Source organism: Diadema antillarum, unplaced genomic scaffold (assembly GCF_040938485.1).
Source record: "Diadema antillarum isolate AM-2024a unplaced genomic scaffold, OU_Dant_1.0 seq00001947_RagTag, whole genome shotgun sequence".
Taxonomy (NCBI): Eukaryota; Metazoa; Echinodermata; class Echinoidea; order Diadematoida; family Diadematidae; genus Diadema; species Diadema antillarum.
In genome coordinates this window covers 484,737-556,825 of record NW_027272607.1, presented here as the reverse complement: position 1 = coordinate 556,825, position 72,089 = coordinate 484,737, and the positions used below count along the sequence as shown (strand labels likewise).

Here is a 72,089-nt window from a genome sequence, read left to right as displayed (position 1 = left end):
TGTGGTGGAACAATAAATGGCATTGGTAAATAAACAAAGTGAAAGTAAAGAAAATAACACAGGATTTTGAAGGACAGTTGCACACTTTCACAATACCAAAATTGTTTATCCTTCACTAGAGTGTTGCATATCAATGTGTTAGTGAATCATAGTTGAATGTCAGTCCAGATATTGCAACTTCCTTGTTAAGTTATGATTTCCTTGTAATTCGAAGTTGTGTTGTGTTAATATTCCCAAGGGAACTTGCCATCCAGATAGCTGAGCAATTTCGGGTACTGGGAAAGCCCATTGGACTCCGAGTGAGCGTCATAATTGGTGGCCTAGGTAAGTTGATGCCTTGGAATCAAACAGAACACGAGGGAGAAGAGACCAGATGGGCAATTTCCTCTTTTGTGTTGCTTTTAATAGATTATCATTCAGATCATTAAATCAGAAGCCTAGTCATTTAATAATTTTCCTGTACTGGCTAGTCAGATTGAGTGAATGATAAATAGACTTGGATGTAGACAAACTGATTACAAGTTCTAATTGATCATGCGCTGTTTGTCTACTTACTTTATGCTGTGTCTATTACTCATATTGGATGTAGGATTTCTTATAAAATTTTGTATTTATTTGCAGATTTAGAGCAACTAGCATTTAAAGGACATGCCTTGCTACCTCATATACAATTGTGATTCTTTTCCTTGTGTGTTTGTGTGTGTGGTTTTAGACATGGTGCAGCAGGGTCTTGAGCTGTCAAAGAAGCCTCATGTTGTCATAGCAACACCAGGGCGTCTGGCTGACCACATCAAGAGCTCGGACACATTTGACTTTCAAGCAATCACATTTCTGGTGAGATTGAATCAAGACCAACATTGATTTTCAGTCTTAAAAAGCCTATAGCAATCTGGATAAACTTGAAAAAAAAGATACTTAGAAGCATTTATCATCAGTGAGTTCTTACATTTTCATGCATTTATCACTTCCTTACATGAATTTAGGATGTTGAATTGATGCTTTTTAGTTACAGTTTGTATTTTTTAGTTGTAATCAACCAAGAGCATCCAGGGTCTTATAAACATTACTCCTTTCTCAGTACCCTGAAAGTATTTCATATGCTACTGCTTTTATTTTAAAATTATAGGTCTCTTTCATATTGTTGAGTTTTTTATGTTCATTGTTGGCAGTCTTGTATAATCTCTTTTATGATATTGAATTTTCTGGTAGAAAGCATCAAAATATGCTGTGCAAATTGAAGATAAAGACCAATTTTTATTTCAATTATTTTCCCAATATCCAAACTGTCTGTGAACAGGTTTTGATATATTGATATATTTATGCGATTCTTATATACCGCTTATGCACACATATATGCAAGGTTTACCATGTGTAAACAGTACTCAGTTCTGCAACCAATAAGAATACAAACGTCCAATTCATAGTGTGTCACAAGGTATGTGAGACAATTTGGTGATGTAATATGTCTTATCAAAAATGTGTGCAACACAGGTCCTGGATGAGGCCGATAGGTTACTGGAGGGAAACTTTGGCCCCGACCTTGAGGTCATCTTCGACTTTCTCCCGGCCAAGAGGCAGACGCTGCTCTTCAGTGCCACCATCACAGACACTATGAAGGAGCTGCAGAAGATGTCCATGAACAAGCCTTTCTTCTGGCACTCCAAGGCACCGTGAGTACATTGCATTGGGGTTATTTTGATGGCATTGATCTTGGCAAAGACATCGATGCATGGTTTCCATGCTTGTCTTGTATGTCAATAGTAACGGATGGTAAGATATGTTTTGAGTCGGTCAAAAACCTTCAAGCTTGTGATTAGATTTGCTTCTGTATATAATTGGAATGATTTTGGAATGCTTTGCCTAGAAGGCATCATTATAGATATTTTGTTAGAATACAAATGACCTAAAACTGTATGCTGTTTGAGTAAATTTCTCAGATTTTTACTGATCTCTTGCCATTACTACAAAACCAAAACACAGCCTTTTCTCTGTAGCAAGGTTTTGTTGGTTATTCATTTATTTATTTATCTATGTATGTATCTTGTATGTATGTATGTATCTATTTATGTATTTATGTATGTATTTTTTAAGATGATAAAGTAATCTTGTGTGAGGATGATTCATGTAGAATTCACTTTGGACCTCTTCCCCCTTCCCCCTTTGCAGACAAGCTACTGTAGAGCAGCTGGATCAGAGGTATGTGCTGATGCCAGCACAAGTGAAAGATGCGTATCTGATGTACGTAGTCAACGATTTCACGGAGAAGCACAAGGACCATTCCGTCATCATATTCACCAGCACATGCAAGTGAGTTCTGCCATAGCCTATCCTCTCACCAGCAAGGCATGAGCTCTGTAGTTCTAGGGAATGATTGTAGTAATGTCAGAAAACGAGAATATATCCCTTCTCTATATATCTTGGTTGTGTTGCACAAAGATGGACCTACACGTTCGTTTTTTATATACATGCTGTATCTTGTTTGTGTTGCACAGAGATGGACCTACGCATTTGTTATGAAGGTATGTCCAATTGCTCAATTTGAAGTGCCTAATGGTCCCAATTAGAAGTGTCAGCTATTTGTCTCTGTATTGATGAGAGCTACAAAGACACTGCTAATGAGAGCACCTATCCAACAAATCATCATTAACAAGCCTCTATTATGTGTGTATGTGAGGTTTTTTTTTGTGATTCCCCGATTAGAATTTGTATTCCTGTTATCTGTCTGTATGACTGATTTAGTTGCTTTAATGCCATATGTGGAAATAGATTCCATTCAATACTTCCTAAAGCTTTTTGAAGTCGTATATTAAGACTCTGATCAGTTTATCACTGCTGTGAGGCTGTAATGCCAAACTGAGCTAAAATGCCTTCATGCATTCATAGGGTTGAGTGATCATGAAGCAAAATGAGCATTGAGGGAAGTTTTCAGGATCATGATTCATGGTACAGACGTGTTGAATCAAGTGTAGTTGTTTTCATTGAATATTTGAGAGTTTTATCTGTCCCTTTTGAATTTTTCTGACAGTTTTGTGCATGTGTAAGTACTTTTTGTACATAGCTGTACATATACAATTTGTATAATAATGTATATGTCTATGCATATGTTTGCATGTTTATTTGTTGATTATCTATAGATTGTTTATTAGTTATTCATGTTCATTCATGTAATATATTTTTCATTGCTTTCCAGGTACTGCCATGTACTGTCCATCATGCTGAGGAATCTAGGTATGCCATGTGTCACACTCCATTCACTTGTCAAACAGGTAAGAATACTGTTTACTTATTGCCTTAAAATGTGATGTATACATGTATGTTTAATGACCTGAGCTATTGATTAGTGGCCAGTTGCCTGTATGTGGGCTTACAGAGATGATTTGCTGTAGATAAGAAGTTACATATCCTTATATGATGCAACAGATTCATTGTATCATAGTTTTTATATAGAAACTTGTCCAAATGAATTTTTAAATCTTGATCAAGCAATTTAAGAAGTTCAGCCTTCTTGAATGTGTGTGGTGACTGAATTTCCTGTTAAGGCAGTTACTTTATTATTTATAAATATCTATTTATTTATTTATTTATTTAGATTTTTATTTATTTATTTACTTAAATTTTTGTTTTTATTAATTCATTTAAACTTTTATTTATTTATTTAAATTTTTGTTTTTATTAATTTATTTAAACTTTTATTTATTTATTTATTTACATTTTTATTTTCATTTATTTATTTAATTACATTTTTATTTTTATTTATTTATTTATATTTATTTTTATATTTATTTAAATTTTTATTTATTTATTTATGTGTTTGTTTTAAAGGTCTGTCTGTTGTTTTTATCACCTCACTGAAATTATTGTCAGTGCCAGTATGAGGGTGCGTTTGAGCGCTCTCCTAAAGCGAACTGTACCATACCGTACCCGCCCCAGAGGAGCGCTCGAACGCTCCTAAAGTGTACCGTACCGTACTGTACCGAGCCAAAAGTGGACCACTTCCCGATGTGCTCCAAAAGCGCACCAAAGCGTACCAAAAGTTCGTTGGAAAGCATGTGCGTATCATGCGCGTACGTCACAATGCAAAGATATCATTCTCTTTGTTCGGGATAGCTGTAAGTAGGTCAAGCGCAAGGTGAATGACATTCTTGCTGTAAACAAGCGTGACCTTTTCTAAAAACAGCTCGTGAGGTACGCTTTCTCAACAGAGCGCTCGAACGCTCCAAAACTGGCACAGTTCGGTACGGTACGCTTTAGTTCAGTTCGCTTTGGTTCGCTTTAGAGCGTTCGAACGCACCCTGAGTCATCAAACAGAATGGAATACCACAGTGTGGTGCAGGCATGGAGAGGTTGAGATGCATCACTGAACAGTATGATTCATGCTGCTGCCAATTTCTGACGTGTGAGGGTGGAATGAACCAGTTCAGTTTCATTCATGTTGTACGTGTAGTCAGATATCAGAATATACTGTATGTCCCCAAAAAAAATTTACAACGGGACCCTCCGCAATGATAACTTTAAAAATAGTGACTCAATCCAAATATAATTTCAGGGTGTGAAACTATAACTTATTACCCATGTCTTGCAGAAAACCCCATCTGATTTGCTTCAGTGGTCAAAGAGAAATGAGGATTTTTGTAGAGCATGTCAGGAATCCCTTCCCTCCAAGTTCTGTCCATTGTGTTCACACATCAATACGCAGTTCCAAGAGCATCCAAGTGCTATTAAAACTTGGAAGAATCACATCCATGACATGCTTCACAACGATTCACATTTCTCTGTGACCACTTAACCAAATTGAATGGGGTTTTCTGCAAAATATAGGTAAGATGTTATATTTTTAGACCCTGAAATAGCATTCAGACAGTTTAATCATATTGGAAGTTATCAATGCAAAAATCTGATTGTAATTTTTTGGGGACATACTGTATGAACTGTGTTCTTGTGTTTGTATAAATATGTTCTACAGAGGACAAGAATAGCGTCGCTGGCCCAGTTTAAATCCAACCACGTGCGAATCTTGGTGGCCACTGACCTGGCCAGCAGGGGCCTGGACATCCCCATGGTGCAGATGGTGGTCAACCACAATGTCCCCACGTCCCCGAAGGACTACATCCACAGGGTTGGCCGTACAGCCAGAGCAGGTCAGAACCCTCTCCTTATTTTTGACCGTTTTCATGTGGTTCCTTTAAATGGCTCCTTCAAACAGTTCCATTTGTTTTGCATTTCATAGCATCTCTACACATGTTCTAACCTTCCCTATCCCTTTCCTGTTCTCTGCATTCTTACATTTAGCACATCCTTCCTATTTAAAGCTTCCTTTTTAGATGTTGTATGCTTCTTTATTTGTGCGTTGATTTGTGTTACCGAGTCTGGTATCTATCAAGCTCTTGGGTGTATGTTACTGTTATCTTAGCCACTTTCTTCTCGTTGGTTTGGTTGCCATTTAAAGTTCTGTTCTGTCCTTGCATTTAGTTTCCATCCTGATTAGCTTCATCATTCATGTTCTTGCTTTTCACCTTTTTGAATCACATTTCTTTTCTTATTTTACATCCTGTGCTTTTATCACTTTCTATGATGATGTCATGGTACTGTTCACTTTTAAAGCTGTTGATTTTGTCTGTTTATCAATAGTTTTATCTTTGTAGGATTTTTGTTATTAAATTTTTCCCTTCATGATCTTATATTCAGTCTTTGATGTAATGATCAAATCCACTCCTTTCGTAAAATTATTTTTCTACTTCATGTCTAACTTTCGCATATCTTCACTTTGCCTCTGTAGTTTTTCAAACACATTGTAGCCAGCTGTCTTTTTGAAAGATTGGCTCGTTTTTCACTTTAAACTCAAACAGTCCAATAGCTGTCACTCAGATGTTAAAAAAAAAGAAAAAAAATGTTTTGAGGTAGTAGTTGTGTCATTGCTGTCATTTTCCTAGCAAATGGACTCTTCTGATATATTCTCTTGGTATATTAATACATCAATATGATGTATGAAAGTTTTCAAATCAAGTAGAATCTCTGAAAGCTGTTTTAAACATCCTTTGCACTGATTTTCTTTCCACTATACTTGATAGAATAATTGGACTCATAGCATCATTTGATTGCAACATACTTTTCACACATTTGTTAGAGCTTCCTGCAAAATGCCTGCAGCAGGATTGATTCTAGAACAGTGTTCATGCTGCACGTCTTTCATTCAAATATGTGTTAGGTTAATGACTTGATTTAATGTGATTCCTTTATCCAGGTCGTGGAGGCATGTCTGTCACCATGGTAACTCAGTTTGATGTCAAATTGGTGCAGGCCATAGAGAAGACAATAAGTAAGTTCACTGTTAACTCCTGCTCTTGAAAAGAAATGTCTTTTGATAATCTTCATGAAAATTAAGTTATGAAAGTTGTGTTGAAATTTTGTGACAATCATATTACTAACTTTAAAAATAAAAAAAAAATGAAAAGAAACAGGTTTCAAGTGCTGAATACATCTGTTCAGGTTGGTGCTGTGGTTTGTTTTGTGATCAATTACATTTTTGCACAAAAAATATAAATACTTTTAGTGAACCTTGCTAGTCCACATGATCCAGAATATGTTTGCATTTACACAGTTGAAGAACATTTTGCCAATTTCTTAAAATTGTATGTGTTCGAAGTGGGCTATGCAGAGGTTTTAAATTGCATACATTTATCTTTCATCACACATGAATTACAATGCTGAAAAATATGTTATTTGTAAAATATGGTGAACTGTTCCATTACAGTGCATTTTCAAATCATATTTTATGTTTAGGATTATGATCATATAATTTATTCCTGCTTTATTGATGCTCAAGCTTCAGTATGCATGAAGTGGCTCCGTGTGTAAATTTGCCTCCCACATACAGACACGAAGCTTACAGAGTACAAGGTAGAGGAGAAGCATGTCTTGCCCATCCTGAATGAAGTAGCACTGGCCAAGAGTCAAGCAGAGATGGTAAGTTTTGGGAGGCTGTAGCCCTCGCTTGCTTGTTCCATTCTTCCTTGGTACTTAGTACAGGTGAACCACATTAAAATGTGCTGTGTAGGACCACTGTAATATCCTTGTTATATTGGGTACCTCATTATATCAGTGGAAAAAAAAGAACAGTAAAGAAAGGGAACCTACAAAACTGCCTTGTTTTATATTAGGTATCCTGCTATACCTGACATCCTTATATGAAACTGAGATTACACTGTATAGGTGCCCTCTAGTGGTACTCTATACATAATTACCCTTTTTCTTATGAGCATTAGGGTTGGCAGAGACTACAAGACTCAAACAGAGCTGTCAAATCTTTATGATTCTGTCGGAAGCTTCCTGAAAACAATTTCTGTTCATGCCTAGCCCCTGACACGGGAATTATTTTCCCATTGAGATGCATATATGACACATGTATGTCCCCTATTACTATGAATCTCCCTGACTTTTTGTAGTGAGTGTTGGCAGCCCTGCATACATTTGAGGAATATCAAATGTCAATTACATGTACGTGTATGTCATATTGGCTTCAATGATTATGTGGACATTCAGTGAGGTTCACCTAGCGACCTGGATTGTATTTAAATTTCACTGGATTCGATGAAAGCAATTGCTTCGCTGTGGTTTGGTGCAAATACAATAGTCACCCTTTGCACACCATTGAGGCTCACTTTGCCATCTGAACTGAATTTAAATTTCAGTTGTTTCAATTAAGTTAATTGTTTCTCTGTGATTTAGTGCAATTGAGCGTGAGAGTGTGAGGTTGACAATGATCACCCTTTGCACATTTACACTAATGCACCAACTTTGTTGAGGATTGGAATGGAATTAGGCATGAAGTCAGTCTTAGCCAAAGAATACAACTCACATGTCTGGGATGTTTGATAAAGGAGTGCAAGTCTTTCTTTGAGGAATATGTTTTTGAATGGTAATGTAACATGGAGAAAATGTTGTATCAGTATAAATAATGATGGATAAAGTGAAATACAATGGGACATATGTTACTGGAAACAACATATTTCTGTGTCACTGACAAATTTATGAATATATGAATTTGTGGCATTGAAATATTAATTGAATAACGGTACCGGTAGTAGTCTAAGGACTCTTCCAGGTACAATTTTCAAACTTTTTCTGGATATGCGCAGTGTAGATATTTTTTTCTTTCCAGTTGCAAAAACTTAGATTTTTTACCTGGTTTGTATTCACACAACACACTTCAATGTATAGCATTTGTTTGCCACAATGTATGTGTTCACGTCTTTCATCCTTGCAGAAATTGGAAGAGCTAGATTTTGGCGAGAGAAAAGCGATCCACAAGAGAAAACAACTCATTCTTGAAGGAAAGGTAAGATGTCAGAGAAGAGTGCTGGAAAAAAGCATGTTGAAAGAAAAATTGTTTAAAAACGTTAATTAACATTGGGAGCTGTGTATTAGATTGTTTAGTAGAATATTATGTGATAAGTAACTAAAATAGTGATATTTGTAACAACATGATTCTGTAATTGATGAACAATTATTTGCCCAGGCAACAGTGTTTGTTTGCTCATAATTCACTTTATATGGTCAGTAATCAGTTTGTATGCTCATGAACATAATATTATGCAGTTTGATCGTATCTCTTTCCAATGTCACTGTTCATTGTAATCCATTCAAATGTTGAGCATCTCTGTCAATTTGCAAAAAAAAAGGAAAAAATTAAAACAAAAACAAAATGATAAAAATGAAGTACCTTACTTTCATTTGTACTGTAATGCCTGCCTAAAACTTTTGCATTAGTCTAAGTGGAGAGTGGGCAACTCTCAAGCAAGCTTTCTGGTTATCAGGGACAACTTTTTTTTTTTTTTTTTTTAAATACAGTTGTGTGTAAAGTATGGATATGCTGCTGAAACAGTCTGTGTATCGGAGAAGCAGTTTCAATCTACATATCTGCATCAAATGAATCATTATGTGATAATATGTCCATGTTTATTTCTCTACCAAATGAAGGACCCAGATGAAGAGGAGAGCCTTGCAGAGTCGAGGAGAAAGAAGCACAGGCCTAGTGGAAAACAGAGCATGATGGAGCACAGACAGAAGGGAAAGAAGAAGATGAAGAAAGTGAAAGCAAGATAGCAGGAGCTAGAATGAGGAGGACAATGATAGTATGCATCAGGGATAAACAGTAGCTATGAAAGACTAGCTGTGGAGTTCCTGTCGTCTGAGATGTGCTCTTGTCCCAAAGGGAATGGAACATGAACTTTGAAACAACATCAAGAGATCACTGAATGTTGTCTGTTTAGTTCAGGAAGGCACAAGCGTGTGTTCCATGAGAACCACGATTGGAACCAGATGCAAGAATTCTGCTTTCTCTGTGCACATGGTCAGGGTTGTGTACCAACACTTACAGTGCTAAATTGCAGCATTAAAACTTGTCTTGGTGAGATCAAGCATGCTAGTTCGGTCATCGATGCTTATAGAAAAAACAGGTGGCAAGAACAGAATTGATGCTATTTTCCCTGTGCCAGTGGATGCGTCATTGCACAATCTAGCTTCACATACACACACATTTTGAAATGTGATAATGGGCACATAGAGAAAAACCTTCTAGATGCAGTAGCTGATGTTTGGCTTGTGACATGGTGAGTGTCTGGAGCTCTGATGTAGTCAATGATGCCAGCCAGATTTAAAGCAGAACTACGTTATTTTAGGGGGAGTTGTTGACATTGGGTAATTTGGAGGATATTTTGGATTCAGTGGCATTACGCTACTGCTACCACATAACATTTCTTGTGTGTTGTCTGCTGCCCACATTCTGTGATGGATTTTGTTCAGATTTAGTATGAAGGGGTATCATGTAAAAATCCATACACTTGGTTAAAGACTGTCAAAGGCAAAAAGGGGAATTTTGCAAGTTGCGCTTGTGTACACATTTTAAGCTATACATGTATTTCAAATGGATTTTCTTTAGATTTGTTTAGAGGTTAGGAGGAATTGGAGAAGACACCTGGAGGTTTTGGTGGCGTTGCCCTCATTGCTCCGTCTTTTTTACAGGCTCCAAGGTAATAATAACCATGTGAATACTTGCAAAAATGCTTAGAGTGAATAAATGCAATAATCTGATTGTTACTTGACGGATTCTGTGTATACTTTGTGCAGATGTGTATACTGTAGTTGGTCTTCAAAGATTCATCTTTCTTTGTTTTGCTGCCCTCTATGTTCCGATATTAACAGGTTGCCAAGTCACATTTCTTGTGTCTGCTCTACCATCCACATTTTGATTAATGGGGCATGCACACAAAATTCAGTGGGTAATATGTAGGCCATTTCATTTTGCCAACCTCGGGTAAACTCATACTGTGGTAACTTCCTCAGTTATATCTTTTAATGTACATGCATAGACAGCATTGCAAGGGGTAAACTTTTGATGTTACACCCCTCCATACACACAGCATTGCATGGGTGTGTTCTTTCTTTGTCAGAGATAAGAGATAATGTGGCACCAGAGAGAACTCCCCCCCCCCCCCAATAATCAAAGAAATTTCAACAATCAACTTGCTGTTTTCATATCATTTATTCCAGCTATGAAAATGAGTTCACCTTTGGTAATATACAAATACATACATGTATGTACAATACAATTTACCAACTGAGTGCCAGATGGATTACATAATTGTTCAGCTTTTAAGAGCAACAGACAAAGAGCATTTTGCTCAAGTACTGGTGTCATAGTGGATATCTACCACAAACAAGAATTTCAAAATCAGTTTATACCAAAATGGACCACAAAGGGATCTGTGGTTATTTACACATAGAATACCACAAGGTACATAGTATCTATTTGTCAATTTGTTAAGAAAATATAAGTACATGTATCTTGTAACCACAGCATAAATTGGGGCTTGATAAGATTCATGATCAAGTTATTTGTAACTTGATATTTGGTGCATTTTATTGAAGAGGTGTTTGTGCATATTTGTATGTATGTATGTGTATGTGTGTGTGTGTGTGTGTGTGTGTGTGTGTGTGTGTGTGTGTGCGTAACATATGCATGTGTAATACAAATAGACTTTGCTGTGTGTGTATGTTTGTCTATGTGTTCACACACACTGTACACTTCTACAATCTAGCAAAGCAGGAAATAACTTTCTCCATCAGACATGTCACTTGTTAAGGCCACAAATTATCAATGAATTACATAAGACTGGATTTTGTCAAACCGCTTTGACGCAGCAATTTTCCAACAGACTGAAATGTAGTGGGAAAAAAAAATTGAAAACAGTGTGCAATTCCTAATGGAAATAACTTCTAGACAGGCTATATATACATCAATAAAGATTTTAAGGTACATTCTACCATAAACACACAGTCTGTATTACTGTCAATGTTGTAGAATGTTGCCAAATTTGATGTGCAGACTAACCAGCAGTGTACGTGCTATTGAACTGTACATTTTTGAGTGCAAAAGATCCATGAAAAGACACCCCTAGGGTCAAGGTGTTAAACATGCCTACAGTGTCCTCTTTACTATTCCCTATGAAAGTAAGCCCGAGTGTAAATTTGGGTGGGGTGGGATTATGCTCCAAACTGCAAATTGATACAAAATGGCATCTTTTTTGTTTTGTGATCTGTCTTTTGGCAACTAATGTGGTCTGTTTTCAAGGTCAGAAACAGATTTCACTTCTTATGAGGCATGCCTTTTCAGAAAACTGATACTCTAGGAACACCTCACAACATATCCTGAGAAAAATTGTGATCAAGTATATATTCTTAATAAAGCATTACACTTTCTGTATCAATAATGCGCTGCCAAACATACAACTTTGCATCCTATATATTTAAAAAAATTGTCATGGAATTAAAAAGTTGAATGCTGATTGTCAAAAATCACCGATAACAAATGTAACATGTAAACTAAAACTTCACCATTCTGAGATAAGGAAAAGATAACATTTTTCCTGTTTAGTTCCACGTTCACCGGCTTAAGAAAGGGTTTTGAAGCATTCTAAAGGGTCAAACTAAATTCTATTCAGTCACCTTCATGAAAATGAGTATTGAATGCATTCTATACATACCCTTCAGTATGAAAAATGATCAAGAGTATTTGGACTCTCACAGAGGAGATGATACGACATTCCAGAAGAATTAAGTGTGCATTGCCTCCTCATGCCTACCTGACAATGTATCTGAGAATAGTATGAAACCTTTATAATTAGCTTTGCAATGGATACTTGAGCAACATGTTTGGCTTTACAGGTAGCCAACTGCTACACACAACGCTGAAAACTTAATTAAGTATCACTATAATATACATGTATTGCTGCGGTGATTTAGACCCACCCAGCCTAGTCTCCACCTCCACCCAGGCATTATACAGGGGATCAATGGGCAGTCAAAGAGCTTACTGCATAAACCATAGTACATTTCATGAGCACAATGTATTGCAAATTGGGACTTGTAAGCCAATACTTGCAAGTGATTACATTCGTAATTGAGAACCAAAGTAATGAAATGAGAAATACCCAAAAAGTATTATCCATTTTAAGAAGAAAGGCAAGGACTTTCCCCTTTGGGGTGGTTATTATGTATAACATTCCTATCATGGGAGATATATATGTGACCCGCTACAACAAAATGATCCTAAAGTCGGGCGAGGTCGATTATTTGAAGATTGCATGACACAATTCCCTAATCTTTCTGCTTTAAATTGATATATAACACGTCTTATAAAAATAATCGGCTGCGGAGATATCGATGTTTAAAAGAGAGCATGTCAAGACGTCTGGGAAATCACTGTTTCGAGAAAAGCGCCCTAAAAGTTCTCCTTGCGACGCAATCACAATCAAGAGACACGCAAGTCAGTATTCACCTCCGGACAATAGAAGTTAAGCCCTAGCAACCCCCGAAATGCTCATTCAAACACAGCGTCGGCGGTCTCCTCACCGACCAATCAGCGACCAGGATGTCAGGAGAAGCGGCTAGGTATGGCGCAACCCGCCCGCACGCACCAGTCGACTGGGCAGTGTGCGAGCTTCACGCGTCGGTTAGCGGCAAGCAGCAAACTGACCAATGAGATCACTCTGGTCGTTGTTAGGGGCGGAGCCTATGTGTGGCGCTCAATCCAAACTATGTTCGAACCAGTTTCTGCTTCGTTGAAACGCCGAAAAAACATGGCCCAGAAAAACGCTATTTTTTGGGCTTTCCTTTCATCATTTTGCTTCAAAATTTCGACAGATGATAGAAGACATGTCAGACTCTAATAATATGTCAAATTCAGAAAATTGTAAGTTTTGACCAATTTTGATGCTCTAACTTCAAACTCGATTTTCACGGCTTCGACCGTGCGCGACTTTAGGACCATTTTGTTGTAGCGGGTCACATATATATTTTTTTTCTTTTGCAAGTTGTATATTTTGCCAATATCAGTCAACTTGTGCAAATAGAAACGATGCAAAATATATATGGCATGTAAAGTGTGTTATAGGTTAAGCCCTGCATTCTCAGTGAACCACTGATGTCATCTATAACTTTAAATCATGCAGTGCCACACTGTCCATACAAAAATATGTGTAATAAAAAGAAAATCTGCGACTTCAAAAATCATATTTTCTGACCAATAATATAGAGCATTACACAAATATTGCCTCTTTAGGGGTGTAATATTATACTTGAGATCCCCATGGGAGTTACATTTTCAAGAAATTACTGTTTCGAGAAGGAACATAACTCCCAAGGAACTTTCAAGTGTTAAATTACAATGATAGACAAGGCAAGTTATGTATACTGTTCATGGTCTACTTAAATACACATTTCTTCATTCTAGCCCTGATGGCAGCCAGTTAAATTCTTACATCATAATATGATATAATGTCACTGCTCACAATATAACAATTCCTTGTTCCTTTCTGCATTAGTTACAGGACTGCATTATGACCCAATCATGGACCAGTATTTACGTAGACCATTTAAAATAACAGTGTATAACACACTGGCTCTCTATACTTTGCTGTCACTGCCCCGAATGTCATGTCGACTTTACATTTTAACTTTACATCGAAGTCTCCCTCACCATGGTGAGTCTCAAATAATCTTCTATTGCACTTTAGCAGCTACAAAATGTCTCTGGTCACTCCAGCGGTGTCAATAAATGTAAAGTGATCCGTCCGAAGGCGTGATGTAACCAACGGCTATGAGCAACACGTCTATAAGAGTCCACACGCCAGCTCCACCGAAGCTGAAGAGTTTGCCCAGGCCGGATTGCCAGTAGCCCAGGTAGAATCTATCGGCACCAAATCCCCCCAGTGTGATGCTACAGAGGACAAAATTTGACCACATTGATGATCATTAAATGATTTCCAGTGAAAACAGAACTTGCATCAACGGGAACAATGGAAATAAAAATATTCACAGATATCATAATGGCAGTTTTTGTGATGATGTATATATCAAACCAGTAATTACAGTGGAGGATCCGGGGGGCGTACCGGGTGTGCGCCCCCCCCCCCTTTATTTATTTTTTAAACAAAAGATATAAAAAGAAAAAAATGAAATGAAACCCAGAAATAGCACCAGAAATTTTTTTGCGCCCCCCTCGGAATTCCTGGATCCACCCCTGAATTATGATCAATGGTCCTGCCAACACTGCTAAACCTGGAGAATGTGGAGTACCTTTGACCTTTGACATTTTTTTTTCATGTGGTCTGCTTGCATTTAGCATCTAGAGAGTGCTGACTACATTTTTGCAAATTTGGGCAAAGAGGAATAAAAGATGGCCTTTCAATTTACTCTGGTTGACTCACCAGTGAAAACATATCTCTGGTCATGACGAAAAGAGGTAAAACTTTGAATTTTGATGACACATCATAACCACAAATCAAATACAGTTCGACCTCGATTATCCGGCCATGTCGGGACCGGCGCTCATCCGGATAAGCGAATTGGCCGGATATGGGAGACATTCAAGCTGCCGTCCCAGTGCACTGGCAGCTAGGCAGGTAGCGTACCCCGCAACGGTGGTGTAATCTATGCTAGCCTGCGCAAAATTGTAGTCCCTTCTTCACAAAAACAAAGTATATCTTTATGTGAAAATCATACATGTTTTACCTCATGAGCTACTGAGAAACCTATCATGCACATCTTATGAAGTTAGTGAAATAGATCCATGAAAAGATGTTAAAGTCACTGTTTTTTCTCAATGTTTGGATGAAAAAAAAAATGTCCTTCACTGCGTGAACGCGTCCGGATAATAGAGATTTCCGGACAAAAGGAGGCCGGATAATCGAGGTTGAACTGTACATGTTATTTGTTCACTCCACCAATCATCTCTTCAACGATTATCAAAAACCTAACTTCTTCTGAAATCACTATTTCATGATACCAGACCAGTTCAACTGTTGGTGCTTTCTCTACTGTTAACCATTAGAAAATTCTGCATTGTTGATTCACGCAAGCCATCCATTACTGGCTTTAAAAAAAAAAAGTCACATGTCATGGAAAATATAGGAAGCTTTGGTTACAATGAAGCTGCATCCTTTATAAAGGATAGTCTGAAAAAGATGGATTGAACTGCATCTCAAACAGCATAAACAGTTTCCCTTAGATCTAAAAGCATCTGCTCCCTCCATGATAACTTGAAAAGAAATTTGACATATTTAGATTGTAACCTACCTTAATATTAATGCAGTACTCCATTTGTAGCCAGATGTCCAATTGCAAGGTTTCCGTCTGTAGAAATTTCTAGAACCTGCAAAACAGAAATTACCAGAAGTCAAAGTGGAAAGCCCAATAACCTACATAGCACCACATGCAGTAAATGGTAATTTTTACCAAAGCAAGATGAAATTCTTTATCTCTTATGTTTTGCAAAAGTGTATGCATGGCTGTGACAAGTAGATGTGAACTGACTCTGAGTCATCATGATGCCCAAACTATTTGTTATTAAAAAAAAAAAGGCAATGAAAACTTATGATTGAATATGACAGCTGTTGACCTATTGTGGCTCAATGGATTATACTATAGATTGTCAATCACTGTGTTCCTGGTTCAACCTTCTTGGCTACAGTGGTTGCGCCCCTTGGCAGGGCACTTTATTCTAAGATTGCCTAGCTTTCAGAGTGGACTCAAGGCCATAAGTCTTGTGGCTGCTTGCTTGTAAACATTTAATGCTTCCTCAGTGGTCATGCAAAAATAAATCTATCCAATTCAATCACTTCTATCTATGTTGCCCCCAGCCTGTTCTTAACAAACTCTCCTCTGGAACTTATCATGCATGAAAGATGGTCATGGTGTACCTGGGGGTATTAAGTACAAACACTACTTACCTAAACACAGAACATCATCATCTACAGTGCAGTTGACCCTAATGAATTGCTTTGGGCAGGCATAGACTTGGCAGTTGTTGGCTGGTGTACATGACTGCTGCCACGTCTCAGTCTGATAGCAATATCTGCACTGATATGACTTCTCTACGGGCAAGGAACCCTGAAAATTGGATGTGACACAGCATTGCTCAAAGTTATATTATGACAGGCATTCAACCTTGCTGTAGAAGGGAGAGCACTGACATTTGTTTTGTATTTTGCATTTCATATATTATTATCTTGTTTAGATTGCAAATCTTATATTCCTCTTTTTTACATTGAACAATACAGTATATGACAATATGGCACCTACTAGTATGTTTTCAGTATTTTCATAGCATGACTACAATGCAATTGCAGAGACTTTTGTCATTTTTTTTTGATTGCTCAAAGTTTTTTTACCGAGCTGATATATTTTTATATTCCCCTTGAAGTCAGCAAATGTCCTCACCTTGGAACATCACCTTGCATTAAAACTAGAGCAACAACATGTCATTCACATCTCATATCATAGCTCAAACTCTTACCACACTTGTCACTTGTGGTAAGAGTTGTGCTAGGTATGTTTCTCCCCTCCAAAAATGACAAGACTTCCATCAATCAATTTTCGCTGTAATTGTTTAATAATGACATCAAAACAAATAATAAAAATCAAACTCATATAATCATTAGCCAACCTACAGACAAAGCTGCACACTGGCACTGGTCCGATGGTCCGGGACCACTAAAAATCACTGTCGGACCAGTAACTTTTTCAGGAAAGGACCAGTTAAAAATGGAAAAACTGGGTGCCTGTTGGTCCCACAGACAGGTCGGACCAGTAGAAAAAAAAATGGGTTAGTGTGCAGCCCTGCAAAAGGGAAAAAAGATCACACCAAAAGAAATCTCACTATGCAGTCAAGTCCTTGCTTTGGCATGCACGTGGTGTTGTACACTCTGCCATAGACACATGACTCATCAAAACTGCAGTTCAGGCATTCAGCAGCCAGTTTATCACAGCCTAGTCCTGATGGGCACAGCTCAAAGTATCCGGGTTCTGTCTCTTCATCTGACATGGTGGTGGCCTGAGTCCCCTCACTTGGTGGGGTGGATGTTGATGCAGACTCGTCTGTTTGCGGCTCGTATGCTGTACCAGTTGCTGAGCTTGTGGTCTGCGGATAGAATTTAGATTACTCTTGTACGAAATGAAACATGTGCGATGTGACATAATCTAAACTAAGAGACAACTGAAAATGGGCAGTACACATTCATCGCCTGATAAAGGTTAAATAAGCATATGTGTGTGTGCGTGTACATATAATGTATACAATAATCAATTCATTTCAAAGTTAATTCCATTTTTTTTGACAGAACATAATAACAAACTCTTCATTCTTTTTTTTAAAGAATGATGTACGTGATGTATTGTGAGATGAACAGAGTACACAGTATCAAAGCATCATAATAACAAGATATTAGATTAAATCATCAAAGCAAACAATATATAACGTCCATAGCATTAATAATCTCTGCTTGTACTCAGCAAAAATTACTGCAGATAGATTCTACCTTCCAGACAACAAACAAGTGACACAAACCTGTGTTGTAGAGATTGTTGAATTTGAATCTGCCGACACTGTTGCATTTGTTGAGTTTGTTGCACTTGATGTGCCCGAGGTCAAGCTGTCTTCAGTTGGTGTGGTCGGAGATGCTGTGACATTGGCTCCCTTAGTCGTGTTGTTATTCGCTCCATTTTGTGAGGCTGTTCTTGTTGTGGCTTGCATGGGTGTGGTGGGAGGATGCTGTGGCGTTGTTGCTCCTGTTTTTGCACTTGTTGTTCCGACTTGAGGATCAAGAAAAGATTTTAAAAAAAAATCAGAATTAGAAAATATATTTTGTCATTGTGCAACTAATTTAATTTTACATGCTGTGAGAAAATATATGCTGTTATTGTGTAACATTAGCTCTCAGGGCTGCCAACATTGGAAACTAGTTGAGAGTGAGACTCCCATAGGCCAATGCTGTAATTTAGGAGTCAAAATGAGTGAGATCAATAGAAATGCATGCAAATGAAATAAAGTTTTAGAGTGAGAAAGGACCAAAATGAGTGAGTTTCACTCTCAATGAGTGAGAGTTGGCAGCCCTGAGTTCTACCAGGTGTAACAACAACATTCACTAACACTAATATTTTAACTAGTTAGAGAGTCTATATCTAGTAGAATCTAGGTCTAGTTCCACTTCTAGTTCTAACTAGATAATCCTATTTGTGAATTTTGTATTAATTTAGTCGGGTGGTCTACTGAAAATAAATTAAAATTTTGTGAATCCCTATGTAGCTAGTTTGAGAATCAGAATGTCAGAATTGGTGCTGAATATGAATTTTAGGTCATCTCTCTGGTAGTGGAATTAGGTTATAATATTGGCAGCCTATAAATTTAATTTAAATATTCATGGACTAATAATAATATGGAACACGGGGATCCCCATGGCATTGCCATTCTGAATCTTTTTTTTTTGATAATGCTCAGTGTAGATTTTGAATAAATTTAAAGCCTAGTAGTGTAAGGGAACATAATGTGTAAACGATTGTAACAGATATGCCGAGAGAGGGCGGAAGGAACAACGAAAGATGGCGACAGTCCACGGAGGACTTATGTTGACGTTTCGGTACCGAAGACCGAATTAAAGTGTTCAAAAGGCAATTCCCTGTCTGGTTCTAGTGTCATTCCCTGTTGTGCAAAGTTGTCCCCTTTCAGTAGGCCTACGTAGATCAGTTCGGGAAACCCACTCACAAGGGGGGCCCCTCCTTATAAGTAACCCGTCCCCCTTATAAGTAATCCCGTCCCCCTTATAAGTAACCCCCGGGGCACCCCTTATAAGGAGTCTCCACGCTTTTTTTGCAATGCAACGCGAAAATGAAAGGACTGCGGCAATTCGCTTGATTATGTCCATAAAGCTTCACAAGTTTCCTAGTTACTCACGAAATTTGAGCAAAATCGGTTTGAGGCATCATATCTAAAATCATGGATTTAAATGCAATGTCAAACGACCCATGCGAATGCTGAAATGCGAGCGATTACTGGCGTGAGTGTCGCCAGGCGCGGCGGCGCGGCAATGCTTGAGTGCAGACGTGGCGACTGAGTACGGAGACTTCCGTACTCAGTCGCCACGTCTGCACTCAAGCATTGCCGCGCCGCCGCGCCTGGCGACACTCACGCCAGTAATCGCTCGCATTTCAGCATTCGCATGGGTCGTTTGACATCGCATTTAAATCCATGATTTTAGATATGATGCCTCAAACCGATTTTGCTCAAATTTCGTGAGTAACTAGGAAACTTGTGAAGCTTTATGGACATAATCAAGCGAATTGCCGCAGTCCTTTCATTTTCGCGTTGCATTGCAAAAAAGCGTGGAGACTCCTTATAAGGGGTGCCCCGGGGGTTACTTATAAGGGGGACGGGTTACTTAAAAGGAGGGGCCCCCCTTGTGAGTGGGTTTCCCGAACTGAGATCTACATTTAAATAGTCTATTTAACATTTAAATAGCAATAGCTGACCTATCCTGTCTACAATTTGACAAAAGTGGGGGAGTTCGAGAATCGAGTAAATTTATTGTATGGTTGGGGCACCACCTATCGGCAGGGCACCTTCCCATCGGCACCCTGCATATCATGGCTGTTTGCGTATAGAACGAAAAGGTACGCGCGTGATTAAGTGTCATTAGCTATAAAGACAATAAAAACGAAGAATGGCCTGTGAAATTCACGTGTATTACCTATGCTGTGAAATTCACGTGTATACCTATGGAGGGGAGGGGGTGCCGATCGCAAGGTTCCCTTTTTAGCTGCGCGAAGAAAATGAAACGCACGCACGCACTAAAATTGCGCTATTTTAAAACGGAGATTCATAATCAACGAGACGGTCACGACATTCAAAACTGCAGTATTTATGGCATATTTGAGATAAGAAATAGGCGGATTTGTGTTATATTTTTAGAATAAACAAGCTACAGATCCTTAGGGTGACGATACGTGGTACCCCCAACCCTACTATTGAGATGAGTGCTACCAAGAATTTGATAGAATTCCTAAATTAATTTAGAGTCTACTCGAGTACTCCTTTGAATTCCAGTGAATTTCTGTGGCTGACCATACATGTCCCAACGTCGGATAAGAAGCACACCGTGAAGAGACAGACAGATACCAATGGTCTAACTAACTAAGTTCCAAGCTGTCCCTGTATATGTGCATGCTGTGTGTTAACTAGGTCTATGTAAAATAGTGGTTGAGCTTCTTCAATCACTCTTCATATGCTCTTCGTCATATCACTCTTCGTCATATCATACGTACAAAATTTTGTATGAATGGGACTGTGCGACAGGGCAGGAGGCCGTGACTCGCTCGCTAACACTAAGCAGCACAGCAAGTCTGACTGTGTAGAAATCAAGAAACAGAATATATTATCAAACCGATTAAAAAATTTCTGAGAGCAGAATTATTACCTTGGCAATATGTACAAAGCGGTAATATCAGCACCAGCATAACACAAAAATGAACTATTTCCGCAAGGGCTGCCATTTTCGCGGTATTGCTGTTGATGTGATGATACACTGACCTTAAATCGATTTATAATGAGCCAAGAATCGATTGCAATATTTCATCACCCTGTCTGTTCGCAGAAAAAAACACGATCATGTCGAAGAAGGCGAAGGGAAAAGGAGATAATTCTCTGGAGCAGGAGGATGTTTTACAAGCAGTGGTAGTTGCAGATAGCTTTAATACTAGGTTCGCACCAGTGACTCTTGAAAAACCACGGGTAAGTGTTGATATTCAGCTATGCATGCTTCACACCAAGTTGCAATCGCATATGTTCCTGTTATTAACAGTCCCACCTACTGATAAGGATGATGGTGATGCGAGGTCATGTTATTGGTCGATGGTCATGCTGCTTGCTGGTGGTCGGGTCTCACCACTTGTTTCAGAGCTTGTTTGTCTGCTTCGCTTCGCGATATGATTTATGAATGCTTTTGACATGTTGTTGATATTGTCGGTATTCAGCAGAGACTAAAATGCTTGCTTTGTCTTCAAATAGACTTGATTATTATCTGGTTCATCGATTTATAATTATACCAATAATAAAAGGCATACTAAATATTACTAGTCTAGACTAGTCTAGCTAGATTGGACTAGAGTTTCTAGTTTTAAACCGTTACATAATCGTAGCCAAGTTACCAATAATCAGCAATGGTTTCAAATAGGCTCTAACTGTTACATCATTTAGGGTTTTACGAACAGTGCGGGTGCCGATATCTAGAAATTTTGTAGAATCTACAAATCATGACAATATCTGAATATTTGTTCAACTGAAATAAATGAATTTACATACAAAATCATATCGACAACAATGTGCATAAAACTTCTTTTAAGTTTATCTCAATTTTTCAATAAGTTCTGACTTTGTAGCTGACACATGGTTTATCGTCAGCCAATGATTACAGCATCTACATGTGTACAAAAAGCAAAAGAAATTACATATAGAAAAGGCGCCATTAGAAAAACATAATCCTATGCCCCCTTGGCACAGTCTTTGAGAGCAACAAAGGCGAGAGAGCATAGTACATTTTTTAATGTATAAAAACATAAACGCTAAAAAACAGAACAAGGAAAGGAATGAAGAACAATTTGTAAGTTGAACAGGAACACCTGTGCACAAAGTCCAAAGTCAGTATGTGTGCAATGATATAAAAGAGGATCATTTTGGATTCCTGCGTTGACACCTTGGAATGTATGTTGTGGAATAAGTCGGAAAGTCGGGCAACAACACCACTGGTTGCGACAGGATTTACAGCTACCGCACCGGCCTACTCCATCCCGGCTGATTGAGCTCGCGCTGCGCTGACTGGTCCGTGCCGTGCTTGTGCAGCGAACCGGATTATATGCGAGTAGAATGAATGTACAGAGGGATTATCACATTCAACAAGTTTCACACTAGCGAAACAATACTTGTCTGCCTTTTCATGTATTCAATGGAGTTTTAAGCAATGGCTGGATGGGACACAGTGAATTCAATGGTGCTCACTCCACATTCCAATCCAAGATGCTGTAATCATCAATCAGTTCTGACTTTTTAGCTGACACTTGGTTTATCGTCAGCCAACGATTACAGCATCTACATGTGTACAAAAAGCAAAAGAAATTACATATTAGAAAACCATAATCCTACAATTTTGATATCATTGAATACATCATATCATAGAATTTCACAAAATCCCAAAATATATCACCTTGATATGATAATCCACCAGAATCTGTCTGGCCCCTCCAGAATTCAGGAGTGTGCTAAACAATGTATCACGTTCAATATCAATGTGCATACAAGGCCACTGAAAATTATTGGTTTCAAAGGTAACCCAGGGCCCAGTAGCTGATGCGGTTAGTTGCAAGATTGAATGCATATGTGGGATGTTTCAGCACCCATTGGAGACCGAATTCTGGCGAGTCGGCACATTTGACATACATTCAACCCCTTTATGTTTGGTCACTTCATTGACATGTCTGGAGATTTTGTTTTTCTTTTGTTTTGTTTTTTGCAGATAGACGTCTCTTCTACCATTACACTCTGAGCTTGTGATAAGCAAAAAATAAGAATGGGGGTATTTCTTGATTCTAGCTGCGATGTAAAAGAAATAAGAGGATGCATTTTAAACTGGCTGGTAACCAAAAAGTGGGTGTCTAAACGAGCTTTATACTGCTTCAAACTAGCACAACAAATAGATTCATTTAAGGCTGTGTGTACACGTACATGTTTGTCAAGCTGTCAATCTGTTCGCTACTGTGTGCATACATGTAGATGTTCTTTATGTTTGTCAATTAGAATCTGGTCTATTTACAAGGTATCCAAGAAGTCAATACCAGTGTAGTAATGTATGTGTTTAGTTTCATAGCAAATTAATGACCAAAGATGTGGACAAAAATGGATCATGGCTATGCGTTTTTCATTGGAATTTCGGGAATTCCCTCTTTGATTAAAAAACAATGACAACAACACCTAATCTGGACTGGGTTCATTACTTATTCCCATCATTCTAGCAATCATTATTTTCTCACAAAGTCTGTATAGCAATATTAATCATAATCATAAGACCACCCTGTGGATACATCATATTGAACTTCCCAGGCTCAGGATTGGATCTGTTGAATAGCCCTCTACAAGTCTGTAACTTACTGAGCATCATTATAGGTAATTTAGATATTGAAAAAAAAAAGAATTATTGTTCCATTCCAATTGGACTAATTCTAAATTCTAATCAAAGACTTGAGTTAATATGAAACTTAATGTCAGAAATTCTTATTGTGCTGGCATTATGTTTAGTTGATATATGTGGTGCAATTATTTACAAGTATAATATTATGATATAAAACAAATTTTTGTGTTTCTCCATCATTTCCAGGCTTTGCTTCCTGTGGTAAATTGCCCAGTTATAGATTACACCCTTGAGTTTCTGGCAACCAATGGCGTCCAAGAAATATTCGTCTTTTGCAGTGCCCATGCTGATCAAGTCAAGCATCATATAGAGTAAGTTTGAGAAATGCTGTTATTATGATTGTATATATGTCTGTTTTAATAATCAATATTTTAGCAGCAAAGTGTCATCATTGTAATGCATAGCTTATGGCTTTATCATTTCACTGGCTATTCTTTACATTCATAGTGATATAAAGGTTTTTACTCTCCTACTCAATTGTTTTTGTTTACTTGTCTTTCTGTAGAGCAAGAATGTGTGTCAATGGTATGATTTGAATCTCCAAGTAGATCATTATCAAAGGGAACCATAAAGTGAAGCTTTCAAAACTGCATGTAAAGGCATGCAAGGTTTGTTTCTAGCCATGATAGTGTATCTTATTCAATTCAAAGATGAGTCAAGCAATGTTTTCCCTTTTTAATTCCTGTCTAATGCTGTTTTTTTTTTGTTTTTTTTTTGTAGAGCACTACTTCAAACATTTTCGGTCCTATTAACCCAATTTAATTTTCTAATAACAGACAGTGCAAGTGGAACCAGAAGACCTCACCATGCAAGGTGATCCCCATCCTGTCTGAGGGCTGCCACTCCCTTGGTGATGCCTTGAGGGAGATGGAGAGGAAGTCCCTCATCCGGTCTCACTTTGTCCTTGTCACTTCTGATCTTGTCTCGAACATGAAGCTGAAGGGAGTCCTAGAAACCCACAAGTATGTGTAGGGGCCATCAGTAATACAGTACTCTCCGCATAATCGGGTAGGCTCAGGCAGAGCGTTTCTTACCCGATTAAGCGGAGTACCCGATTAACAGGAGAACACGTCTCATTCACAGTTGACACATACAATGTGTGTATGTACATTATACATGCATTGTACACTGCACCAAACACCTACGCTGTATGCTTGAACACGCATGCTTGCACGGCACATTATACATACCTTACACTTGCTGAGTCACAAGCAATAATATTTACACTCTTTTTACGGACAAATATGTCTTCAGAAAACTCATGTTTAATCACTCCCCAAATGATTGGTCTTCTTTGCAAATTAAAGAGAATACGATTACCCGTGGAAAATTTGACATTCATGATTTCTTAAAGTGTTTTATCTGCGATAGAATGTGGGTAGAAATTATATTAGAAGAAAATTATTTACCCATTTATGCGGAGAGGCAACCCAATTATCAGGTAAATTTAATGTGCATTGGAACTGATTTTGACATTACTACCCAATTAAACGGAGTACCCGTTTAAGCGATACCCGATGACGCAGAGAGTACTGTATTCTTTTTTCTTGTACAAATGGATGACATACACTTTTTTTTAACAAGAAAAAAAACAAGAAAAAAAGCTTAGACTGTCAGATGTTTTCTTTTTAATAATTTAACAGTTTTCTTTCTTAAATTTTAGTTTTTATAGTGATTAGATATTTAGTCAAGTAATCTTTTGCTGTGTGTTTTTCTCTCAGTGTGTTTGGTTCATGAATGATGGATTTATGGTGCCAAGATGCAGCCAATTTTACATTTGTGTGTTTGTAAAACCAGGAAACATGCTGTCCAAGGATTTAGATTGAAGTGGTCTCAATTTTTGACCCTCCAGATGCTGAATGCATGAGCGATGCAGTGATTTGAATGAGGGATTCTGTGATGTAATGGGATAATGCTATGATGTTCATCTATGGTACGAGGTAATTTCCAGTATCATGTTCATAGGCTTGCAGGATGAATTTGATGACTATTTGCGCCTGCTTTGAAGAATTTTAGTAACAAAAAGCTGAGATATTTTACAGCCACTGTGTCACTGGCCATTAAGGCAATAATTATTTCCGACGTCTTGCTTCCAAAGGACACGATTCCAAAAAGATAAGCTCGCCGCCATCACACTGGTGTTCAAGGAGGCGTACCCAGGTCATAGGTCACGTTCCCGGGAGGAGGAGTTTGTCATCACTGTGGATGCCAATCAGCAGATAAATCACTACCAGAAAGTGCAGAAGAAGAAGGACATTCGGCTTCCTGCTGTGAGTAAAAGCTGCACTGCTTAATATCTAAAGGTCAAGAGACCATTTCTGTGAGGACCTGTTGCTGTGATTACAAACTCATTTCAGTGCCAAAATCCTCTATGGACCCTTGTAATCTGTCGAAGTGAAATCGCCTTGTAGGGGTGATCTAAATGCCTGATTTTGTGCATTATTGTTCATTTACAGCTACTTTCATCCATCATGGTAATAAGAATATTAATTATGCTCTATTCTGTAAAGTGCAACTTACAAAACTTCTGTCTGCTCTGAGTAGGAATTCAAGGATTTAAAGAGATTAAAGCTGAGAAGTACAAAAAGTACACAGTTGGAGTGCATGAAAAGATGGTGAATGTAAACACAAAACAACTGGAAGAGATCCAAAATTCACATGGATTCCAACAGGTAAGATTTAAGATGAGGCTTGAATTGATCAAGAGAGGAGTATTGATTCAAACCATTGGCGAATTGATATAACAGACTCTCGAGCTTTATTACCACTTTTGTTTATTTGTTTGTTTGTTTGTTTGTTTTTATTCAGTGTGGTAATGTCCTGTCTAGTGCATTTTCACCAAGGGTATTGAATGTAGTCTCTTCTGTTTTCTGGTGTTTCAGTCTCTCCATCTATCTGAAGACAGGTTAAAGCGATGAACTCAAAAGCTACCAGTAGCTTCCATCTAAACTGATGACAAGGATGTAGTGTGATAGGGCAAATCACTCAAAATGACTTGTATGTAATTTACCTTCCAGATTAAGGGCCAAACCTGACATAGTTCAGATGTTCATTATATCACTGATATTGCCTTTTTGGCTACATGTATAGCGCCATAACTGGCAAAGTTTTTATCACACTGAGTACATCAGTGTCGTTTGGAAATGGAAAAGACTGATTGTCATCATTATAATGGACCATGAGTTCAAGGTTAAAGGTCATTACAAAGAGTTACCTTGCATGTAGTACCTCAAGACAAATTGACATGATTACCTCAATATTTATTTGTTATGTAAATGACTTCTCAGATTATATCCCAAATATGAAGATTAGTTGATGATTCAGCATAAATTCATGAGGTAGGTCTGACATTTTGTTAAGAGTTAACATTTTTACTTCATTTTTTTTTCTTTTTGGTTAAATTTCTTTGCAGAAACAGCAAAATTCTGCAGTGTATGTAATTTGTACACAGCATTTGAGTCCGAAATTGCAGTGTATCATTGTTTTGTTTCCCCCTTGTTTTGTTTATTCATGGCAGAGATTATTCAAGGAGAACAACCACTTGAGTGTGAGGTATAATCTCCTCGACACTCACATCTGCATCTGTTCTCCAAGGGTCTCGGAGCTGTTTGTAGACAACTTTGACTACCAGACCATGGAGGATTTTATTCGGGGAGTGCTGGTGTCAGAAGAGGTGTGCATTGTGTAGACCCACCTGTAGAAGAGAATAGACCATAAAAGTCTGATTTTTTTTTTTTTTTTTTAAAGTTAGAAACCAGTTGCAGTGAATTGGTATTTAAAGGAAACCAAAACCCAAAGAGAAATGTGGATTGAGGGAAAGCAGCAACATTAGTAGAACACATCAGTGAAAGTTTGAGGAAAATCGGACAATGGATGCAAAAGTTATGAATTTTTAAAGTTTTAGTATTGGAACTGTTTGATGAGGAGACAACTAAAAGTTATGATGTCATGTGTTGACAGTAATATAAAGAAAATATATAAAGGGAATTCCACAAAAATTCATTTTTTCATGAAAATTACACATTCCATCAACTTGCTACTGACATATGTTAAGGGTAGTAATTATTCCCCCTGCTTTCTGAAAGCGGTTAGTCAAGTGCTCTTTCATTATGCTAGAAAAGTGAATTTTTGTGGAATTCCCTTTATATTTTCTTTATATTGTTGTCCACACATGACATCATAACCTCTAGTAGTCTCCTCATCCAGTGGTTCCAACACCAAAACTTTAAAAATGTATAACTTTTGCATCGATTGGATTTTTCTCAAACTTTCACTGATGTGTTCTAATAATGTTGCTGCTTTCACATTTCTCTTTAGGTTTTGGTTTCCTTTAAGTTGGTGATGGATATATTCAGTGTTTGGGTTCCCTTTTTTATGTACCAAGTGTGGTGCTGTTTATTCTAACGATAATGATAGTAAAATTCTACTTCAGTCATATACCAAGCACCTCTTTGCAACACTGTTGTATGTGTTCATCAAATGAATAGTTTTCTGTGAGGGATAAAATAACATAGTGAAATTATAACTTTCACTGATTACTCACCATGTAGACTAACATATATTATGAAGTAAGGTGAAATATATACATATTCTTTAAAGTAATAAGACGTGCTTGAACTACGTCATGAAATTTATGTGTGTGTGTTTTTTTCAGTCAAATAAATAATGTGCACCATTACATTTGTTAATAAATGTTTAAGAGCTTTTGGACATTATCCAAAGGGTAGCGCTCTCTCCTATGTTTATTGCCCTTTTTGTGCACTTATGTGGATGAAAAGCATTTGTGAATAATCTTTTAACTAGTACATGTGTGTAATATTCCCAGATAATTTGTTCAACTTGTAAACTTATTCATCTGCTGCCTTTGGCATTCATGTTCGTTTGCAGATTGAGGGAAACAAGCTGTTCATGGAAACCATCCGGGAAGACTATGCAGGCACAATCTCTAACCTTCCTCTCTATGATTCCATCAGGTGAGAAGTTGGAAAAAAAGGTGGAGGTACCCCACTTTGTTATCAATCTCTCCTCATCCCCCATTCTGTGCCCCACCCCCCCCCCCCACACACACACACACATTCACTTCAATTGCTATCTTGATTCTTCAAACCTCAGATGAATAGATATCCTAGCAGTGAAGAAACATCATAATACCTGCATACATGAAGTCAGATTTGTTGAACACATACAGTACATTGTACCATACGCACCAGATTTGTAGTACTAACTTGATTATGTATTTTTTTTCATCATTTATGACTTCTCTGATCTGTGAGTGTGTATGTGAATGATGTACAACTCTGTCTGTATCACAGAGTGGAATAACACTTCATTATTTTTACCATGACAATAGATTAATACATATGTGACCCGCTACAACAAAATGATCCTAAAGTCGGGGGAGGTCGATTATTTGAAAATTGCATGATATAATCCCCTAATCTTTCTGCTTTAAATTAATATATAACACATGTTATAAAAATAATCGGCTGCAGAGATATCGATGTTTGAAAGAGAGCATGTTGAAACGTCTGGAAAATCACTGTTTCGAGAAAAGCGCCCTAAACGTCTTCCTTTCGACGCAATCGCGATCAAGGGACACGCAAGTCATTTTTCACCTCTGGACAATAGAAGGTAAGCCCTAGCAACCCCCAAAGAGTTCATTCAAGCACATCAGCGTCGGCGGTCTCCTCACCAACTAATCAGTGACCAGGATGTGAGAAGCGGCTGAGCATAGCGCACCCCGCCCGCACGCACCAGTCGACTGGGCAGTGTGCGAGCTTCACGCTTCGGTTAGCAGCAAGCAGCAAACTGACCAATGAGATCACTCTGGTCGTTGTTAGGGGCGGATCCTATCTGTGGCGCTCAATCCAAATTTTCGAACCAGTTTCTGCTTCGTTGAAACGCCAAAAAACATGGCTCAGAAAAACGCTATTTTTTGGTCTTTCCTTTGATCATTTTGCTTCAAAATTTCGACAGATGATAGAAGACATGTTAGACTCCAATAATATATCTAGATCAGAAAATCGTAAGTTTTGACCAATTTCAATGCTCTGACTTCAAACTCGATTTTCACGGCTTCGACCGTGCGCGACTTTAGGACCTTTTTGTTGTAGCGGGTCACATATGTGTGCTGGTATGATAGCACTACTTAGTCTTCAAAGTTGGGAAATATGATTTAAAAGGAAAACGCTAACATTTCTTTTTTCTTGCTTTTGTCGTCATATTTTTGAAAGCTAAGTTTTACTCCTCTGATCGATTTTGTTTTGTTTTGTTTTGTTATGTTTTGTTTTGTTTTGTCTCATATTATGTCTTGCAGTAAAGACGTAATCCATAGATGGTCTTTCCCCTTGGTTCCTGACCATCTATCAGTGTGTGGCTGTCAGTACTCCTTTCGCAGACACAATATCTACGTAGCTAATGATGTGACATTGGAAAGGTAAGACAGACGTCTACACAATAGCCTGATGACTCGTGCAGTGCATAGTATTTCAAGATATCTGCTGTATCCATGTTTATGTTAAACTGTATGCATGTGTGATCTAAGTAGATTGTTAACAAGTTTCTGTCTGTTAAGGCCGGGCTGTTTGCATTGCAATTGCATATCGCACAGACAAGGGTCGTGCACCTTTCGCACGCTGCTTGGGTGCTGTGAAGGCCAAGCGCAGCGCATTTCAAACTGTACATGCCACTGGTACTTGCACACATCTGCACACATCCATGTACTTACGATAGAGTACAGTTTGCATGCTATAAGGGCCGCTTGGATGCTTAAGGGCAACTTGGATGCTATCTGTGTCTGTACCTGTATCTGGCAACATGTCATGACTGACTTACTGGAGGAAAGGTATGTTTTGCCTACATCACAGGGACTGTGTACTGGAGGAGGATGTGGTCATTGGGTCTGGCACTCACATAGGAGCTAACACCAAGGTCAATCATTCTGTCATTGGGAAGAATTGCAAAATTGGTGAGGAAATTGTCCAACTTTTCTGTGAAATGACAATAATAACGCTTTTATTATAAAATATTGATAATGATGATGAGGATAATAATGATGACATTCATAATGATAAGGATTATAAGATGAAAATTATAATAATGACTACAATAATGACATTTTTATCCTCACTGTTGATACGTGTTTGTACTAGTAATCATCTTCGTCATCATTGTCATGATTATAATAATAGTAGTGGTTGTGTTTCTAAGTTCTTGGTTTTTTTATATATAAAAAGAGCTTGCGTCTGGAGTAGAATTGTTAGAATCGTTCAGTGACAAGAAGAAAGTAGCTGCCTAAAAATGTAACGCTTGTGAGAATACTGACACATCATCTACTAGATATTCTTTTCAGAAAAAAAAAAACACAAAAAAAAAACACATGACTTTCGCAGTTGTCCATGAACTTCAGGGAAAGTTCAACATACAAAGAGCATAATCCCATCTAGCACACTGTTTTGTGTTGACCTCTCTCCTATGTACAACAGGTGATGGTGTTATACTGGAGAATGCCTATGTCTGGAATGGTGTCACCATTGAATCCAACAGTCAGGTTCACATGGCTCTCCTGTGTAACGATGTCAGTGTTAAGGAAGGAGTTCATGTTACGCCGGGCTGTGTCCTTTCATTTGGTGTGAGTTTTTTTGTTGTTTGTTTGTTTGTTTGTTTTTCATTTGTGCATCTGTATGTGCGTATGTTCTTTTTATGTGCATGTTTGGTGAACTTTGTATGGAGAATATATCGGAGTATTTTTCCTTTGGGGCTTTTCATCAAGGAATAAGCATAAAGGAAATACTTTGAAGCGATGTGAAAAGATCAGATTGACATTGTGGGTCTTACAAAAAGAGTCCATCTTTCTGACACGACTGCAAGTTTGTATTGATTTCACACACATATTTTAGATGCCTAATGCTCTTGTTTTAGTAGTTAAAAGCACATGTGCGATAACGAACACATTTCACTGAAAATGTCAGAGGCACTGTTGACCTTGTCATTTTTTTTGTGTAGGTCAAAGTTGGTCCAAACATCACCCTACCTCCGGGCACCCTGCTCACCCGAATCCAGCCCTCCATTGCTGGACAGGAGGGAGACGGTTTCCAGGACGATTCGCCGAGGTCGGGGGTCACGCCGGGATCTGGGGAGGTGGACAAGGCTGAGGTGGATGCTGGGCTTGTCGGGGAGGAAGGGGAAGGGTTTCTATGGAAACTTGGAGTTGGCGGCGCAGAAGAAGATGAAGATGATGATGAGCTGATTCAACAGTTGCTGGGTATGTTAGAGATATTTATTCACTTTGTTTCATTTTCAATAGTCATTTTCATTCCAAAGATAATCATCAATGCATACACATATGTACTTCATGATCATTTTCCAAGAAGCTGGAGTTCAGCCTGTGATTGAGGTATATAGCAAAGTGTTAAAGGTTTGATACTTTTGCTTCTGGAAAAGGTCTCAATGTCCTGGATGAGGCAGAGGAAGATGAGGAAGAAGAAGGGGAAGATTCTGAGGATGACTTTGATGATGAGGGACTGTCTCCGCCAGCATCGCCTCCTCCTGATGACACAAAGTGTAAGTCTTCTGCTCCTTTAAGTGATTTCATGATTACGAGGGGGATATCAATATTCTTTCATTTCACTTATTCAGTCATTCATATGTTTTGTAGACTGTATGAAAGCAGGCACATTCACAAAAAGAGTGGTCTGTAAATGATTACTAAATAAAGATTAAAAAAATACCACATACAAAAAATATTAACCTACATGTATAGAGGGTAGAATCCTGTGAAACAGACCAATGCCAGTATTGAAGATATCGAACACAACTACCCAGACATTTTTTATTTTTTTTAAACATCAGCTATGAAAGATTAATAGAACGAATCCCAAGAATTAGTGCAATTGTAACACATAGATCAATGTGTTGTCAATGCATGCTTGCACCACAAATTTAAACCCTGAAATGACTACTTGTAATAGAGTTCAGATGTAGAAGTAGATACACAGATATTAACATCTCTCGTGACAATTGTGGTGGTTACCCTGCACATACGTGTGTAATTAATTGTAGTGTAGAAGATTATGATAACTTCAAAATGAAATCCTAGTAGAGTGCAAGCATACATATATATGTATTTTGGGGGTGTATTTTTTTCTTGTATGTAATTGTTTTCTCAAACAATCCCCCCTCCACACAAAATCAAAATGAGCTCATGTTCCCTTGGTCCCATATATTGGCTCATTCTGATCCCGAAACATGCTTTTTGTGGATTCAGCATTGCTGTGATTTGGTCGCGTCTCCCTGCTGTAGTGTTCTACCAGGAGGTCTTTGACAGTCTTCAGAGGACGGTGGAGGAGAACATTAAGGTGGACAACCTGATCCTGGAGGTGAACTCCTCCAAGTATGCCTACAACATCTCCATGCATGAGCTCGTCTCGCTGGTCACCAAGGCGGTGCTGGACCTGCCCCACCACAAGGCATCCGAGCCCCTTGCTCCTCCCCAGCTCCTCCTTGCTGTCAAGAAGGTATTGAACGGTACCCTGACTCCTTCCTCAAAGTTATTCATTGTATCTCTTATGCACTTTTATTTTGCATTGTAAATCCAATAGAGATAAAATTACTCCGTAAGCAATGTGTATGTATATGCTATTAACAATGTGTGTGCATGTACAATGATAATGCACAAACAAACAAATAAATCAAATCAAATCAAATCAACTCAAATCAAATCAAATCAAATCAAATCAAGTCAATTTTTTATGGCAGTCCTACCAAATCTCCCTAATTCTGCATTAGGCTCCCTTAAAACATATATAGCTCTCTTCTTGCCCTGAAAGGACAACGTAAAAGCCTCCCTGATTTCGAAAATCATTTTTGCCTACAGAGGGGCATTACATACCATACAAGTATCTCCCTGCTTGCTCTTTGGAACTTTTAGCTCACCTGATCCATAGTCTCAAGTGCACCATTGTTCTGATTTTGATGTGTACTGTAGATGTGGGAAAGCCTGTAATGGGATAGTTAAGGCTCATTTTCTGTCCCACTCCACCATTAGGTATGTTGTTTGTTTGCTTGTTGTTTTTCTGCCTCCTTCCATCCATTTTCCTTCTTTTTCTTTTTTTCCCCTTTATTCTGTTCATTTTCTTTCTGTTCATTCTTCTTTTTTTGGTGAGTTTCTTTCTTTTATATTCTGTCTTTCCTCTCTCTTTCTGTCATCTTCCTTCTATTTCTTCTAGCTTTTCATATTGATTGCCTTGTGTTTTGTAACTAAACTAAATGGGTAATTACTTGCTATTCCATATCATATCATTCTGTAGGTACCTTTTGGAAACTTTGGTCATTTTATCTTATGTATTTTTAATTTGTGCAGCATTACTGTAAAATTATTCACCGATTGCTCTTTAGGGTCAGTCAGTGAGCCTGATTTTGCTCAATGAATTTTCTCCATGTTGCAGTTGTTTGTGAGGTTAAAACCGCTCTTCAGCAACTACATCAAGGGGACTGACTCGCAGAGAGATTGTCTGAATGCTCTGGAGGTAAGACTCAGTGTCAGATTTATGTCTTTTTGTGGTCTCCAGGGAAGTTTTTAGTGGTAATTGGTAATGTAGAGCCATCGTGGAGGGCCCAGGGAAGTCAGACTACCTGTCTTCTATTTGTTTTTTATTTTTTTAATTAAATGGTGATTATGGTTTCCAATTTCAGTCAGATATTCACAGCATCAAATGTAAACTTATGATGCCAATTTTCACTAGGAGTTTCCTGTAGGATTGTTTATATGACTTTTTGTCTGTGCATTTTTATATGAACATTTCTCTTGAGCAAAAAAGTTGAACATACTCTGTATAGTATGTTGCATGTCCCTGTATTGAATGTGTTGTAATCATTTTTAAAAATTCACTTTGAATATTTTCCCCCATCAGCCAATAACGTGACAAACATGATGAATTGGTACATCTGTCTCATAATACTATCACAGTAAAATCGTACCGCATGATCTAGCCACATTTTCAAGGCCAAACTTGTCAGGATGATGACTTCATGGTGCTCATGAGATTGGCAATACAATCTATGAAATGATATGGCTCTTCCAAGAGTGATTTTCAGGCTCTGTGGTTTTCCATGTCTTTTTCCACTTGGTAAGGAGACTGCAACAGTTTATGATAATCATAAACAGTTGGGCAACAATATAAGGAAAATATAGGGAGATTTTAAAAAAATGCCAATTTTTCATGAAAAGTGAATATTCCTGTGACTTTTTAGTAACATAATGTTAAGGATAATATTTCGCCTGTCTTATGGAAGACATATTAAGTCAAGCGCATTTTAGTTATGCTTGAAAACTAAAAATACTTTGAATCCTTTATATTTTCTTTAAAATAAACCAAGCTTCACTGATTTGTATTACTAATATTTATGCATCCAATATAAAATCTACATGTATATTTTGGGTAAGTTCCCCTTTAACTTGGGTGTACTGTCTACCAACTTGTAATCCCTTCTGGTCATCAGCTCACAATGATTGTCTTTCTCCATGTCATATGCAGGATTACAGTCTGTCGTGTGACTCAATGGCAACCATCCTGGTCAAGCTAATCCACCATCTCTACGATGCCGATGTCCTATCAGAAGATGTGATCCTGAAGTGGTACCATGGCGAGGTCGACGATGACAGGGGAAGGCAGAGACAGGAAGTGAGGTCAAAGGTGAGAGCGGGAATGCATTGATGTATCTCCTTTGTGTGAATGATTTTTCTTTGCATGATTTAACATGATGCATGAGTTATTGTAAGTGCATGTGATGGTTTATAACTTAAGGAACTTGTGTACTTTCTGAGACTATTATTTCTGGTATTGATTGACTCCAATGCGAAAGGTCACAAATGCGGAGTAAAAAAGAATGAAATGACCAAGAAAGAGATGACCAATAGGGATATTTTAATCATGGTCCTTTGAATACACATCTTCTTCTTTTTTTTTCAGGTGGCTCCATTCATCACTTGGCTAGAGGAGGCAGAAGAAGAAAGCGAAAGCGATGAAGAGTGACAGAAAAGTAGAATCGTTATTGGCTGATCATACACGTGTATTAAGGGAATCAAAATCAGGTTGAAAATTGGCACAGGCATGACAGGGTGAGAGGAAAGACTCGAGCATGTGTTAATACTCGGCAGCACTTTGGGGGTATCAGCGCTCATGTATGGTGAGACCGACCAACCATAGCGTAATCTTGTCTGAGGAAGGCTGTTGGTGTTTGTTACAGCATCGCCAGTGCCTGTCTGTAGACCAGACCCATTTCTTGGCTTGGCTGCAAAAACTGATTAATAAAAAAACATATACATGTAGTGTCTTTCGACACAGCTCTTCCCCCAAATCTCATTCCCTGTGTTGGAGCCACAATTCAGCCACCAGAAATGGAAGGAGCACCGTTATTCCTGTGAATGTCTCATAAAGCATTGTGCGGTAATGTTCACTAAACGAGTCTCCCTTGCTGTGTGTAAATGGACATTGTTAAGTTGTATGCCTGTCACAGCACCTGTAAATCTGTCCTGCCCGTGTACAAGATACAAGAAGAGCTCTGCAGCATCTCAGTCTGACAGCTTTCCTCATGTTTGATGTAGACCTGCGGGTAAGGTACCTTATTTGGAGCAAAAAAGTCACCCAAATATCTTAAATGACCAAGGGGCCTGTGTCATGGAGAGGTTTGCAGACATTGATAGTTGCAGTATTTGAATTTACTGTCGCTGGAGGTAGGGAAGAACTAATCAGTTGTGAGTATTTCAGTTGTTGCCACAGTAACTGCAATCATTGCAACTTACAGCAATCAGAATTCTGTTAGGCCTTCGTTACGTAGGCCTGTAGCCAGATTGATCAGCTCGTATAAAATGGAATGGAAATAAGAAAGATATGACAAAATGAAATGTCCATGTTACTTCGCTTGCATTCAGGTTAAAAAGGGCTGTGGTATTTGGTCATACAAGCGCACAAACACTCTATGATATTGCAGGAGGTACCACAAAATGTAAACTTTCAGCAAAATAGCGCTTGAGATGGAATCATTTGATGAAGGCTGATCTGTCGGGGGAAGATTCTTACTCATGCAATAGGTGGAAGATTCTTACTCATGCAATAGGTGGGCATTAGATACACAAGCTATAATCCAAACACATTTTGTGATTTGTTTGTTCTTGAATCATTTATTTCACACATTGTCAGTGTAGAAGTCCAATGGTTTAGTCTTCTTTGTCCTTTCTTAGTGCAAGTTTTCTCTTGGAGGAAAACATTTTTTTTTTTTAATGTTACAAGAATATGATTAAGCTGGTGCTATCTCTACTGTAAAAGTGGATATTTTCGTGCGACTAATTTTTCGTGCTTGGCCAGCTAAGAAGAGTTTCGCGTGTTTTTAATTCCGCGGAATCAAGACATCAGCTACGGGAACATATGACTCGCAAAAATATTCGCGTGCTTTTATTTTCGCGCTATGTTCTGGTTGCGTGAAATGTGCGAAAATTCAACACCACGAAAATTTCCACTTTTACAGTAATATGCATATTGGGATACTGTATAAGCTCTTATTTTCGCATACAGTTATTTTCGCTAATGTGGGGATCACAGACATTTTTGTGAGATGTTGTTTTCGCCAATTAACACCAAGGCTCTCGTAAGTGCACTATAACCCTAGTGCATGGTGACATTTTTGCGTGTTGTTAAATTTGCAGTCCAACAGTGATTCGCATAATTCGCAAAAAAAAAAATTAAACCCTTGCAAAAATAGCAGCTTATACAGTAAGCAATTTCTGTCCATCCACTATGCCTCGATACAGTCAACCTCGCTCAAGTTAAATCCAAAGGGATGGAAGAAAACATTTCAGTTTAGAGTAAATTTTAACTTACACAATAGAATAAACACGTTTATATCCATCTGGGGTAGAATTTTTCTCCAAATTGTGATGTCAACTTTAATAGCAAGGTTGACTGTACTAAAAATCCAGCAGCACAATGGAGATCATTGAACATGGTACGTTATTCCAGTTGAAATTTTGCATTCCTACACCATGTACAAGTACTTAATTATCAGACAAAAGTGATAAGAATTTGGCCTCCTTTACATGGAAGTGTACACTCAGAGTTTAGATAGCAATTGGCTTGATAGGCACTTAGTTGAGAAGAAACTTAATACTGGTAACTGTAGTACTTACCGTTATTTTAGGCATAGACAAAGACTGGTGCCAAATCTTAACTAGTGAGTGAAAAGGGGTAACGAGGAGCTGTAGTAGGACAGTTATCCCTTGACGAATATCCTCTAAATAAATTCCACCTTGGCAATTATCTCAGGAAAATTTACCCTCATGTGAATGACCCTGCACCGTTAACCCATAAAGAGTAACACCAGCTATTTGGATTGTTTGCACGATGCATTCAATTTTCACGTGGACTGCAATCACATAGGTAGTTCATTTGCACCCCAAGGCTTGTCCGAGGTTTTAACTGAGGCTGGATTGGCAGGGCAGCCTATATTATATGTGTTAAACTGCATTCTACTTATGAAAACCTCACCACTTGTAAGAAGAGATGATGGAACTGTTTGCTGTAGTACACTTATGACACCCATGAACCCATGAATTTGCATTTTTAGCTCACCTGAGCCAAAGGCTCAAGTGAGCTATTGCGATCGCCCTTCGTCCGGCGTCCGTTGTGCGTCGTGCGTCGTCCGTCGTCCGTCGTCCGTCGTCCGTCGTCCGTCGTGCGTCGTCCGTCGTGCGTCGTGCGTAAACTTTTTACATTTTCATCTTCTTCTTGAAAACCCCAAGACCGATTTTCATCAAACTTGGCAGGTAGCATCCCTAGGGGGTTAGGAACTCAATTTGTTCAAATGGGCACCATGCCCCACCCAGGGGGCCCCCAGGGGGGCCCAAACCCCCCAAAATTAAGGAATCTGTAAAAATCTTCTTCTCTAGAACCAGAAGTGATAGAGCTAAGTTAATACTATGAGTTAGTACATTGATGACTGTAGTTTCAAGTTTGTTCATGGCAGAATCAGGGGTGCCCCCCTTGGGACCCAGGGGAGGGGGGTGGGGAAGGGTTCTAATGGGGCCTAAATTGTACATTTTCATCTTCTTCTTGAGAACCCCATGACCCATTTTCACCAAACTTGGCAGGTAGCATCCCTAGGGGGTTAGGAACTCAATTTGTTAAAATGGGCACCATGCCCCACCTAGGGGGCCCCCAGGGGGCCCAAACCCCCCAAAATTAAGGAATCCGCAAAAATCTTCTTCTCTAGAACCAGAAGTGATAGAGCTAAGTTAATACTATGAGTTAGTACATTGATGACTGTAGTTTCAAGTTTGTTCATGGCAGAATCAGGGGTGCCCCCCTTGGGACCCAGGGGAGGGGGTGAGGAGGGGTCCTAATGGGGCCTAAATTGTACATTTTTATCTTATTCTTGAAAACCCCATGACCCATTTTCACCAAACTTGGCAGGTAGCATCCCTAGGGGGTTAGGATCTCAATTTGTTAAAATGGGCACCATGCCCAACTCAGGGGGCCCCCAGGGGTCCCAAACCCCCCAAATGAAGGAATCTTTATAAATCTTCTCTAGAATCAGAAGTTATAGAGCTGAGATAATATTATGAGTGAGTACATTAATGACTGTAGTTTGAAGTTTGTTCATAGGAGATCCAGGGGTGCCCCTCTTGGGTGGGGGGGGGGGGGGGTGGTTGGAAGGGTCCAAATGGGGGCCTGAATTGTACATTTTCATCTTCTTCCTGAAAACCTCATGATGGATTTTTGTCAAACTTGGCAGGTAGCATCCCTAGGGGGTCAGGATCTCAATTTATCAAAATGGGCACCATGCCCCACCCAGAGGGCCCCAGGGGGCCCCAATCCCCCCAAATTAAGGAATCTTTAAAAAATTGGGCCCTTATTGTACATTTTCATCTTCTACTTGAGAATGCCTGGTCAAATTTTAATTTAGATTAGTGACTGCGTGAAAGGTGAACTTGCGATACTCAGGTGAGCGCTAGACCCGCGGGTCTCTTGTTATGGGAGGCGATCAGTCAGGCGACATCAGTGATTTGGGATATAATGGATTACAAAAAGTATTTGAGCTGTGGTGTTCACATCCATGGAGGGTTTGCTGTCTTAATACCTGAAGGAGTATTTCCTCCAGTTCTCGATAGAGTGAGGCAGACCGAGTCATAATGGTTTGCTGTCTTAATACCTGAAGGAGTATTTCCTCCAGTTCTTGATAGAGTGAGGCAGACCGAGTCATAATGGAAGCCGAGTCCAACTGCATGCCCTTCTTAATGTATCAGTAATCCTCCTTTAAAGAGTATTCCAGTGAAGGATACAAGTGTATGTATACATGTGTATGTGTATTAAAGATCTTAAGAGGTTACAGAACCATCTGCATTTGAACATTTGTTTTCATCTTTGTTTTTGTTGCTACCCTGTATGAGGGCACATGATTTGAGACATCATTCCAACAGCATCAATGAACCTGGTTACCTCCATGATTGATAAATGTAAAACTTTTCAGTCCTCATGTTACACATAATAAAGGTATAAAATATTTAGATCCATCAGTATCTCTAAGAAAGTTTTATTGAATAATACTTTAAAAAATGGAATACATACTTAACAGAACAGTCATAATGACAGTTATACAAATGTAAACACTACTGGTACATACAAATAAAGTGAAACAAAAAGTCACACTTAACAATATGACTGCCGACATGCTCATTTTTTTTTCTTATTAATTTGCAATTTTATTTTCTCATGATCCAATTAAGTTTAAGGCACATTTCACCAACAAATAAAACAGATTAAAGTACAATTACTTCTTAAATACCTCTCATTACTGATTGTGCATTGAATTACCTTGTAAAACATTATAGAATCTGCTAGCTCTCATAAAATCATGAAGCTGCACAATGATTTTGGAGTTTAATTACATTTCAAACATTACCGGAGACACTGTATAAACACGTATTCATGAAAATTTCATGGATAACAAAGCTTAAAGAAGTCTATAACCTCTTAATTCCACTGAGAGTGATTTGGAACAAAGTGGAATGTTGACCAATTTCCAGCAACAACATCAAGCATCTGTATGTCAATATTATATGGCTTTAAAAAATCATTTCCACTACATCTGACGGTGACTAATTCACTGCACTGCCAATGTTGTACAACCACTCCGACATTGCTAGTTTCAAAACTTACAGTGAGTTTACCTCTCTTGTACCTTCACTATGCCAAAAAGATTTGCTGTGTTGAAGCTGCTCTCCTTAAAGAATGGTGACTTGTTTGATACACTCAGCCTAATTACAGTATTGGAGGGAGATTCCCAGAATAAACCATGTTTTTATTCCTGCCCTTTTTCCCAGGGTGGGCAGCCATGATCTACCTAATTGTCATTACCCAAAATGGAAATTATGGCTTGCTCCGCTCAAGGAAATGGTGGTTGTTTGGTCATTCATATTGGCAGTGAACTTTTCAGTAGGTGTCGGTGATTAGTTTGCTTCACAATAAAACTTGTTCAGAAATAAATGAGTACAGCTGAAATTCCTTGCGACACAAGTAACAAACAAAAGAAAACCAAGTTATGCAAGTTTATGACTCTTCAAATCCTGAGGCATTGAAATACGATTCCATTTTCTATGAACTTCTCCAATTTTCACAGCCAGGGAGTTCATAAATAATCAGAGAAAACAAAATTTGCCTTTAAAAAAAAGTTCAGCCCCTTGTTTCAAATTTCAACCTCATCTTATGCCATATTACACGTGAGGTATGTCACTCTTTTGGATCATCTGTGCATCGGATTATATTCAGCATAATAAACGTTTCATTCATTTAATTCTATTCTGTGTTGGAAAAAGACGGAGTTGATTTGGCTGCACAGTTTACGTCTTTAATACATACCTACAGAATACAAATGTTGGGTGTAGAATCACCCTTCAGCCTAAATAATTCACATCAACTACTTGTGTGAGCAGTTCACAAGATGTTGATAAAAAGATAAATTCTATAATTTCTTGTTCTACAACTGCCATGAAGATGGTAGAGGATTTTTACACTTATTAAAAGGCAAATAAAAATGACACATCTACATGTATTTACAGTGATTTTCGTAGGCTTTATCAATATACAAAATGTTCCACAATTCTTGACTACAAAAACATGATCTATTTGTGCACAAGCTCATGGTACCTGTAATCATTGTACAATAAATACACAAACTATGAAAGCCCAGATTGATTTAAAAAAAAAAAAATGTTTCAGTACATTACAAACTTACCTTAAATGTTCGTTTGTGAACTTGAAGCGACCTACAGCTCGTTACACAAAATGTCTGTCCACATCACAATTCCGACAAAATACTGTTACAACTATGCTACATCTTCTTAAATTTTGTATATATGCCAATACATGTTTAAATATTAAATATTTTCTGAACTTGTGAAACCATGGGTTACCTTAAAGGGATGGTATAGCTTTGGGTGAGATGGGGCTTCAGGTTTCCATTTTTTGGAAGATAATGAGAAACCTCTTTTGAAATATGAAAGAGCACACAATTCTAAGAGGAATCCAAAGTTTATTTGATGGAAATTGGTTTTGAAATGGCTGAGATATCCAAAAACAAAGAGGTCCTAATAAAAGTTGAGACTCACCTTTTATTAAGACCACTTTGTTTTACTTTGTTTTTGATATCTCAACCATTTAAAAACTGATTTTCATCAAATAAACTTTGAATTCTTCTCAGCATTGTATGCTCTTTCATATTTCATAAGTGGTTTCTCATTATCTCACAGAATGTTAAAATCTGAATCCCCCATCTCAACCAAAACTATACCATCCCTTGCATTTGACCATCTGAGATTTGACAATGCATCTCAATCCATGTGCTTTCATTTGTGAATGTGCTACTGATGCAAATGACACACTCCACAATAACTCAGTGTCGCACAGCATTTAGGGTTTGTTTGAAAAACACCTCTCTCTCCTGTGGACTTACGACCTTACAAAAAACAGGAATTGCCCTTTTGTCAGTAGGTATGTCCATACTGACCAACAAACATCAAACAAAGATTGCATACGTATTTTAAAAGTGTTTGCATGATTTGCCACAGTTGCCTCACAAAGATTTGACACAGGTAACAGACGTGTTGTCTTTGCTGCATGCAAGCATGTATACTTATAAAAGCACACATACACATTAACACACACATACAAAAGCAAAGGATAAAATGCAAGAGGTATGCTGTCGGCCATGTGTGAATAAAAATTCAGCAAGCTCTGTGGTGATTTCATCGGAGGCATCCAACTTCAAGCTGCAAAGAAGGCTTACATCTTTGCATAACCCAGAATACTGAATACCTGATATGATTCTCAAACTGTGTTGCTGTAGCAAAAATATTACAAAATTGTCTTGAGGATAACCTTATGGTTTACACAAATATTTCACAGGGATCCCCTATTGCAGTTATTCTATACTACATGTACCACAAACACAGTCTAGCACACGTTACAGCAATTACCAGCTACATACTTTCTTTTTCTGTACACCACTATGCAAAATTTTGCAAAATATTATTGTTACAACTGGAAGACAAATGATAAATAATTCCTTACAAAAACACTACCATTTGCGATGTGTACAAAAGACTGGACATGAGGCTACAAACGTGAAATTGACATACCAAATGTACTACTGACTTGTACTTCAGGCTATCGAGAGCCATACAGTTACAAACATGAACGCTAAATAAAATCGGCTGGAAGACTGAAAAAAGGAAACAGTTAGCATAAGTGTGAAATAGACGTGCATACGATGTACTTCATTTCGATGTACTTCATTTCCCTTACTCTCCAGATAGGGATACACAAGGATATAGAAGCTTTAATAATGCCCCAAATAGTATGCACAGGAATACTAGTCCAACTTCCATTCAAAGAGCGCACATGTTGGGTTGTGACCTGATGCACTGATCACAACCAAGAGTTGGAACACACATGCTCACAATAGGCAGGATTTATAAAACAATCAACATCAAAAGAGTTGCATCTAACATCTAGATTCTGAGACAGAAAGAGAGAGAGAGAATTCAAGTTATTTTGTGGAAACACAAACTATTGAAATAATGACAAGAAAACTTGGCAAGACATTACTTGACCATTTTATGTCTTATCCAATTAATTCTCTTGCCAGGTTTTGTTTTTTTGTGTTTTGTTTTTGGACTGCACATACACTGTACCTGTTACTAATAATGCATGGCACTGGTTATCTTGACAGGGAACCATCTCTTAACCAGGGCTCCACACTAACTTTTATTTTTGGTGGCCCAAAGGCAAACATCCGACCTTTTTTGGTGGCCCGATCAGGCCACAAAATTCTTCAGTTCTGAAATTTTGGTGGCCCGACTTGCGTTTTTGGTGGCCCCGGGATACCAGGCCACCGTTAGAGTCGAGCCCTGCCTTAACTAAGGAAATGAGGTTTTGTGAAGTGTATGCAGATTTTGACTAATTAAGCATTCCTGGCACTGGCACCTATGCACATCATCATGTGCTATCCTGGTGTGATTCAAGAAACACATTTTAATGCATGATTACACATCACTATAATTAAGTCATACTTGTGAAAGAATGACTCGTTTATCCTTCATACCAACGGATGTTTGAACATGCTGCAAATTCTTTCCAGATTCATACAGTGTACTGTCCAATATCATACAAAATTATCGAAATAGTGGCCAGTGACGAGGGCAGGGGATTTTATGGCACTGCTCATATCAAGGCACACACACAATTACTATCATTAAGAGGTGAAATAAACACCACCCCCCCCCAAAAAAAAACAAAAACAAAACAAAACAAAACAAAACAAAACGAAAACAAACCCAGGCATTTACAATCATGTGAGGGTGACTAATGTACATCCATGTGTCGAGTAAAACAAACAAAATGAAACCACCACAAACTGGAGCAATTTGAGTGTTGTGTGCAGTTGACTGGGATGCCTCAACTCCTCAAGCAATCACTTTGTTCAATATGTTCCAGTCTACAGCCATTTCTTAATGTTTTATCAATGAGCAGTGATCGACCTTTGACCCTCTCTGTAGAAAGGGAATATTTTCAAATGTGTTTCTATCCATCACTCCAATAACATCATAAATAGACAAACGTGATAGAATTTGAGGCTAACTTTGACTAAATTTTGATGACCTTTGAACCTTCTACCACCATCATGTTCATGCAATGATTTGTCCATTCATTCCGACCCTGTTTACCTCCTTACACTTGGTAAACCATCACTAGACTTTCCTAGCTGAATCAATGGCTGGAAATGATATTTTATAAATGTATTTCTGTGCGTGCGTGTGTGTGTGTGTGTGTGTGTGTGTGCAAAAAGTTGTGACCATAAACCTTTAAGGGATTGTATAGTTTTGGTTGAGACCTAGCTTCAGGTTTCTAACATTTTTGGGCGAGATAATGAGAAACCTCTTATGAAATATGAAAGAGCATGTAATTCCAAGAGGTTTTTAATGTTTACTTGATGAAAATTGATTCTGAAATTGCAGAGATGCTGTATGTAAAATAGAGCAATCCTAATAAAAGGTGGGACCCACCTTTTATTATGATTGCTTTATTTTACTTTGTTTTTGGGTGTCTCAACCATTCCAAAACCGATTTTCATCAAATAAACTTTGAATTCGTAATAGAATGGTATGCTCTGTACTATTTCATAAGCGGTTTCTTGGTACATGTATCTCACAAAAAGTTAAAAGCCTAATCCTCACCTCCACCAATACTGTACCATCCCTTTAAGCTTTCACCACAATCATCATTTTGCAAATGATTGTCAGTTTACTTTGACCCCATCAACCAGCCCACATCACCATTCAACATTCCTTGATGAAGTAATGGCTAGATAGTAATATCATTTTGGGACAAAGTACAGTGACCTTTGACCTTCAGGGCTGGTTAAAAAGTCTACTCAATGCATCTACACCTGATGTAGCATCCCTGGACTAGGAACTATGAAAACAGATTGAAATTTCTTCTTAACCCATGGAGGACAGGCTGATATTGCTACAACACGCATTTCCCATAGACACCTGCCCGAGTGTACTCGGGACTCGTCCTCAATGGGTTAAAATGGGATCACAAGATCTGGGCAGGATGGACGGAAGGATGGATGGACTGATGGACAGACAACCCCAAACATAAATGTCTCCAACACCCTTTGAGGTAGAGGGACAAAAACCTTTGCTATGTTTATGAAAACATCTGTAAATGGGAATAATGCACTTCTCATAATGACCTCTTCATCACATATACCATATACAGCAGCATGAGCAGCAGAAAAGACAAGGTGTAATACACACATGTTCGAATTCATGAAAACACCAGTAACAGGTGATGGCAGAAGAAACATAATAAAGACAGAGGTATGCATTCTTGACAACTTCAGGACAGAATATCACAAAGAAACATTTAAAATTTTCATCATATATGAATACTGACTAGTGAAATCAGCTCATTACTGGGAAACCCTGTCATAACAAGCATGCTTAAAAAGGAGGTACTAGTTTTAACGAGGTGAATTCAGCAGTCCCAAATTTCCCATTACTGTATATCACTGGTCTCTTAAGTACATACGTATGTTTAGGAGATACCGCCTTACAGCCAGGTAAAATTGGCGGTACCGCCGACATCATCATAACAGGTTTTGTATGTAGAGTCCAATTAAAATCATGTCGGCATGTCAGGATCATTTGGATAAGTGACACAGTCGGCTATAAAAAGCAAGATATTGAGGGAGAAAGGTGCTATGACAAAGATATTCTCATGTGCACCACTGTGTCAGAAGTTCCATGGATGCACAAGCCATTGCCAATTTACTATCACCATGATTGTTATATGATGTCTGCATGTTTCATAATTCACATGATATGGAAATGAAATCAAATATGAGTAACGATACCCTTCCTCGTATGTCTTTGATTCTTTGAGTTTACTGACAAGCAAAGATCAAACCCATGAATTCTCCCTCAATCTCTCATCTCCCTGATCAGACCATCAGACGAGTAGCATACTTTTAACTTCTATCACAGCACTATGGCTGGCATATCTGTACATATCCCAATGATTGCCATTTATGTCCAGACTTTTTTATTGCCTAGTATCTGCACACGATTGTCGTTTTGTGCTTGGACTTTATACATAGCTAAGATCTATCGCTGCGAATGCATGAAAATGCAAATACAATCGCGTACTAACCTATGTCCAGATAACAGAGAACTACGCAAAAGTGATGGTCAGATAGACTGAGGTCGCAGAGTATATCTCTGTCTAATGTACCAGTTATTGAAAATAGTGCATTGATTTGTTATATTTTCATGTGCATTGTACCATATGTTGATTAAATATTTTGGTTAATCTCTGTTACTCCAGTGTTCCTTACCAATAGGAAGATGAAAGATATAGTTTTCTTTTTGAAAAAGGCTATCATTAAAACACATGCATTGGATATCTGCTTTACAATATATCACTATACCACAGAATTTTTGAGAAATGTAATAATTCTTTGGACTATTTTCTTTGTTCTGATGTGATACAGTTTCAGGAACAATAACAAAGTTCTAAAAAGCATAATACACTGTATGTCACATCAGGGACACATTTATAGCTTGTAACAAACAGCCATTTGGTAAAATCAAACAATGGTCTTTACAAGGGGATACCAAATACATTCATTTTCATTCATTATCATGTAATATAAAGTCAATCTCAAAACATTTGACTTGGAATTGTACAAAAATAAATCTTAATTCTACTCATGATTGTTCTTGTTCTATTTTTGTTTTTGGGTGTACATGTATATACACATACATATTAGCTGTATTGACACATGATCACATTGTATTTCAAAAGCTTTGTTTGATTAAAAGCAATGGCATAAACTACATGCCCACATGGTACCTACTCTTTGTGAATACACAGGGAAAAAAAATAGAAGTGAACTTGTTGGTATCATGATTGACAATCAGTTCTCTTAGAGTTTTCCTACCCAACATAGTGATATGAAAATAAATAACCTTTTTAGGGTTTGACATGTAGTGACATTGGAAATAGCAAGCACAGGTAAGTGATAGTATTTTGTTATTAAAACCTGTAATGCACATTATTCATAGCAATCTATGATACCAGGGTTAAAAATGTCCAAACATGACACATGTGTACATTTCCTTTCATGGTATACAATAAAAGCTGCACTATCAATATGCCACACCATCAGTGTAAGTCATGATTGACCAACTGACATGTACAGGTTTACAATGACCAGATGTGTTTGATGCTGTAATGATGGAAAGGGGGGAAATATTTTTGAAGCAGCACGAGAACCCGATGCTTACGGTGTTACGGGAAGAATGCCGTTCCTCCAGCTCTTTTGGCCGACAACTTCCACATGGAATCCAATGTTCTCCAGGCGGGATGAATCCAGGATGCGGCGACCATCAAATGCGAAAGCAGGCTTCAGCATGTCGTTGTATATTTGCAGGTAGTCATAGTTCTATTGAAAGTATAAAAGAGAGCATGCTATGCGTAACAATTCAGGATCTTAGTTGCAATCTCAGTGGAAGTATGTTGTTTGCTATTTCACGGTTTCCCGACAGAAATCATGCACGCAGGAATCCTTGGCTGTGTTAACTAGATTCTGCTAACAGAGAAACAAGGTTTTAAAACACAGCTTTAAATATAGCTGTGGAACACTCTTTGAAACTTGGTATGACAGAGGAGCATTTATAAGAGTTTCTCCTGAGTGAGTTTGGGACTGTGTCATTGCCAATGTCATTATGCAAAGCCTTAGTAATTGGGTCAAAAAGAAAGCACACAACTATGACATCATTTAAAATTGTCTTTGAGATCATGGTTGCCTTTATAAAACTTTCAAAACCCTGTTGCTAGTGAAACATGGTTTTTAATCACACCTCCTTAGTGCATTTTAAAACCATGTTTCAAAACCATGTTTGTAATCACAGTTATGCTTATAGTAAAATGTAAACCACAAAACATGGTTTTCAAAACTATGTAAATAGTCAGAAAAGTTTACTCTAAGTGCACCCCTGGACCATCACCACAGTCATCATCAGTCAGCGATGATGACTCAATTATCAGAAGCTTCAAAAGACTTGCGAATACAGGAGGCTTGGGTGAATGTGCTTGAATGATCAAATCTACAGAAACAGGGTAAAATTTTACAGGGTAAAATTTAAGGTTTTGACCCAGAAGTACTTGCCTTGAATTCATCCCACTCGGTGCAAACCACAAAGGCATGGGTTCCTTTCAGGGCCTCGTAAGGATTACTGTAAATGGTGACCAGTTTCTCAACTGCACAAAAACATGAAAGAGAATATAACAATATGCATGGTACATACTTGAAGTGCAAGAATCAGATTTCACGATATGGAAGCACAACAACTTTTGAGGTTTTATGTCACTTCATGAACTTTATCAAATGAAAGTTTGAAAAGGCAGTTCAAATGTATATAACATCACTTCATGAGCCTTATCCTTCACTTTCATTTAGTAGATGAAAATCAATTCAGGCATTCCAACTAGTGCCAAACACTTCATCAGTACAAAGGAGTATGTATCATTCCCACATTTTTTTTTTCATTTTTTTTTTGCACTTGACTGATAAGTTATCATTTTCTCTGTGTGAAATATACTTTTGTTTCCCCTTTTCATCTGTAATGTTAGATTATGTTCACCTCATTATATTATCAACAATTAGTCATCATAAAGCAAACAGTGAAACCAGTGATGTCTTTTACAATATGGGTAAAAACAAGGCCATTTCTTTGAAGGTTCGAAACAGAGTATGTGTTTGTGGTGAAAAATACAATGTAGCTCAGGAATGTGCGCCTGTCTAGTGTGCGAGCAATGACATTCTTGTGAAGACTAGAATCTAGAATACTGAACTGAGCTGATGAACTGATAACAACTTCTACTGGTTGAAAGTGTGCAATATGCTTTTGTTTTCCTTTTTCATCAGCTATGTCAGATATTATCACCTCTCTCTGGGTCAGTCGATATGCTGGAATTGTTGAGCTCCAACAGGATCTGCTCTCGCTCCACCTGAGGGTCATAGATATTTAGTTTGGCGCCCTCATCCATCAGGAATTTACACAGGTAGATACTGGAAGATTCCCTGTTTTAAGAAACATTCCATATGAGACAGCAGTTAGGAGTAGGCATGATTTGATTAACATGCTGAATCCTACTTTCATTGAAAACAAAATATCCCCACTGACAATGTACATTTACCTAATGATTATTTAAAGGGTCATGAATTTCTGGGTCAAATAAATTAGCAAGATCCTGGTGCATCGAGAAATACAAAATTTGAGCAAAATTATGAAATTGAAGGGTGTCTGCCCCTGGGGGAGATACAAATGCATGGAACTCAAGCTAACATCAATTGATGTGTGCATTAAAATCATTTATTGTAAAACATGATATATTCGCGGCATGAAATTTTCGCGAATTGGAGCCGACGGCCTTTTTTGCGGCATGAAATTTTCGCGAACTGCCACTGGCATTCAATGCATATAGTGTAGACAAGAACTTTCGCGTGCATTTTAATTTCGCGAATCTTGATGCTCGCGAAATTACAATGCACGCGAAAATTCCTCGTTTTACAGTATATAACAAAAATAAATCTGGCAAGAATACTTGGATTTTGGGGGGTACCTACGAAATAAGCTATTATTTTGACCAAATAATGCACACAAGCATACGCCAAAACAAATGTTGTGTGCATGATTCCTTTTTCAAACACTACACAATAACACAAGACATCACACAAATGCAATGTACATCATTTTCTAGTGAACAAAACAGAAACTAATGTGGCACATCTCAGTTCAATAGAGTTTGCTAATCACAGAAATGCACATAGTTGTAGGATACTGCAATATCCAAAGTTGATATCATGTGTAATAGACAATGAATACCATAAACTTAGATTCTGCATCAGTAATCACACTTGCATAAACACCTACACTAACACTTGCACTTACACCTACACTAACACATGAAACTTACCTTGTGTCTCCTGTGTCCTTCTTGAATGCAAAGCCTAGAACAGCAATCTTCTTGTCGGTGACAGTGTTGAACAGACATGCGATCATCTTGTTCGCAAATCTTCTCCTTTGATAATCGTTCATGATGATTACCTTTATTGGTGTAAAATACAGCAAAATTAGGTGAAATGTCAGTAGTCCATAATAAAGAATCCACAAAATTATTGATATATATCTTATCAAGATGAGCTACATGAAATTACATTTTTTCCCCCTTAAACAGAAAAGGACAAATTCCTGAGCATTTCAAACCTAAATTAGAGGTAATAGTAATAGTAATAATAATAATAATAAATGCATGGTTAAACAAGTAGGATTGTAGGTTGCTCTGAAAAGACATTATGGAGTTTTAGTCTTTCAGGTCACATGGAAGTAAATTCCACAGTGTTGGTCCAGCCCAGGGTGCGCGTTTGTTTCCTCTAAGGTTTCTTTAGAAAGTGGAATATGTATGAGACCAGAAGTTGCGGATCGAAGAGTTAATTTCAATGCCTCTCAAGAGTCCTTCATGTAGCCACACTATGGTGGCAGTTACTGTTGTTTTCATTCAATAAGCACTGTGATATTTTGTTTGTACTGACTGCCATAAAAACTTGTTAGTATGACACATAGAATAATACATAGTCATCAAAGCTTTTGTGAACATGTTTACACGCAGCTACTATATTGTTACAGATGTGAATTTGTTGTTGTTGTTGTTGTTGTTGTTTTTTTGTTTTGTTTTGTTTTGTTTTGTTTTTTTTTTTTGGGGGGGGGGGGGTAAAGAACAATTATAAGAAACCCTGTGAATTACATTTCTCTCTTAATTCAAAATCAAGAAAGATTTAAGTGAAATGCACACTTATACCTGTACTTGTTCTTCTCAATGTCTAACAAATGTCCTGTCAAGTTGATACAATAAAATGAAGTACACATGGCAAAATATAATTTGGTATGTGCAAAAGCTACCTCTCACTTCAGTTGAGACAACAGAGTGAAAGATCATGCTGGACATTTGCATCTAGAATATCCATGAGCGAACTACGAGTAAATTGCACAACAATTAATCATCATTAGCAAACAGTGAAAGAAATTATGTCTGACAATACAAGAAGAATATCCAGAATGCTGAAACAGAGCGTATGTGGTGAAAAAGTGCTATGGAGTGTGGGGCTGATTACTGTGTGATTTATGACACTTCACAGATTAAAAATCTCATTTTATTATTATTATTATTAATTTTTTTTTACAAAACAAAAAGGAAAATGCCAGTTGATCGCACCTGCTGCCAGTACTGGGCCACTTCTGGAAGATTACACGCTTCACAGAGGTACACAAGATTAAGTACATCCTTCTGAAAGCAGCTCCCGCCAAAACCTATTTTCATATTATACACAAATAGAAGAAGAGACATTAAAGTACACTGTTTAACATTGTGATGGCAAAATAATCTGAAAACTGGTCAAACTTTGCTCGACTAAGCTGTACAGCTTGTATGATGGTGTTCGAATGATTGAAGACACACCAAAGCATAGAACAGTTCTGCAAATCGTACTCAGGCTTGTCAACAGAGAAATATCTATGAGCATACATATCTACTAAATGGTTAATTCTAAATCTACTGTCAATGCGGTAAAATCTAGGGCAGACAGCCTGATTACAAACACACTTTCGATTCACTGAAGTACAGTCAAACCTGCCTTAGAGACCACCTGTCTATAATGGCCACCTACTATACACAGCCACTCAAAAAAGGGGGGAATCAAGTAAAGACTTTGATTGCAAAATGGGTTAAGTCCCATATTTAAATATTTAGACTGTACAGTACTGGTTGAGGTGGGGATTCATGTTTTGAACATTCTTAAGTGAGATAATGAGAAACCTCTTATAAAATATGAAAGAGCATGTAATTCTAAGAAGGATCCAACATTTATTTGATGAAAATTGGTTTTCAAATGGCTCAGATATCCCAAAAAGTGATAATAATAAAAGGCGACAGGCCACGCCTTTTATTAGGATCTCTTGTTTCACCTTGTTTTTGGATATCTCAGCCATATCAAAACCGATTTTCATCAAATAAATTTTTGATACTGCTTAGAACTGCATGCTCTTTGACATCTTATAGAGTGGTATCTGAATATCTCGCGAAACGTTAAAAGCTAAATCCTCACCTCAATCCGAACTGTACACATCCTTTAAAGTCCATCATCAAACAGATCAAAATATAACATTTCCAATGCCACATATTCAAACAAGGAATATTCTTGAAATTATGAATAAAAATATTCTGTATTTTCCTATCATTTTCTTTGCTTTTTAGCAGATTTAATTGCAAATATTTCAAATAAACAAGAATGGAGTTAGCTTGTTTTACAATGAAACTCTTCAATGATGTCCAGTACTGCTACAAAAGCAGTGTAATATTAAAAAATCTTTTTGCTTTAATAGAATGCTTTAAGGAGCAAAGAGTAAATATACCTAAACTGGCTTGGAGAAACTTGGGTCCGATCCGGGAGTCCGTTCCGATGGCGTGGGCCACCTCACTGACATCGGCCCCCGTTGCTTCACACACGGCACTGATGGAATTAATACTGGATATCCTCTGCGCAAGGAAGGCGTTGGCAGCCTGGGGAAGTTGAATACAATTTGAAAGGGTTTGTTTCCAGAAGCTCCTTTGTGATACATCATACAAGGATGCTAACCAGATTGTACAATATTGAAGTTCTCTGAAGGCTGAAAAGGCAACTTTGCTTCTTCTTTTTTTTTTGGGGGGGGGGGGTGGAAGTACAGTATCAGCATACCTTTCTTTACTTTACTTTACAACTGACATACATAGTAATGCAATTTGGAAGAAAACAATATTTGTCATGAAACCTGCAGCCTTTTTGGAAAAAAAAAAGTACATGACACTGCCAACAAGATACAGTTGGCATCTCTGATTATACATAAACTCTAGATACTGCAAACATTAATATACACAAACAGAAGCTGTTGTCAAGCAGGATAACAAGCATTGAAACATTTATCCTCATTTAGGCCTATACATGTAGCAGGGCTCGACACTAACGGTGGCCCGGTGGCCCGGGGCCACTAAAAATGAAAGTCGGGCCACCAAATTTCCAAAAAGGGCAAATTTGGTGGCCCGCCTCGGGCCACCAAAATTTTTCGAAAGTATGTCAATAAATTCGTAACTTTTTGCGCCGGAAATTAGCAGTTAAATTTGTTTAAAGGATGGATGAAAAGGACTGAATGAGTGCCTGAGAGTGAGTGTTGCAAGTTTGTTTAAGTTTATTTATGAGTAGATACTTGTATGTCCAACTTCTAATTCTTACTATCACAAAGCTTAAATATTTGACTCATTAAAAAAAATGACTTTTAATGTTTTTTATTGTTTCTTTTTTCGGGACACCAAATTTTTCTCTCGGGCCACCAAAAATTTGAAATTTAGGATTTTGGTGGCCCCATCGGGCCACCAAACAAAAAAGTTAGTGTCGAGCCATGCATGTAGTATCAGGTTCGAAGTGTGATGATAATGTGGATGCTTTCACTACATGCTGCAGTTTTCCATCGAAAGAACTGTCATCAGAATTTGAAGTGGTGTTTGGATATACAGCAAAGCAAAATCTTTAATCAAACCTATCATATTTAACCCTAATCCCACCGAGTTTTTTGAGGGACTTGAAACCACCGGGGGGCCTTTTTGGCCCCCCCTTCAGAATTTGGTCATGGATCACGCGATCCTCGCGAAAATTTGCACTAAGGTAGAGGCCAATGTAATCTACAAGACTGTATAGTTAGATTTTTCAAATTTTAATTAATGTATTTTATATTAATTAATATAAGCTAATTTATGCAAAAAAAAATTGTTTTGCCTATAAATAACAAAATAAAGCTCCACGACTTCCAATTTTTGGTGAACATATTCTTTTCAACTATCCTCAACAATAATATTGAAGCAAAAATTCGGCTTCATAATTATTTCTTATGTATTTTATTGTTTATTGAATTTCTTATGTATTTCCTTGTTTTTTACTTTTTATTTTTGTTGTTTTTTCGTCAAAATTTGTCGCAGAAACTTTATAAAGCATAATCAGGCTAAAATAAATCATTATCAGCCATTGAAAGTAAAAACATTTATTTTTATATGAATTAATTGCAAAAACACAATTTACATTGGATTTGTACACAAAATCATGTTTTTGAGCAATTTTTGGGTCAACGAATTTTTTTCAAAGGGGCGTGGCTTCAAAACAGTATGCCCGGGAGCGACAAATTTGTCACAAAAGTTGCGCGATACTTGAAAGAAAAAGTCATAAAATGTCGCAGCGAGAGCATCGCGCATTGCGGAATAATCACACAAAACGTCGAGGGGGGGGGGGGGGGGGGGGGAGGGGGCCAAAATGGCCCCCCCAGTGGGAATAGGGTTAAGCACAAGACGTCTGAAAATTTTGTGGGAAAAAATAGACAGACACTGGGCTATCAAACTCTACAAACCAGAGAAAAACCCCAAAATGATGCGTAGTAATATAAACATTTCAATAAACTGAAGAGCTGCACATACAACTGTAGTAATCATGCTAAATCATTTTTTTTTCCTGGGGGGGGGGGGGAAATTTTACACTGTGATTTCAAAAACAAATTTGCTTGGCTCCTCAAGAAATTCATGAAAGTTTAATGCGCGTGAAAATTTTGGCTTTACAGTATTATACTCATGAATGATACAGTGTAAATCATAGTGTATGCTCACTAGCTTGGACAGTTCCGATGACCACGTGTTTGTCTTGATGATACGATCCTCAGCCACCCAGTGCTGGTAAATCCAGGCCAGCTCTTCGATGGCTTTTCCCCCGCTGTGTGTGGTCTCTCCGCCAATGAGCACACGGTCCGGATGCAGCAGGTCCTTGATGGCTGAGCCCTCTGCCAGGAACTCAGGGTTGGATAATACCTGGGATTCATAAAGGGAAGATGTTAGATGCCATTCGGTGGTCAAAGTCGGTATCACACTTGATCTGCAAGAAACAAATGTGTGCTGATCTTCTCTCACTCTTTAACCCTACTAAGATTTATTTATCTATTTATTTAATTATTTATTTATTCATTTATCTATCTATCTATTCATTCGTTCATCTAGATCTATCGATCTGTCTATCTATACCTTTTCATTTAATATTTGTGCATGAGGTTCCCTCACGATGAAATCAAACACTAACTATATTTCTGCATTTCAAACATTTTGATGTACAAATGTTTTGACATGCAAAGGTTCTGTAGCATTTAAAGTATACAGCACAACAAAATGTAGCCTTCCATAAGCTTTCACCTTGCCCTCAAAACAGAGCCACATGGAGATACATGCCTGGTGGTTCTTCCATCCTCGTCTCCCCAACCCTGTAACAACGTTTCATCTCGTCTCAACAGTCCGATTCTCACTACCCTCACCAAACTACATGTAAATGTAGCTTCGAAGGCTACTTGCGGAATCAAAATAAAGAGAACCACACGACCACCAACGAAAAGAGCCAATTTTAGCTTCAGCCACCTTGCTGCCATGACACATAGGCTGAATTACCATTCCTTAAACCAATAACAAACACATGGCCATTTTGCACATATGGGAGCTGTGCAATAGGCCTAAGTGATGATGTGCTCCAGAAACCTAGTTGTACACTATGCTATGACCTATTTTACACCTACAAGCACCTAAGCATACCACTGACACAGACTTACAATGGTTAGCCCTGTTCCCCCTGTAGAAACTCCCCCCCCCCCCATTTCCTGTGCCTGGTTGTGCATACACCCATCTGAATATCAACTACTAGGCCAGTGATGACTAATTTCTTGGCGCCGAGTTACTCTACTTGTCGACTTTGTGACACGACAGTCACATCATAAAAGTTTCATATTATCAAACAAGCATCAAAAGGGCTTAGAAGTATAATACATGTACTCTGAGCAGTTTGAGATCACAAGAAACAAGATGATAATACTTCATATTCTGGCCACTATCACATGAAACTTTTAAATATTAAATATCATGTGTGCAGGTATCGAACACTTTTTCTTTGTGTATTGACAACACCTTCATTGTCAAGATGATATTCCTCACTCCTTCTTCAATGTGCATATAAACATTAATGATATATTTTGTTATTCATCTTTATCTGTATTTTGCAGTATGTGATATACCAATATGGTTTATCATTATTATCATTATCATTATCATTATCGTTATCATTATCATTATCTGATGTGACATCTGTATGCATTATCTCATTGGTACATATACAAATGTATTTTAATGAAGTCCTGTGAATTTTGTATTGAAGATTACACTCCATTTACATTTTCTTTCTCTGTCCATTCAGTATAAAACATATCATAACTTGGCAACTGATGGTTTAAAGGCAGTTTCACTGAAATTTTGCGGCGACATCAACCTTACAGAGTGGCTTTTAAATAGATTAAATACAGTACACAGCTTTAGGCAGTAGACTTGAATGGAGGTCTACACACCCAAACAAAGGATTGACTCAGTTGTCTGTCAAAGCAACTTGACTATCCCTTTAATTTGTCATGTTGTATGGCAACTAATGCTGAAACCATTATATTTGTCAAGCATTTGCTTATAAATGATTCTGTTATATCTATGGGTAGCTTGATTTGTCTTTTGAATGGCTGGTACATGTAATTCTTACATTTGCATAGATATATGCAAAAAATAAACCTGCTCATATTCATTTTGTATTATCATGGAATAATGTCATACATTTACATACACATTGCCTGTTTCCACAATTAGATTTAAACAATACTTTATAACTTTGTTCAACCAACACTGTGTTACATTTATGTATGAAAAAGAAATGCAAAAATAAAATCAATCCAGTATAGTCAACTATAAAAGAAATAAACAAATAGCACCGAAACTTGTTGTAACCACAGAAAGAAAGGACATATTATATCAGTATTCATAAATCAACTGTCAATGCATAGTGTAGTTAGTAATCTCGTTAATGTTTAGCAACCAAGGAAATTTATTACCTTTTTTTCACAAAGGTAGTTGAATTTAATTCATGGATTATGCGAATCTTGCCAGTGTTCATACAAGTAAGACATGAATGTTACACAAAGGAAAGCGAACTGAAGCATACAAGGTACACTTATTTTGCAGTCATTCTAATTCTTCGTCCAGACTGAATTGAAACCATGGATATCACTTAAGCTACCTTTGTTGACTTTGGGCTTATGTGTTTCCAAATGAGACACTACAAAATAAAGCTGCTACAGTGACGCTTATGCCATCTTGTTAATGGCTTCCACATTGACACATCTCTCACAATGTAAATAATCTGTTTACTCTGATAGGAATGTTCACAAACTTAATCACCAATTGATAGAAAGAGGAAATGTGGTTTATAGGAAAGTCACAGATCACAGCATCAGTGCAGGCAGCTGTGTGTACTTGATAGTGATAAATTAGGTTAAAGTACCCTCTTGAATGAAAGCAACAATAGTAGCAAAGATGAAAAATCACAAAACATGGTGAAACTTCAAAAAGAAAAAAACAGGAAACAAAAACTGGACACTCATCTTCTTGGATTAAATTGGTATGATTTGGTACATAAATGGAATGAGCAAGAGGTATGGGTAAGTTCATAAATTACTAAGCATAAACAGATGTCTACACACAGTTCAAATTAAAACAAATAAAAGATGCAGTGTGTGATGGGGGTACCTCAAATCTGCATCCTGGTCTGGTGTTTGCTGTGAGTATTCGCTGTATACTCTGAGCGGCTTTGACCGGCACTGTACTCTTCTCAACAACAATCTTATCTGAGGAGGCCACATCCGCGATGTGTCTCGCTGCAGCCTCAATGTACTTGAGATCGGCCGCCCTACCCTGTGAGAAAAAAGAAAGAAAAATTTTAATTGCTGAATTCCTAAACAAGCAGAATGTGGGTAATACTGTAAAAGTTGAAATTTTCGCGGTGTTGAAATTTTCGCGCATTTCGCGCAACCAGAAACTAGTGCGAAAATAAGAGCACGCGAGTATAGATTTTGCTTGCCGTATGTTCCTGTGCATGGTGGCTTGATTCCGCGGAATTAAAAACACGCGAATCTCTTCTTGCCCGGCCAAGCGCGAAAAATTAGTCACGGGAAAATATCAACTTTTACAGTACTGTACACTGGTCTGATTGAACAGCAGGAAACAATAGCATCTTTCCTTTTTCAATTCATGTTCTCATAACATCAGGACTATGACACTCTCTGAAGCGAATAGTCAAATTCCTCCTGAAATAATACCTATGGTTCCTCCATTCCTAGCACTCTGAATTAAATTTCTGTTCCTCCATTGTTATCATCTTTCAGTTACCTACAAATAAATCATCAGCTGTCTGCTCAGTAGAAACCCTCACACCTTCTCTTCAGCATAAATTGCAACTGATGATACATATTATACCAAGAGGAGACAGACATACAATGCATGAGTCAGTGGGAATAGGTTCATGATGGTAACCAACTGTTTTATTCAATACAAAACCCACTACAGCTGGCCAAAGACAATGCCAAAAGCACTGCACTGGAACAAAGTGACACATTTTGCAGGTCACGTTGATTCATAATCAGAGACTGGCAGATTTCAGTAGGAAATAAAGTGGCAAACGAAAACCCAGCAGCAGCTGTTCAGTGTTAACTGAGTTTGTGGGAAGCAATGCAACTGACATGAGCAGTTCTATTCATTTAAAAAGAAAATCAATAAACAAGATTACTCCATAAACCCAAGAATTGCAGTATTGCAAGTATTTTAAATCATGCTTACATTGTAGTTGATATTTGGTTGGACCTCATCACATTCAGTCAAATAAATGACTGCAGTGAAATGGACAGGCAGTCTTGTCAAAGGTACTTTTAAGTTGTTCTTTCAGTCTGTACATACAGAACAAATTGACAAATGATGCTACTACAAGTGAAACTTCCTAACTGAGACACTGTAATTTGTTCTTCTCATAGATTTCGCATACAATTGTTTCACTTTCTACAGTATACAGGTGTGTGCATCATACACTAGTGCCACTGCAATATATTTTGCTGACATTTTCATTTGTTAAATTGTGAATTCTGTAAGTCCAATTATTCATCATACAAGCAACTCACAAACATATCGCCTCCTTTTTCCCCTTGCCATTTGATGCAGTGTGTAAATACTGCCTGGAAATGTCCTACAATTAAACAATGACCAGCTGATTTATTTGTCTGCAACAAACAGCATTTACAGCCATTCGATATTGATTGGGGTTGCAGAATCACAGCTCCAGTGTTTGATATTTGCCATTTCTTCGTCAATCAAGCATTGATTTCTGTGTGACTAACAAAGCTCTTCTTGCGTTTGTCCACAGATCTGACACTCACCTCAAAAGTGACATCATTTCACTAACCTACTTCAATTTTCATACAATGAAAGAATCAGCTGCCTACAAGACTATAACAGAAATATCTGAGGTTCCTCACATACATGGTGCGAAAACCTGTTAAAAATCTAAAGATGCGTGTCAACTAATCGACTTGTACAGGGAAGTATTGTACACACAAAGGTAGGAAGACAGAGCTACAAACATCAATTTCATGAATGAAACTCGACCTTTCAATGCAGGGCACTTCGTGTACCAACTTGACGATCTCGCCCCCAACCCTCACTCCCTGCCACTGATCTTCTTCTTGCTTTCTTCTTTATGACGTCACATGAGGCTATTTGCCATCAACACTTCAGAAATCCCCCTACCATGGCAGTTCCTGAGCAAATAATTTTATCACGGCCTTCGCACAATATTGACTTGTCTTGGTATGCATGTCAAAGGAAGTTATTTGCAGTTTAGATAAGATTTTCTGTGTCTGAGCAAACATTTCCTGAAAGGGGTATGACTGCAAGCTGTAACTGGACCCTCTGAACTACAAATTTGGAGGTTTCATTTCCAATGAACAAAATCGACAGGCCATGAAATGCCATTTCCAAGCTGAAAATGCAGCCAACAGATTAAAGAAGAAATCAGAGAGGACTACTATCAACAACATTAACAAAATAGATTTGAGTACAAATGTCATAGTACATTTCTATGAAATGGTACTTGAAAGTTTGTTTCCAGGAAATGAACATGAAGAAATGCATCATTATTTTGTCAATCTTCACATTTAACTTGCAATTCATATTCTCATTCATCTGACAGCAATGATGTGTCCACACTTTTGTTTTTCTTTCTTCATGGTGGTGCTTGATTTATTTATTTTTTTGTTATTTTGGTTTTTTTTTGGTGGTGCAGGAATACACACTTCTACATCTGTGCACTAATTCAGCAAATACTGCATGATTACCACATCCTGCATTGACCACACATTAGAGAAGTTGTTATTAAGATCTGGTTTTTTTTTTTTGTTTTTTTGTTTTTGTTTTGTTTTTAGGGGGGTTGTTTGCTTGTTTTGTTTTTTTTTTGTTTTTTTGTTTTTTGTTTTTTTGTTTTTTTGCTCTCTGTACGCTGGAATACAAAACAATGTCATACTGCTTCTGGATCATTTTCCCCTCATACAAATGTAACTACACTTGATTCTTCTATAAGACACATGCATGTGGCAAAGCATTATCAGTATTGGCAAAAAGTATAAGTTTACACCAGGTGTATGGAACTGACATTTTATAATGCCCACTGCACTTTTCAATCAAATACAAAGAAGCAGCAAGAATAAACATAGCATGACTTTCAGCGAAAAAGCAGACGTTTATCATATTTCTTCACTCAAACTGTGCTGGTATAAGTCATTTGTTTTAGACGTGAGCTGGTACAAAAGTCATTTAACTAAGCAGCATCCCCAAAGCATATGATAATTTGTTTTGTTTTGTTTTGTATTGTATTTTTGGTCCAAGACAACTTTTTGTGAGAAATGGTGGTACTCTTACACTGGCTCTTGGACATACATGTACAGTATCTGTTTACCAGTTGAAGAGTATGATTCAATAGTATATAAAAGAGGTCTCTCGAACTTTGCAAACTGAACTGAGTCAAGTGTTGATTGAGCTCTCTCATCTAGTACAAAAAATATCAAAAGAGATGTTGACCGAAATGCATGTGGGGAATGGGGGTTGGAGCATTACATTTCTGAATCTCTACATGAAATATAGGTATTGCAAATGTACTTGAGAGCTTATGGTTGTTTGTGTATCAATCTGTTTTAAGGATCACAATTATGGTGTTAAATGAATGAAATGTGAAAAGAGAATGTCATAGAGCTGCTTTCGCCTCACTTTTTTTTTTCACTTTTCCCCTCCCTCATCTCCTTCCCTCCCTCATCTCAACTGATCACTCAATTCTAATACACAATATACAGCTTGTTTATTCTATACCAGGAAAAAAATATTTTGTGATGCACTCAAAATATACTCTGTGCCTGTATTATCAAAATATCTTCATACAAAGAGTATGGTATATCTTTACATAATATTCAGATGTTTAATTAGATTTTTTTAAAAAGAAAGGACACTCCAACAAAGGGATATTACTCATATGAACTTTTAGCTTATCATCTCTAGCAAGAGAAGAGGTTAAGAGAAAATATTCACTCTTTAAACTCCATGTGCACACTCAAACTAACTGAAGAAATAAAAATGCTGTACCATGCATAGCACTTGATTAGTGCAATATATAGCAATAAAACATGGAAACTTATATATTTACAAGCACAAGAAAAGGTCCTGCTATTAGTAAATTATTCCACATGGTCTAAAAACTAAAGACTATTTTATCAGAAACCACATAGTTACATGTACCAGTGGTTTGCTGAGCACTGTATATTTTCATCATAATTTAACCATTTTCTATTAGTGTTTTAAAATGTATTATGTACACATTGTAATTATTTTGATTACAGAAATTTCAAATGCAACATAATTTCTAAATTCATAACTGAGTCATAAATTGGGAACACATCTTATAATGTTAAGCGTCCTGTTTCTGTCTCAAATTGGTAATTATCTGTAAGTGTAAGGCATCTTTTGGAATTTTGTGCATACAGGACTGATTCAACCACTCCTACAATCTTCTCAATTATAAGATGTGTAGTGGTGCCAATTTAATGCTGACAAGTGGATAATTTCTGCACTGCAATTTTCCAAAGGGCTTGAAGAGTTACAAATGAATATTGCTGGTCTTACCTTTCCGAGACCAAAAGTCTTTGTCGGTGTATTCACAGAGATGAAAATCAGGTCAGCCTCTTGGATCGCTTGGTTAATGTCTGTCGAGAAAAACAGGTTTCTACCCCTGCATTCCCTCACCACCTCCTCAAGACTGGGCTGTAAAAAAGTCAATTCAAAATAATTTGGGGGTAAACAAACATAATTTTGTTGATTTTGGGAAATACATGTACTTGTATGTAGAGATGATCAGATGGGATGTAGGAGATATCTGTTTGTATGTAGGCCAGTACACTTCTAATTATTGTGTGCACTGTGCAGAAATGCAAGTATTTCCTAAGCTAGACAGTGTAATGAATATTGCATATATTGCATAACCTTTCAAGTTTCCTTTATGCATTTGTGATGTAAATTCATACTTGACCAAATAATCAAAGTCTTACAGAATTTATTATGCTACCTTTGATAACCAGTCATTCTATGAATAGTTTCACAATACCAATGATATATTTTGAGATTTTTGTGCAACTGTGCTCACTTTGAATGTAATATTCTACAGTTTTTGATGTCTTATATTTAGTTCATCAGAAATTGTCTAAGAAAGCGTCAATGACTGTATTCCTAGGGATGTATACACTATTGTAAAACAAGCATTGTAGCTTAAGAGAAGGAAAGACAATAACTAGTAGACTTCTAGCAACAAAACAAAACCAAATTTTTTTACTCCATTGAACTGTTCCACTCACCTCATATATAGGCAACTTGAAGTCTGGAGAGTTCCAAGCATCGATTCGATGTTGGCTGAGATCGACGACCGTGACCACAACCTCGGGACACTTGAGGGCGATGACGGAACAGGTCGGGCCTCCGACGTACCCTGCCCCTATACAGCATATCTTCTTAATGGGCATCTTTGTTGCAGGCTGATGATATCTTGATGTCAAATAGATACAACAAAAGAAAATTAAACTTCATATTATATTTGTGGGGGGAAAAAAAACTTCACCCTCAAGTTTTCATACAGCCTTTGATATTAAGATGACTAGAAGACATATTGCCAATTACTATCAACAAGTGTGGTTAAAAATCGTGATCTCTGCATGACCAATAAAGACATGGTCTGTATGTTCTTTTCGTCCGTTATGTTCCCTTAAAGCATTGACAATGTTCTCAAAACTGGAATTATATAATTATCTGTGCTAGGAAATGGATTACTGGTAAAGGAGAACAAAATAAATAGAAATGGATCGCCGACTGCAGAGTTTCCTGTTCAACCCTGGAGGTTGCCAAACAGTTGACAGAAAATAGATCAGATCACACGCTTCAAGAACAAAGCTGTTGCATGTTCATGTGAAACCCAGAGAGAGGAGTTACACATGCAGTTTTTAAACAGCACATACCAAAGGATGTAACAATTATGTACAGTACACAGTAGTAAAGTTTGTGGTGACACATTGTCACTTTGAAGTGCTAACACTGCAGCTTGGCAGTTGAAACACCTGAGGTGCATCAATGTGGAAGACTGAAATATGGGGTGGGAGGACCTTCTTCAATGCCCTCGGAATAATGAAGTCATTCCACTTCCACAAAACGTAACTTCAATGTGACTTACCCATATACTTACTTGCCATTACACACATGGCAAGTACTGTAAAATACGATATATTCGCGGCATGAAATTTTTGTGAATTGCCACTACTGGCATTCAATGCATATAGTGTAGGTAAGAACTTCCATATGTGCATTCCAATTTCGTGAATTTCGGCTCTCGAGAAATCAAAATGCAAACAAACATTCCTCCTTCTACAGTACTGTTTCTCAAGTATCTGCCATTAGTGACAGCTGCTCCATCCCCACAGTGAGGATGTTTGTTAAAGTGAATTTACCACTCCACAATTACTCTAATCAACAATTCTTCCATCGAGTTGTCTGTACTGCAACTGATTGTCAATTTGCCCTTCAGCAATGTAAATAAACACCAATTATTCAGTGTTTGCGTAGTAGCCATGATGAAAAAAAAAAAATGGGCATAAAATGTACCGGTACATATTCATGGCCACTCTCAATTGCTGAATAACTGGTGTTTATTTACATTGATGCATGCGGCAATTTGTTGATCAGTTGCAACTCCACAATGAGTTGACTTTCACCAACCAGTGAAATTGAATAAATTAAATGAACTGGGTTTCAGAAATGCAAAGAAAAACTAAGATGCACAATTTCATGTCTTTACTGATAGTGTGAGTGTTCATGATTACATATGAACAAATGATGTCATGGTATTTTTTTTAAAGTTTTACATTATTTACACAAATCTTTTCTTCTGTCCTTTGTATCCTTTTCAGTATCTTACTCCAGAGTTCAAAGCTATTCTACACTCAAGACTTTGTTGTACATCTTAGATACATAACATGGGTTGTGTGCTGAGCATTGCCCTGCCTAATTTCCTACATTGTACATTGTTTGTTCATAAAATTGAGACTCTCCTGTTCACTTTTTTACTGTTTAAAGGGTGTGTACAGTTCTGGTCGAGGTGAGGATTTAGCTTTTAACATTTTGCGAGATATTCAGAAAAAACTCTATGAGATGTCAAAGAACATGCAATTCTGAGGGGAATCAAAAGTTTATTTGATGAAAATCGGTTTTGAAATGGCTGAGATATCCAAAAACAAGGTGAAACAAAGAGATCCTAATAAAGTTGTGGCATGTTGCCTTTTATTATTATCACTTTTTTGGATATCTCAGCCATATGAAAACCAATTTTCATCAAATAAACATTGAATCCTTAAAATTACATGCTCTTTCAAATTTCATAAGAAGTTTCTCATTATTTCACTTAAGAATGTTCAGAACACAAATCCCCACCTCAACCAGTACTGTACAGTCCCTTTAACTAGCAAAGATATGTTGAAAAATCCAATGGCTTTCTTCATTTTGTCCTTTTTTTTAAATATTTCATCGCCATAATGCATTGACTTCACATCAAAATCAACTTGAAAACAAACCTATGGAGATTCTATATAACCCTTTCTGTACCAGGGACTTTGGACAGTGTGTACAAGGCTATGGGGTTTTCGGTGGCAATTGACACTCAAAATCACAGCAAACATGTGGGGCCATGCATGATCTTCTGAGGCAAACATACACTTTTGTACGTCTTGATTTGCCTAGAAGGTACAGCATACAAATAATGAATGTTTATGAGTGCAATGGACAGAATATTTCACGAGGTGAAAGACGAAAATTTTTTAAATGATCGATCCATTCAACGAGGCGCAGCCGAGTTGAATGGAACAAAGATTTCATCTTTCACCCAATGAAATATAATTCTGTCCATTGCACGAATGAAAAACACTTATTATTCGTTTAATGTAACGTCTAAAATAGATCCTTGTCATTTGATGTTGAATCTGAGATTGCGAGAGTGCTCGCTGAGTGCTTTTTGCTAACGCACTGTCGCATACACACACTGCAAACGCAAGCGTTTTTAACACGCGTAGTGTGCCAGGCTCTCGGCGTGCGTGCGATGGAGCAAATCGTATGGATCCAAAATTACACGGTAAATGGAGCCCATTTGCACGGATGATGATGTCATAGTGAAATGGGACTAAATGATGAATGCCAAACAACCAATCAAATGACAAGGATCTCTTTAGGCGTTATATAATACATTTTAATTAAGCATCAAAGATGCAAATATATACATATCATTATAAAGATTTTAAAAATCTACAACTTACATGAATGTAAACCCACATTTTTGAATGTTCTGATAGGAATAAATAATCGAATAAACTTGTTCATTTTCCTTCCCTCATAACAAACTATAGTGCAATTTTGAGCTGCAGTATACACATGTATGGACTGTGCTGATAAATGTGCAAACGAGCTATTTTTCGAAGCAACTTTTGATGTAAATCAACAGGGTTTGCTGGAATGCTACATTACATGCCTACAGTACTTTTGGAATGACGGCCTGAATACACTAGCCTGTACTGTCATGCAATGCAACATTTCTACGAGTATAAACAAGGATTTGAACATGCCTGATTGGGGATTCCATCCCTAGAGTATCAATGTGAACATTCAAATATGATTCAAGTGTTCAAGATTTTGCATGATATTGAAGACTTTGATCCAGCTGTTCTCTTTGTTATCACTGATCATATTACATGTACACGTGGTCATAAGTTATAAATTATATAATGGAAGGTGTTGAACTAGTAAAAGGTTAAACCCTTTCAGCCAGAGAACAGTACATTCTTGGAATAGCCTTTGTGTGGAAGCTGTCGAGGTAACATCAGTTAATGGCTTCTCAAGTCTTAAGCTCAATGATAACTGGAAACAGGAATTTGTATAACTTTTCAAATTCGATCCACATTGCATAAATTGACCGCCCCATGCATACATTAACATGTAACTCCTCAGGCTCAGGATTGGATCCATTGAATGGCCCTCTACAAGTCTTTGGCTGACAAGGCATCATCATCTACGTAATATGCCCCCCCCCCCCCCCCCCGAACCAGAGTTTTAGAATGCTTATGATGGTGACATGTGCAAGCTAGCATGCCTTGCTTTGAAGAGCATTTTGTATGAACATCACTGCTTATGAACTAATTAAGCAGACAGGACATCGAAAAAAATCCATTGTAGATCAGTGCTATTACTGGAATATGATGGATTCCGAAGATCTATCAATGAGACAGACTGATGATGGAATCACGGAGAAAATTGTGCTGGACAAAGTTGAAGATGAAATGAGCTTGATAGGAACATGAACACAGACGATTTTTTAGATCATGTATTGTCATAGGCTCTAGGACAAAGAAGCAAACAAGACTATGCCAGGCAGAGAATGGGTGTTACTACTGTTAGATTGCTGGTGCTTGAGAGTGGAATGTGTGGAAGGGTGAAAGGAAAGAGATACAACTTACAAGAGAAATGGGAAATATTCAATTATTCATATTCACAAATGATTACAATTACAAAATTAATGACATATAAGAAACATCAGGGAAATGATTTAATATGGAAAGAGCAATATACATTATTGTACTACAATACTATTTGTAGCCAAATTACTAATAGGAACATTTTTTTAGTAAGCCTAACGTTAGATCTAGATTCTACTAGAGGCTAGACCTAGTTCTCGTAAATTAAACAACAAATCTAACAATGCTAATACTAATAGAACACACAACTGTCTCTCGACTCTAGTCTATTAAATTAAAGCGAAGTTGCAGTTCTAAGCAAAGAGGTATGTTCTATATAAATAAAAATGTTAAAACTCCCTAAACTAAGGTAGGGTCCTATATCGTTACGAAGAGTCTACTCCCTACTCGCGTTCTGTCAAACGACCCTGTGATACGCAAGGGGAAAGTAGCCACGTAGCAGTGCATCACCGGTACTTCATTGAACGTGTTGAAGGACCACTTCATTGTATCCTGGCAGAAACACAACGGCGCTTTCCTTTGGCTCAGCAAGCTCAGCGTGGGCGTTGCGATGACAGTCCGCACAGCTGTACCATACCACGAAACAGCAGTCTCGCTCGACGGCTGCTGCGGCGTCGAGGCTCGGTACAAGTCTGGCTGGCTGGCTCCATGCAGCTACCCCGAACCTGCAATATCAGCACAACTCCAATCAAACGCTTACCTGAAAATGATCTTTCACGGGACTGTCCCTTGGTTGCAATCAGTTGCTATAGTTCAGGGTGGAAGGTGGAAAGCAATCAGTACTACTACGTTGACCAGTAACAGAGTCGAATGGAGATTGACGTTGTGATGTGTGTCGTACTGTCCTTCCAGCGGATTCTGTTTTAATAATCTACCTAATTACACCATTCGTGTATGTATGCACCGTAGGTACGTGCGTGTTATGTACATAGTACATGTACGTCAAATCTAAACCGTTCCGTTTGAATGAGTACACCGACCGCTGACACTACACAACTTATACGTAATGTACACTAAGCATTGCACATGGTACTTTCGGAAGACGCTTTATACACCTGTCCAAAAAGCAATTAGCCACACGAGTGTTGTTGTTTGTTTGTTTGTTTGTTTGTTTGTTTGTTTGGTGTTTTTTTTTTTTTTTTGGGGGGGGGGGGGAGGGGGCAACTGTGAAATGCGTAATAATCTTAGTTTTTAGCACATGAAAATGTTTGCTAGAAAACTTCATCTTTGGTATGTCCTTACAGTGGCGGATCCAGAAAGGGTGCACTGGGTGCGCGCTCCTCTTTCTTTTTTTGTTGTTGTTAAAACAAAAGATATAAAAGGGGAAAAACTTAGATGAAATCCTAAGTAGCACCAGAAATATTGTTTGCGCCCCCTCCCCTTAGGGAATTCCTGGATCCGCCCCTGTACTAAGGTCTACCGCTAAGATTTGGAAATTATTACCAACGCTCGTGAATTTCGTACCATAAAATCTATATGTGTTTATCTTTGGGAAGTCATGACTCTTTGGTTTGAGTACTAGAGGCGCCATTTACACGACAGAACACATTTTGACAAGAAAACGACAGAGAAAAAAAGCCCCTTCATATTTCCATATAATCTCGAACAGTGAAATAACTGAACACGAAGACAGTAGAGTTTCCCTTTTACTATTATGATACACGTATATAGGCCTAACTGCAACCTGTCCACTTTAATTTCTTCTTTCAATAGTCCACTATAGTAGGCCAACCTATACATTATAATTAGTTTGGTGTCACTTTTTCTGTTACGTCGGCGCTTTTAAGCGTTGAACGACGTTTGTCAACACGAAGCAGTAGATGTTTCGATTACTTAAACAAAAGACTAGACAGGAACAGAGATAAGCTTCTAGCAACAAACTAAATCTCGCACATCAGGGAAATGAACTATTCATCAACGTAAGGATATATACCCGTGTGTTGTGTCTCGCGTTTGGGTTTCGCGACGAATCAATGATATAGGAGCGGATTTTGCTGATAGCAGAAAAAGCAAATATACAGCTGCTGGGGAAAGGAACTGATGTGTCGCAAAGATTGATTATACCTACATAGCACTCGATTCTGAAATCATGAGATTTGCGATAAATTGAGATATTTTTTTTTCTGAAGTGACTAAGAAAATACTGTTTCAAGAGAGGTTTAAACTAATTGCACAAAAAGCTTTTCATTCTCATACTCATTATCTCTGATGCTTCTGTCTGTCTTTTTGGCTCTGTGTGTGTGTCTGTCTGTCTCTGTCTCTCTCGCTCGGGCCATCAGAATCATAAAAATGCTGCTTTTTAATGGTTCGAAAGCATAAAAAGGGAATCAAATCATTAAAACATTTAAATCATGAAGTAACCAAACCATGATAATCATGCAGATTGGCAGGTTAAAGTGCTTCAAATAATATAGGCCTACCAAGTACTCAATGACAAGAAGTAAGAAAGAAAAACGTTGAAAATAAAATATGTTATTGTAACATTGAAATGATTGAAAAACTAGATATTTATGTGAAATCGGCAGGTCGGTGATAAAAGGCTTCATGACTGATTAAGCTCACTATTATGTCAAACATGATATGCTCAATATTGGGTTGAGGTACGATCCTATATTCCATGACACCACATATAATTTTACATCTATAAGGAGTATAAATAATTCTCTTTTTTTATATCGAAGATTTCGCCGTGAAATTTGGCCTTGAGAAATAGTTTGGTCGTAAGATTAAGACTGAGTTTGGCCATGAAAACAATATAAGTGACGATCTGAGATTGCATTGAACCCCTGATCGCGGTAGCTATGTAGCTGAAATTCGTGTATCCTGCATTATCAAGCATCGAGTTATCCTCCCCTTTTCTGGATGAGAGAAAAAAAAAACACATTAAAACAATGTACGCACTATATAACAAATTTTGGGTGGCCCAGTTGGGTCATCAAAACATATCTAATTATTTCTGAAAGAGTGGCTCCAGACATCGATATCTTGCGTGGGACAATGAGTGTGACTACTTTGCATGGAGAAGAAAAAAATAGGTACATGATGCACTTGAATAAAAAAAAAAAAATCTAAAGGAGCTTTGTTTAGGTTTGCCTATGTGGCATGCGATTAACAACATCAACACATGCATACTAATGGTGTGTCGCAATATCAAAACAAACAGTCATAATATTACTCACAAACTCCACAAAGGCATTCTGAAAACTTCGCACAAAATTAATAACCGCTGTTTCATTACAGGGTGCTTATATAGTATTTATAGGCCTACTTGACAATAATTTGTACGTTTGGCATTAAATCACGCAAATCGCCGCTGGATATTATATTAATTCCTGAATGACTCAAAGTGCAAGTCCATTGCCACGTTCAAATTGACTCCTAAAACTAAAAGGAGGATAAGGCTTTTTGGAACTGGGAACTAAGAAATAGGAAAGTTAAGAAATATCACTTATTTTTCATGGAACAGTGATATTGGTCGTGGTAATATAAACTATATACTGAGAGGAGTTTTTAATGTCACACCCATGCACATAGAAATGTCTCATTCAACCATGCTAATTCATTTTTTATTCATACAACCACTCTCAGTTTTCCTTTGTATCCTGACCCATCATAGTAAAAGACATTCACCATGATATGTCGACTCACCCTTTACCCCCTCCCAGTCAAACAAAAACAGTAAACAATGTTGAATATAGGCATCATTAAAATACAAACATGAGAAATCATGAGGTATGAGTGGTCTTCAAGAACAACATGGGAGGGGGGACAATCCCCCTTCCCACATCCTCCCCCCCCCCCCCGCTCGGTCGCTTCGCTCCCTCGCCGAGGATCTCACACCGTCACAATGTGCTCTCGTCAAGATTTTGCATCCCCCCCCCAAAAAAAAAAAAAAAAAACGAAAAAAAAAAACGAAAAAAAAAAAAAAAACGGGAAAAAAAATCCAGAAGTGTGCCTGCGCGCTTGTAAGGAGATGTCTGTTTTTCTAGACGGTTTAGTCTGGATTTTGTTTTATCATAACTGTTGTTCACATTTTGGATTCAAATTTTACATTGGTTGTTTCTATCCCTAACTCATATTTTAGAACTATTTCAGGGCATGCGGAGCGTTTTTAAATTTTAAAGTGGGGGGGGGGGGCACTTCCGGATTTGATGAGCTAACAAGCAACAAAAAAAAAGAGGTCCTCAGCTCATCTCTCCCTTTCCACTTCACATCCGGGTTTCTTCGGCTGACAAGCAAAAAAAAGAAAAAGAAAAAAAGGGTTCTTCAGCGGAAAAACA

The 72,089-nt window shown here is 37.8% G+C and overlaps 4 protein-coding genes across 4 annotated transcripts in view; 2 read left to right on the top strand and 2 right to left on the bottom strand.

The window, feature by feature from the left end:
• LOC139713307 (probable ATP-dependent RNA helicase DDX49) overlaps positions 1-9,149 on the top strand; it is a 12,875-nt gene extending 3,726 nt beyond the window's left edge. Inside the window, exons 3-12 of the mRNA XM_071625052.1 lie at positions 239-324; positions 713-834; positions 1,492-1,670; positions 2,167-2,307; positions 3,191-3,266; positions 4,964-5,138; positions 6,242-6,316; positions 6,875-6,963; positions 8,264-8,335; positions 8,977-9,149. Coding sequence (XP_071481153.1) covers positions 239-324; positions 713-834; positions 1,492-1,670; positions 2,167-2,307; positions 3,191-3,266; positions 4,964-5,138; positions 6,242-6,316; positions 6,875-6,963; positions 8,264-8,335; positions 8,977-9,102 — 1,141 coding nt within the window. The 3' untranslated portion in view covers positions 9,103-9,149. The remainder of the gene's footprint in view (positions 1-238; positions 325-712; positions 835-1,491; positions 1,671-2,166; positions 2,308-3,190; positions 3,267-4,963; positions 5,139-6,241; positions 6,317-6,874; positions 6,964-8,263; positions 8,336-8,976) is intronic.
• Positions 9,150-14,043: 4,894 nt separating this feature from the next.
• LOC139713319 (TM2 domain-containing protein 3-like) lies at positions 14,044-18,088 on the bottom strand. The gene is made up of 5 exons (XM_071625065.1): positions 17,903-18,088; positions 17,216-17,476; positions 16,287-16,446; positions 15,634-15,709; positions 14,044-14,275 (listed from the first exon to the last, which is right to left on the bottom strand). The coding sequence occupies exons 1-5, from the start codon at positions 18,086-18,088 to the stop codon at positions 14,107-14,109; spliced, it is 852 nt and encodes a 283-aa protein (XP_071481166.1). The 3' UTR covers positions 14,044-14,106.
• A 2,907-nt stretch (positions 18,089-20,995) lies between these two features.
• Positions 20,996-35,607, top strand: LOC139713308 (translation initiation factor eIF2B subunit epsilon-like). Its single transcript, XM_071625053.1, has 15 exons — positions 20,996-21,118; positions 23,754-23,878; positions 24,344-24,529; positions 25,666-25,837; positions 27,085-27,240; positions 28,455-28,540; positions 29,884-30,003; positions 30,434-30,534; positions 31,052-31,197; positions 31,572-31,830; positions 32,010-32,129; positions 32,868-33,082; positions 34,013-34,093; positions 35,102-35,260; positions 35,537-35,607. The coding sequence occupies exons 1-15, from the start codon at positions 20,996-20,998 to the stop codon at positions 35,597-35,599; spliced, it is 2,112 nt and encodes a 703-aa protein (XP_071481154.1). The 3' UTR covers positions 35,600-35,607.
• Positions 35,608-47,966: 12,359 nt separating this feature from the next.
• Positions 47,967-63,768, bottom strand: LOC139713320 (UDP-glucose 6-dehydrogenase-like). Its single transcript, XM_071625066.1, has 10 exons — positions 63,604-63,768; positions 62,879-63,016; positions 58,415-58,579; positions 55,427-55,624; positions 53,158-53,305; positions 51,962-52,056; positions 50,666-50,796; positions 49,633-49,769; positions 48,855-48,946; positions 47,967-48,128 (listed from the first exon to the last, which is right to left on the bottom strand). The coding sequence occupies exons 1-10, from the start codon at positions 63,766-63,768 to the stop codon at positions 47,967-47,969; spliced, it is 1,431 nt and encodes a 476-aa protein (XP_071481167.1).
• Between the last annotated feature and the right edge of the window lie 8,321 nt (positions 63,769-72,089).

Bases quoted from the DNA above. Each gene is read 5' to 3' on its own strand.
- LOC139713308 (XM_071625053.1), top strand. From the start codon at position 20,996: ATGTCGAAGAAGGCGAAGGGAAAAGGAGATAATTCTCTGGAGCAGGAG. The intron at 23,879-24,343 runs GTAAGTTTGAGA...TTCTAATAACAG, and splicing joins CAAGTCAAGCATCATATAGA to ACAGTGCAAGTGGAACCAGA. The intron at 24,530-25,665 runs GTATGTGTAGGG...TTGCTTCCAAAG, and splicing joins GGAGTCCTAGAAACCCACAA to GACACGATTCCAAAAAGATA.
- LOC139713320 (XM_071625066.1), bottom strand. From the start codon at position 63,768: ATGCCCATTAAGAAGATATGCTGTATAGGGGCAGGGTACGTCGGAGGC. The intron at 63,017-63,603 runs GTGAGTGGAACA...ACTTTTTTACAG, and splicing joins TCAAGTTGCCTATATATGAG to CCCAGTCTTGAGGAGGTGGT. The intron at 52,057-53,157 runs GTATATTTACTC...ATATGAAAATAG, and splicing joins GTTTCTCCAAGCCAGTTTAG to GTTTTGGCGGGAGCTGCTTT.
- LOC139713319 (XM_071625065.1), bottom strand. From the start codon at position 18,088: ATGCAAGCCACAACAAGAACAGCCTCACAAAATGGAGCGAATAACAAC. The intron at 17,477-17,902 runs GTTTGTGTCACT...TTCTATCCGCAG, and splicing joins CAACAATCTCTACAACACAG to ACCACAAGCTCAGCAACTGG. The intron at 16,447-17,215 runs GTGAGATTTCTT...TCCAATTTTCAG, and splicing joins AGCAAGGACTTGACTGCATA to GGTTCCTTGCCCGTAGAGAA.